The sequence below is a fragment of the Pelodiscus sinensis genome, chromosome 24, assembly GCF_049634645.1.
Source record: "Pelodiscus sinensis isolate JC-2024 chromosome 24, ASM4963464v1, whole genome shotgun sequence".
Lineage (NCBI taxonomy): Eukaryota > Metazoa > Chordata > Testudines > Trionychidae > Pelodiscus > Pelodiscus sinensis.
In genome coordinates this window covers 655,562-724,341 of record NC_134734.1, presented here as the reverse complement: position 1 = coordinate 724,341, position 68,780 = coordinate 655,562, and the positions used below count along the sequence as shown (strand labels likewise).

The following is a 68,780-nucleotide window of genomic DNA, read 5'->3' as shown; positions in this document are numbered from 1 at the left end:
GCCCAGCTCTCGTCCCCCCCGGGAACAATTATTTACGTGGGGTTTGTTCAGAAACACGGAATTTCAGTTAGTAGAATGGGTGGGGATTGCGTGGCTGCAAGTGGCAACAGGGAGATCAAAGTTATTGAGCAAAATAAACAAACTGGGCAGTTGCACCTCTTACTCTCAGAAACCTGTTCCTTGCAAATTCGTACCTAAGAGTCGCTCTGAGCACCTGGGAAGCCTCCCAGCTCGGGCTGATCCTTCCTCCTGATCAGCCTTATGTTTCCCGCAGGCAGCTTGGGTGCAGCAGGGGTCTCTGGGCGTCTGGCAGCTGCCCCCATTGTCCAGTTTCCTGCCTATGGAGAGATTTTGTCTGAGGCGGGATCCCTTTGTGTTCAGCAAGAACTTTTCCATGTTTCCAGTGGGAAAGTGTAAGATCCACAATTACACGCTGTGACGCCATTCACAGGTGTGTTTACGGAGTTCTCGATCTCTGCCGCCCGGTGCCTGGAAACGTTTCGGGTGCAGAATTGCCCCAGAGGGAGGATGGCAAAGTTTTCGAAAGTGTACGGTTCCTGGCATTTAGCCACCAGTACCATGAAGCAGTGTGCCTCAGTTTCCCCTGCCACACAGCATTCTGCTTCTCTCAGCCTGTGATGCGGTTGCTGCAGTGACCGTGTTTCAGCCTCTTTTAGCTTCAGAGCTGCCTGCATACGGGACGCTCTTGTCCCTGCCCCTCGCGTGATCAAAGGCTTTCCCCATTTTTCCCATGTGTCTCCCACAGTGTCCTGGGGTTTCCCATTGGGTCAGTTCCTTCGGTGGGACCCGTGTGTGTCGTGGAAAGAGGCACAAGGTTTCGAGCGAGTTTGTGGCAGGGCGGCAGTTCCCAGGACGGCTGCCGTACCCCACTTCTGGGTCAGCCATGTGGCTTTCCAGTGTTTATCGCCCCAGCCAGGCCCTTTCTGTTCCGTGTGTGCAGGTAGCAAGGGGTTCCCTTTCCGCCAGGGAAGGTTTCCGGGTCACGTCTGTCTCGTGGCTGGGGGGAGGGAAGGATTGGCTGCGGATCGGTACCCCGCCCATCCCCCAGGGCTGCACCCACACAAAGGACTGACCCAGGCCCCGCCAGATTCTCTGGGCTCCTTGTTGCCCAGTTGGGATATTGTCAGCCCCTCCCCCGGTGATGTATTGGCCTGGTCACAGACACAGGCTGCCTCGGTAGGAGCTTCATCCCCCGTCTCTGGCGGACAGCGGGAGCTTTGACATGCGCGGCAGGAACAGTGTCCGGCCTGGGTGTGAGTGAGCAGAACAGGTGCCCGGCCGTGCGTTCGGGCAGCAGGCAGTGCGGGGAGCAGCTGCTGCCTGGTGACCCCCATGCTCTGGGGAGCAGCATTTCCTGAGTTACCTGCTGCCGGTTCCGCTCAGGTCTGGGCATTTGCTCCCCCTGCGCAGTGGGACCCGGTGACAGCCCGTCTGGGCTCCTCTGGCTGTGCAGGGGCTGTGGGGCCGGGAACAGGGGAGTGAATTGGGGGAGGAGAAGGCCCGGCCTCCCCCCACCCTCCTTCCCAGGGTACCGCAGGGCCTTTGCCTCCCACCCAACTGATACCCCCTGCCTGCGATTTACCCCAGCCGGGGGTGGGATTGTTCAAACTGATCAGCACAGGCAGCAGGAGCTTCTGCTCCTTCCCCGTTTGTCCCACAAACACGGTTTCACATCACCATTAACCTCAGCGAGGAGCTCACCAACCCACTCGCACGTCCCTTCCAGGCCGGCCCGGCCTTTCCCTCTGACTCACTTATCTAGCAGATCTGCCATTTGGTTCACTTAAGCCTCCTTGCTCAGCCCAGCCCTTCTCCTCTGGCTTCTTGATGTCACCCTGAAGATTTCAGGTGTCATCTGAGACTGTGTTAACACCAAATCCTTAAATTGACCATCGTCATGGGCGGCGGGTGCAAGAGGCAGGGAGAGGCATTGCCTCCTCTGGCTCTTAGCACGCAGCCCCTCCCTTCCACTGTCCCCAGTCTGAGCATCCTGAGCTCTCCCGCAGCAGGCTGGTCCAGCTTGTGGACAAGTGACTCTTCCCCCAAAGCAGATGTTTGTCACCAGTTGAAAACCCTTCAGCTTGCTAGATCCATCAGCATAACATTGGAAACATGTTTGAAGAGAAATTTCATAAACATATGAAGATCGCACAAAACAAATGTGTCTTTTTCTAAAAACAATGAAGTTTGTTAGGAACACACTGACCTGCTCTGCCTGATTACTTTAAATTGATATCTGTGTGTCACTGGGACCGTGTCTACACTACAGAGGTTTTTTCAGAAAAAAAATCGTGGAGTGTCCACTCCTCAAGCACGTTTTTGCGCCCCCAAAAAATCGAAAGAACAGAGGGTGGCCATTCTGTGCATAGCAATTGGGGCTTCCTTTCAAGAGAGCGTCCATACGGTCTGGGTGCTTTCCTTCGCAAAAGCGCATCGCTTTTTCAATGTGCTTTTGCCGTGTGAACGCGCTCTTGCTCAAGAAATTTTTGCAGAAGATCTCTTCCGATAAAAGCTTCTTGCGCAAGAAACCTGCAGTCTAGACCTAGCCTGAGTTGAAGTAGCTAGTTTTCTGGAATGATTACTTTATAAAGGCTTAAAGTATAAAATCAGCTTAGAAATACTGAGGAAGAAAGTGGAAAGCAGAGAAGGGCTGCATCACCTGTTCCATAATGTTTAATGTTGCATCCAGCAGCACGGCTGGCCTGCCTGTAATACAAAGTTTTTGCAAATAAATCTCTGACAAGCTGCAGGGTACGTGGAGAAACCTGCGCCTGGCGTTTTTTATTCCCAAGTGCAGAGCTTTTAATGCAGTGCCTCCCGCACGCCCTGTCGTCCCAATCCGGCGCGCAGTGCAACACGCTCCGTTTTCTTTACCAAGAAGTTGTAGGGGGAGGGGTTCCCAATGTCGTTTGCTACCTTTGGGTTCAGGGATTCGGCTGAAGGGGGGAGCAGAGAGGAGGGAGGGGGAAGGGGCGGAGCCGGGGGAAGCAGGGGTGGAGTCGGAGCAGAGCCTCAGGCTGGGGAAGTTGCCTCCCGAGGCAGCAGCTCCACTCGCCGCCTAGGACCCTGGTCTGCAGCCTCCAGCCTCCGAGTGCATCAGTGGGCAGGTCCGGTCCCAGGGCGATGAGCTATTTGGCCGGCTCTGCGGATGCACCGTGAGTTGGGGCGACCTGCTCCCAGCGCGGAGCGGGGCGCGCCGGCTCCTGCTGTCCCGGGCGGCCAGTTCAGGTCTCGGCGCTTCCCGCGGCGCGTCCCGCTCTCGGGGGTCTCCAAGGGGCTCCAGTGTCCGGGCTCCCCCTCCGCGGCTGCCCAGGCTTCCTCCCGCGGCGCTGAGACTTGCGCCCGCGAAGCTTTGCCCGGCCCTTTGCGCTCCAGTCTCTGGCTTCCGAAATCCCCCCCGCACCGGGCCGCTCTCTCCGCTCGCTGGCGCGGCTCGCTCTGCGCTGGCTGCTCCGCCTGCCCCCGGCTCCGCACCTGCAAGGAGCCGACAGGGAATAGCGAACCCGCCGCCGCGTGGGCTCTTCCACCCGCGGCGCTGCCACCCGCTTACCCAGGGCACAAGCCGCGCGCGCCCCCGCTCGTCTGCGCCCCTGGGCCGGGATGGGCCACGGGGATCCCCTTGGGGCTGTCAGCTTGTGCGTCCAACAAGCCCGGGGGATTTTTATGGGGGGGGGGCAAGGGCTGCGTTTCGTGCGAATCCGAAGGCAAAGCAGTTCGGTGCTTACACAGACACACGCGGACGTACGGTTTTACCGACTGGTCTTACATGGATTCATTTACGGTGTGTGGCTAATTAGATAATTATGGGTGGAGGAGCGAAGGTTAATCGGGTAACTGGTTTGGATCGAGGCTGTAGATATGGCAGGACGATTTTACAGCTTTATGGGAAAGCAGGTTTTATAGTAGTATTGTGATTGGAATTAGTACGTTGTGCATTCTTGTGCTGGTTTTCATGGAAGTTTGTTATTTAAGGGGATTTTTTGTTTTGTCATATTAAGCTGGTTTTATCATGAATATTTTGCTTTAATCGATGGGTGTTTTAAAAAACTGTTTATTTGCTTATTGCTTATATTTTGAGGGGGATATATAGTAATGTTTGGTGCTTTTTAATTTATTTTTGGCTTTTTTAGAATACTGTGGGTTTATGTTTATATGTAATGTATACACTTTCATTATTTATATAGAATAGGATTAATTTCTTGTTATGCAGAAGCAATGTTTGTTACAGGGAAGTTATATGCATATTTGAACAAGGACGTGACATTATAATTTTAAGTAGAATAATGATAATACCATCTACATGTTTTGTTGGTCTGTAAAGTGCTGCCAGACCATTTGTTGTTTTTTTAGTTATTTTACGGTTTTTGGTGTAAGCTAAAAGCAGAACAGTGTTCATAAGGGGTTGTTTTGCCTCAGACCTAATACTCTGGCTGGGGCACCTTTACCAACGGGAAGGGAAAGGCCCTTTCTGCTTTCAGAAAGGGTGACTGGCAGAGTGCTCTGCAGCCCAGTGCTTTGCATAAAGCTACATTTTAGCCACATGGCTACGATTTAAGGGTCTGAAAATACCGTGGAGCTTGCCGACCTGCCTGTGGGGTGCCCCTGACTCTCTCCTGCTGAGACAGGCCCTCCGGCCTCCTCCAGCCCCAGCACAGAGTGATACAGACACTCAATACGGCTCGGCTCGGGGTCGGCTCCCTCAAAGGGGCTCGTCACAGCTCCCAGGTGCACAGCCCACTGGGACCAGAATCCCAGATCAATCCATCTTACTACATTGTATCTACATTGGCATGATTTTGCGTCAAAGCGGCTGCTTTTGCACAAAACCATGCTGCCTGTCTACACTGGGGGGTGTTCTTGTGCAAGAACGCTGACGTTCTAATGTGTGAAATCAGGGCTTCTTGCGTGAGAACTATGATGCTCCCGCTCAGGAATAAGCCCTCTTGCACCAGTTTTCCGCCAACTAGTTGTCTCTTGATAATGGTCTATCAGCTCTGAGTCTGACTTCTTTGTTATTGTTCTTGATGGGCTGGAGATAGATTTTTTTTCCCAACATGACCACATTCATAATAAACCTACAGTCCTTATTCCTAATTTCAGGAGCTGAAATGGTTCACATGCAAACAAAAGAGAATATACACATTCAAGGGTTACAAGCTTTCCAGAGACAGATTACCTGAAACGTTTTTCATAATGCATATGAAGTCAGAGATATGAGTAGAATATACCTCGATAGCTTTTATCACCGTGCAATTTTGATAGGTGTATGTCCCGCCCCTTTCCGCTTCTGTCTGAGTTTGGTGCGGTCTGCTATTTTGAAAAAAGTTTTGAAGTGCTGTGTGAGTGTCAGGGTGGGGGTTGTGGTGTGCTTGTCCTTGGAGACACTTGATTGCTTTTTTAAGAATAACAAATTGCAAAGGTGAATGAAATTGAAGAGGAGAAGTGAGTAGGGTTGCCGGGTGTCCGGTATTGAACTGGACAGTCCAGTATTTTCACCGCCTGTCTGGTGGTAAAATTCAAAAAATACTGGACTCCTAAAATGTCTGGTATTTTCTGATTTTTTTTTTTTTTTTCTGGCCAGGAGGTGAAAATCCCAGGTGCTTACCGGGTTCCGAAGGGGAGGCAAGATGGCAGGCGGTCACCAGCAGCCTGTTAGGTCCAAAAAGCCTCAAAAGCATTTCTTAAAGGGGCCACGCTGTCTGGTTGGTTGGTTGGTTTTTGCTTACCAACTCTTGGGGGGCCTTTTTGTTTTTGTTGTTGTTGTTCAGTATTTTTTTAGAAACCATCTGGCAACCCTAGAGGTGAGAGAGTAAATTGAAAAATAAATAAAAGAATAAAATAGGAAAAAAAGGTTTTTTAGAGTTGGTGGCTAAAGAAATTAGCAGAGGGTTAATTTAGAAAGAGCATAAGTGAATTTTAAAAGCTGAATAAAAAGAAAATAAATTTAAAATCGAATTAAAAGAGGGACATAGATTAACAAGGGGAAAGCATGTGGCAGCTAGAAAAATCAACTAGAAAAAAGTATAAAAAAGAACTAAAAGCAAAGGAACATAAAAGATAAAAATAGGAAATAAGGTTTTAGAATGAAAAGTATAAAAAAAGTAAAACACGTTAAATGAAGGAGGGAAGTAGAAAAGCAGGGGGAAGCCTCAAGAAAAAGTATGAGAGAGAATTAAAAGCGAATCTCTACTGCGATCAAAGGAGAGGTGTCCGTCAGGCCGTCTGTCACAGAGAACAGTTGAGAATAAAGTCGGGGTCTGGCGTGGGTCCTCCAGTGGCTTAATGACTATGGCATCAGCCTGCAGAACCTGGGCTCAAAGGTTTTCAGTCCTGTCCCAGGAACAGCTGGGCAGCTTCCCCAGGACTGAAGTTGGCAGAAGTGAGCAGCAGGCTGGCTTGGGAGGGGTTAATGCTGGCACATGGGGGCTCCCAGTCCTGGGGGGAGGTGTGGTGCTCCCTGCCCCCCTCCCCAGCCAAGACAGCTCCTTCTCCCCTGGGGCAGGTCCCATAGATGTAGGAAGTAATTAAACAAATGACCCCTTTCCCCATCCCCAGTTAGCACTTACGCCCTGGGACTGAAAAGCACAGGCCCTGAAGGCACAGCCATTGACAAACCTGTTTAGTGGCAGTTGGGCGGAGCTGCAGCCTGTGAATTAGAGATTATTATAAAGTAATTCCTCATTTAACACGGTAGATGCATTTCAGAAAATGACAGTGCTAAGCAGAAACGTGTTTTGCGGGGTCAATTTTCCCACTGAAAATAATGGAAAAGGTGAGGGTTGCGTTTCAGGAGATGGTGTCGAAGTCAATTTTCTGTTGGTGCTGAGTTGTCAACGTCAACATTAGACAATGTAGATGGAACAGAGCTATCTTGTTCAACACCTGTTTAGGTGAATAGCCACCTTCCTTTATAATAGTTTCAAACATTGCTGGGAATGATTTCGCGGCAGCAACATCTCCAATTATTTTTATATTACATAAGTTTGAACTCTTTTTAAAGCATTTAAACCAGTCATGACTTGCATTAAATGACTTGGCATCGCTTACATTCGGTTCTGTTTTAGCAGCATCATATAAAGCTTTGGCATCTTCCTGAATAACAGCCAAATTCACTGTCAACTTTCATTCTGTTTGGTCTTCAATCCGCATAGACATTTGCCTCTCCATACGTTCCATTAGATTAGATCGTGTATGAACAACCTTCTTCACACTCACTGGTGTTGCCTTTTTGCAACTTTCCTTAATTTTTTCAGCTTGGGCACGGATCATGCGCACACATGGATCATGCATATTCAAAGCGCAGTCGCAACCCCTCCCAGCTTGGTATCATCTGCAAACTTAATAAGCATACATTCTATGCCAATATCTAAATCGTTGATGACGATATTGAACAGAGCTGGTCCCAAAACAGACTCCTGCGGAACTCCACTTGTTATACCTTTCCAGCAGGATTGTGAACCATTAATAACTACTCTCTGAGTACGGTTATCCAGCCAGTTATGCACCCACCTTATAGTAGCCCCATCTAAGTTGTATTTCCCTAGTTTATTGATAAGAATATCATGCGAGATCGTATCAAACGCCTTACTAAAGTCTAGGTATACCACATCCACCGCTTCTCCCTTATCCACAAGACTCGTTATCCTATCAAAGAGAGCTATCAGATTGGCTTGATATGATTTGTTCTTTACAAATCCATGCTGGCTGTTCCCTGTCATCTTTGCTACCTTCCAAGTGTTTACAGATGATTTCCTTAATTACTTGCTCCATTATCTTCCCTGGCACCGGTCTGTAGTTTCCTGAGTTGTTCTTATTTCCCTTTTTATAGATGGGCACTATATTTGCCCTTTTCCAGTCATCTGGAATCTCTCCTGTCTCCCATGATTTTCCAAAGATGATAGCTAGAGGCTCAGATACCTCCTCTATCAGCTCCTTGAGTATTCTAGGATGCATTTCATCAGGCCCTGGTGACTTGCAGGCATCTAACTTTTCTAGGTGATTTTTAACTTGTTCTTTTTTTATTTTATTTTCTAAGTGGGCATGTGTTAAATGAGTAATTACTGTATGAAGCTTCTAGGCTTGCTTTTAAGAGTTTTTCTTTAAAAGAAAATGTGCCAACAAGTTTGTTTTCCCACTTGTTAACCTTTCCTCCACTGAACACTTTAATCCATTTTGTAATTCAAAGGGAAAAAAAGGCCACCATAACTTCCCAGGGTTCAAATCACAAGCCTTTAATCAGGGGCAGTTATCAAAGTTTTCTTCCTATCTTGTTAATGAGGATACTGTGATGCTGCAACCTTTGAATTCTGCTGCCCCTTATTCCAGAATAACAGGCTTGGTAGTGTGGATGCACCGCTTAGAAATTCGACCGTGGAAGGGTAGGGGTGTTATTTCGGACTAAGGTCCTAGTGTAGGCCAGGCCCAAAAGCTTTCCTTTTTATTCTCTTTCATTTCATTTTATTCCATTTATCGATCTATCCTGTTGTTTTCTCTCGCTGCCACCTCGAAAAGCCTCTTTTCCAGTCTCTGTTTTTATTTTAACTAGCTTTTAATTCCTTTTGATACTGTTTCTGACTGTTTTCTGTAGCTGCCATGTGCTTTTTTCTCTGCTTTTCTATTTCCCCCTTTTACTTAATGTGCTTTTAATCCTCCTTATATATTTTTCACTCAAAAGCCTTCTTTTCTATTTTCCTCTCTTATTTCATGTGCTTTTAATGCTTTTTATATTTTTTCACTCTACAACCTTTTTTTCTATTCTCCTCTTTTATTTTAATTTGCTTATAACTCTTTTTTAATATTTGTATTGATGCTTTCTCAAGTTGCCATGTCCTTCCATCCCATCCCCTACTTTTCTATTTTCTTCTTTTATTTTCATTTGCTTTTAATTTAATTTAATTTTATTTGTTTTCAGTTTTTTAATCCACCTGTCCTCTTTTTTAATCATCACTCTGCTAATTTCTTTAGCCGCCATCTCTAAAAATGTTTTTTCTATTTTCTTCTTTTATTTATTATCTACTTCCCTCTCTCACCTTTCCTTTTATTTAATTAGCCGTTGCAATTTTTATTCTCTTTAAGACCACACACTTCTCGAACCATAAGCTAGTTTCTTTCTTTTTCAAACTTGCCTTCTCCTTAGACTCTTTGCTTTCATAACCTCTTTAATTTCATTCTCTTTTGCAATTTTTTTATTCTTAAAAAGCAATCAAATGTCTTCAAGCACAAGCACACCACAGCCCCCAGCCCCAGACATTCACAAAACACCATATAACATTTTCAAAATGGTTGACCCAGCCAAACTCAGAGTATGTCTAAATTACAGAGGGGTTTTTTTCTGGAAAAACGGATGTTTTTCTGAAAAACTTCAATTATGTTCACACTGCAGTCATGTTCTTCCAAAAGAAAATTGTAAAAATGGAGGGTTTTTCCAACATTGGTAATCCTCATTCTATGAGGAAGAAGACTTTTTCCAAAAGAGCTCTTCCCCATCACACATGCCTTTTTCTGGAAGAGGGAGTTCTTCTGAAGGAAGAGGAAAGAGGAAAAAGCACAGGTGCCCTAGTGGCCACTCCATCCATAGTAATCACAGTTTACATGCGAGAGAGCGGGACGCTATTTTTCGAAAAAGCAGATCACTTTTTTGATGCACTAAGCCTGCTGTCTGGGGCTATGTCTAGACTAAAGCAGAAGGGGCGGAACATACACCTGTCAAAATTGCATTGTGATGAAAGCTATTGAGGTATACAGGCAGTCCCCGGGTTACGTACAAGATAGGGACTGTAGGTTTGTTCTTAAGTTGAATCTGTATGTAAGTCGGAACTGGCGTCCAGATTCAGCCGCTGAATCTGGACACCAGTTCTGACTTACATACAGATTCAACTTAAGAACCCCAGACGTCCCCAAGTCAGCTGCTGCTGAAACTGATCAGCAGCTGATTCCAGGAAGCCCGGGGCAGAGCAACTCAGCCTCGGGCTTCCTGTAGTCAGCGCTGGTCAGTTTCAGCAGCAGCTGACTTGGGGACGCCTGGGGCAGAGCAGCTCGGGTGCTGCTGGGTTGGTCTAGTAGCGCGGCCACTCCTCGGCACTACTGGACCAACCCAGCAGCACCCCAGCTGCTCTGCCCCAGGCGTCCTGATTCAGCCACTGCTGAAACTGATCAGCAGCGGCTGAATCAGGACTCCTGGGGCAGAGTAGCTGGGGTGCTGCCGGGTTGGTCCAGTAGCGCCAAGGAGCGGTGCTGCGGGACCAACCGGCAGCGCCCCACCTGCTCTACCACAGGCCCCGGGCTTTGCTCCACATCTCCCTGGTCTGCTGGGGGGGGCACTAGCTGCGTCCCCCCCAGCAGACCAGGGAGACGCTGAGCAAAGCGGCGCAGAACCCGGTGCCGGACCCGCAGCGCTTCCAGGTCAGCTGGAAGCGCCGCGGGTCCGGCCCCGGGTCCTGCGCGGCTTTGCTCAGCGTCTCCCTGGTCTGCAGACCTCGTAGAGCAGGTCGATACGGATGGATGCCTGGGTGGAGGAGCCGAGGGTCCGCTTGGCTCAACCAGATGGACAGGATTGAGGAGGGGGGCTCTGATCTCTTTAAATGAGCCCCGTGCCTGAGTTTGGGTTGACCCAGGCGCACAGGAAAACATTCTGGAGTGTGCAGCAGAGCCAAGAGGAGACCGACCTGGAGCTGGTCCTGCAACCCCTGCCAGAGGGTGGGGGAGGATGGGACAAGGAGAATTTGGTGCTGGCCATACCTAGGCACAGGGAGGGGCAGGGAGATGATGCCCCGGTGGATCTGTTCCCCGGGACCAGAGCGGGCTCCTGGCTGAAATTGGCTTTTCTCACCCCTTTGGGGCTCTAGGAGTTCCTGGTCCTGCCTCTCGGCCTCAAGAGGGCGCCAGCCACCTTCCAGTGCCTGCCGGACCAGCGGCTGCGGGGGATGGAGGGTTTGGCCCTGGATTCTATCGATATTTGTGTGTTTAGTCAGAGCTGGGAGGACCACGTGTCCCAGGCCAGCCAGGTGCTGGGCGGCTGCGGGGCGCCGGGCTGACTCTGAAGGCTGGGAAGTGCCAGGTGGGGATGGCCCAGGTGTATTACCTGGGCCATAAGCTGGGGGGTGGCTGCTTGAAACCAGAGCCGGCCACAGTGGAGGGCCTCAGAGACTGGCAGGTTCCCCACACCAAAAGCCGGTCCAGGCCTGCATTGGGCTGGCAGGGCACTCCCGGAGGTGTGTGCCCCACTTTGCTCCATCACCGCCCCTATCACTGAGCTGTGTGAGAAGGGGAGGTCAGACAGGGTGGGCTGGGCCGAGCTGAGCCGGGGGGCTCTCTGCGCGCTGGCAGAGTCCCTGGTCAGAGCCCCACTGCTGGCAAACCCACACTGTGACAAGCCCTTCCTGGTGCTCACTGACTCTGGGCTAGGGGCAGTGCTGATGCTGGGGGAGGAAAAGGAGAAACGACACCCCATCAGTTACCTGAGCAAGAAGCTGCTGCCCCGGGAGCAGAGCGACGCGGCCGGAGAGAAGGACGCCTGGCCCTGGGGTGGGTCCCTAAAAGCTGCAGCCGGATCTCTTTGGGCAGCATTGCCTGGTGGAACCGACCCTGCTCCCCTGATGTGGCTGCACCAGATGCAGGGGTCCAGTGCCGAGCTCTGAGGCAGAGCCTGCTGCTGCAGCACTATGCCATGGAGGGTCCGGGTTTAGGGGAGCACGAATATCACAGGCTCTGAACTTCCCCAGGCAGCTGGCCAAGGGACCCTGCTCAGTTCGGTCTGGGAGGGGGAGAGAGACGTGACGACGTTAGGATTGCATTCACTCTGTTCACTTTGTTGCGCTGCATGTGATTTCTACTGTCCTGCAGGAACCCCCTGTGTGTGCCTCAGTTTCCCTAGGCATGGCACCAATAGCGAGCTGGCGTTGGGAATTTCAGTGTGGCAGCCTCTCCCCTGCTCCTGTATCCACAGCCTGGCATGGGCTGTGCCAGGATGACACATTTGGCCCGGGAAGTTGGATAGAGGCTGGAGGTGGGGCCGGCCGTAGGGAGCGAGGAGCTGCTGGGGGGGGGAGGGGCTTTCACTGGCTTGGGGGGGCAGAGACGGGGGCAGGGCTATATGTGCTGAGCAGCTTCTGTTCTGTCTTGCGTCTCCCTGGCTTACTTTGCTCCTGTTTCTTTAGTTGAAGCGTTATCTGTTGCAAAACATCCCACACTGACGTGCTCAGGGCTGGCAATGTCTCACGGGAGTTTCATACAGGAAGTGGGTCCCAGGCGGGGCTGGGCGCTGCCGGGATTAGTGGGGAATGCGAGCGCTGCAGAGAGGTGCCCGTCCCAGCCTCTGTCCCCGGCAGGACTCGGCTTGGTTTACATAAGGCACCAAACTGATGAAGATTAGACAGGAATGACGATTAAGGATCTAGAAGCACTTAGAGGAGCCTGTCAGACTGGTCTGAAGCGAGACTGGGCGGGGCTAAAAAAGTCATTTCCCCCTTCACCTGTTCACGCCGCCTCACCAGCGACTGGAATCGTCCCACATCCACCGAGTGACTCGGCCTCGTTTGCACGGGTCCCACATCGCACGGGAACACGCTCCTCGGTGCTGGCGCACGATCGCCCGACCCAGCTCCAGTGTCCTCTTTGTGCCCCCAGCCAAGTGGGTGCAGCCTGACAGCAGGGATCCCGCAGCAGGGGCGGGAGCTGTGGATGAACTCTCAGCCCTGAGTCAGGGCCTCAGAAGAAAGACAAAGACACATTCTTCATCCGGGCTACGGTCAGGAAAGCAGGAGAGTTGAGCAAGTTCAGTACAAGCCAAGCAGCAAATGTGGGGACATTCTCCACACACAACACCGTCCCTCTCCCCCCACACACATCGCTTCTCTCCAGGGGCTACGAAGGCACTTGAAAACTCGAGTTTTCTGGCAGGTAACTTAGCCATTGGCTGTCAGGAGCCCCGAATCTAATTCCGGTATCAAAGAAAGAAAATTTAAATAAATATTAGACCCACTTGGCTCTAGTGCCAACGTGTTCTGGCATCTTCTGGCCAGAGCCCCAACCAGGAGCATTCGATCTGCTACTCAAGACCCATAAACGCTCTGGTGAGGCCCGGCACACCTGGCGGCTGAGCTCTGTGACTCTGCCCTCCCCCACAGCGATTTCCCGTTTGGGGACGATTTAAACCTTCCCGTCAGCAGCACAGCCCTGGGCACCCGCACGGCCCCACAATCAGCCGACATCGTTACGGCTGACCTCGAACAACGTTTCCTCAGCTCCTGTCTCCGGGCACCCTCCTCCACTCGCGCTTCATCCTCTGGACCCCGGGGAAGGAGACCCTTGAAGAATTCCAGCGGGATTTCCACAATTTTCACCCTCAGCCCGGACCAATCCACACAAGAGATGCACTTCCTGGACACTGCAGCGCAATTAAATGATGGTCACATTGGCGCCGCCCTGTACCAGAAACCTACAGCCTGCTGGTCTCACCCACCCCGGACACATCACGTGATCCGTTGTCTGCAGCCCAGGCCCTAAGATAAAACCGGCTCCGCTCCAGTCCCACAGACGGAGACAATCACCCACGAGAACTTTATCAGGCACCCTTAAAATTCAAATCCCCACCGGGGGAAGTGAGGAAATGGATTGACGGAGCCAGACAAGCGCACACCAGTCACCCACGTCAAGACAGGCCCCAGAAGGAAGATAACAGGACCCTCACTAGTTATCACCTCCGGCCCCAGCTCAAACCCCGCCAGCTCATCATTGACAGTCTGAAAACCGGCCTGGAAAACCCTCCCTCCCTCCCTCCCTCTCACAGGGCTTGGGAGACAGGCCAGGGCCCACCTGCAGATACCCCACACCCCCAAATCTTTTCCAGCAGCCACACATCTCACCTCAGACCCACCTATACAAGAGCATCGCCCTGCCACAAACCCCGGTACCAACGCTGGCCACACATCTACACAAGAGACACCATCACAGGCCCTAGCACATCAGCCTCCACGTCAGCAGCTCATGCCAATGCACATCCCCCAATGTGATCTAACCCGCCATGCCCCTCTGCCATGTGCAGTGGCCAGACTGGACAGTCTCTGAGCCAAAGGATAAATGGACACAAATCACACATCAGGAATGGTAACACGCAGAAACCTGGAGGGGGGTATTTCAACCTGCCTGGCCACTCGATAATAGTTTTTAAAGTAGCCATTCTTCTACAAAGGAATTTCACCAGCCAGTCACAGAGGAAGACTGAAGACCTGGAATTCATGCACAAGTTTGACGCTATCAGCTTGGGTCTGAATATAGATATTAACCGGTTAATGCACTACAAAGGCAATTTCCCCTGCCTTTGATATTTGCATTTCCACAGCAAAAGCTACGAATGGGACACATCCAGCCTGACCAATGAGATTCATAGACACTGCTCCTGCAATTGACTGATAACTGCTTTTGCTGCTCTATAGCACCTGGATCCTGTACTTTCCACTCCCACATATCTGATGAAGTGGGTTTTACCCACAAAAGCTCATGATCCTCGACCTTTGTCACAAGGTGCCACAAGACTCCTCATTGTGGAGGTGTGTTATGTTTAAAATGTTAATATATAGTTGTACTTCGTTACTAACTCTGTGGGGGGAGAGAAGCTGTCAGAACTCCTGGGCACTCTCTCAGCGCTGGGAGGGGAGTGGGATCTGGTGGGTACAGCAGGGCACCAGAGCTGGCCTTACCATGAGGAAAACTGAGGCAGCCTCCTCAGGTGCTGGACTGGGGAGTGGGGCTCGTCCCTCCCCAGTGACACAATTCCAGCTTCTGGCAAACAGAGGCCAGGGATGCTTTCCCTGCCCATAGTAGCTGGTAGCCATTGATGGACCTGCCCTCCGTGACAATATTTGTTCTTATCGAGACCCTTTCAGAAAAAGATACGCAGATTGAAAACCACGATCTTTTTCTGGAGGAGGCTTTTCTGATATTTGGCCTGTTTACATGGGGCCAAACGTTGGAAAAACCTCCTCTTTGGGAACATCCCTTATTCTTCAGACAGTGAGGAATACAGGGATGTCGAAAGAACACGTCCGCTTTTTTGGAAACTGTTCCAAAAAAGTGGAAGCGTTCTTTGGACACAGGATCCCGGAAAAGCTCCGCAGTGTAGACCGAGTCTCTCTTGGCTTTCCAGACTGGCCCTGCCATTGAGCGGACGTTTTCAGGGACCTAGCCACTGGGATTCCAAGGTCTCTTACCTGAGGGGTAACAGCTGATTCTGTCCCCATCCTTCTTGTGGGTACAGGTGGGATTATATTTCCCCATGCGCGTTGCTTTGCATTTCCCAGCCCTGAATTCCACCTGCTCTTGTGTTGCCCAGTCAGCCAGGTTGGTGAGGAACTGTGAGGAAGTGGGGAGTTTGGGGGACTCAAAGGGGGTGTTACATACAGGGGGGCACTCAGTGCCCAGCAGTTACTGGTTTAATGTGGCAAAGGGGGGGAGTTTGTTGTTTCACAGAACAGCCCAGAGCTGGAGCCGGGGTGTCTGGGACCCGGGTGACCCCGACCCTGCTTGGAGGACACGGCCGGTTCTGGCCAGGTGACAGACAATGGGCTGCAGAGAGGGACCCAGCAACCGGCCCAGCTGATCCCAGCGAGGGGAGAACATTGGACAGGAGGGAGGTGGAGAAGAGAGGGGCCCAGGCGACCCTGTTACCTGGGGAGAAGACAATAGATGGGGGAGGAGCTGTTGCTGGGGATATTGGAGGCTCTGCTGGGAGACTGGGGCTGTTTCTTGGGGACTGAGGGCAGAGCAGGCAGGGCTCAGCTGGCTGCAGGGGAGGCTGACGTGTAGGTTGAGGGCCCAGGGCTGACTGGCCTGAGGGACCCGTTGCTGTTCAAAGCTCAATAAACCCTCCTGTTTGGTGCTGGCTGATAGTTGCTCTGGTCTGGAGAACAGGGGGGCGCCATTCCTTCTGGGGGTGGAGGCCCTGGGGGAGGGGCCCCCCAAGAGAGCTCACGGTGGAGGCAGGCGGCTGAAGGCCCTGAGAAGCACCGTCCTGGAGGCGGAGGGGTGGACCCCCCAGAGAGGGTCGCCACGCTGGAGTGGACTCCCTGAGGAAGGGCTGTCTCACAGCCGCTGGGGGGGGGGGCTCCCCGAGAAGGGGCTGCCACATTGGAGAGGGGGGTTCCGCCCAGGAGCTGAGGGGCCCAGTGAGGGCAGCCCCTCTAGGACTCTCTGCAGGCACCTCTGGGTTTAACTGTCTGGACTCCTTTTGTACCAGCTGCAGATTTTGCCCCCTCACTGTTTGCCTTTTCCAAGATCATGTATGAACCATCTTCATAAACGGTGCCCAGTTACTCCTACCCTGGGTTTCCAGTCTTTTAATTGCAGTGCCTGGCAGTGTTTGCATGATTATTTAAGGAGCTGTCATGAGCCTTCTGCTATCTTCATCGCCCTGCCTCCCTCTGCTTAGAAACAAACTCCCGGGCCTGAGGGCAAAGCTGGGAGCAGCCCCAGCTCTGTTGCAAGGAAGAGGCGGGCGCGTGAAGCAGACGTCAGGCAGGGCTGGCTTTAGGCCGATTCGGCTGATTCCCCGGAATGAGGCCCCGCGTCTCAGGGGGCCCCACTCCCGGGTGCACGACGCATGCACAGTGCCCCCTCAGGAATCGCGACCCAGGCTTGTTAAAGCTGGCCCTGATATCAGGGACGAAATTCTCAGGATCTAACTTTGGGGGGGACTACAGCACCCCTAGCCCTCTGCCCCCTCCCCCCTCCCGATCTAGGCATCTGGGGTCGCCAGAGGGTTTAACAAAAAATACCTAACACTCCACCCCCCCCCACCCCCCAAAAAAAACCACCTGGAAAAAATTCTATTGAGGGGAAAAAAAAAGGGGGAGACCACAGTTGTGGGAAAAAACCAACAACAGCATGGCCCCTTTAAGGAATGCCTTGCTTTTGAGGCTTTTTGGCCCAAACAGGCTGCTGGTGGCCACTTGCCATCTTGCCTCCCTGCGCTGGACCGGACAGCTCCCCCGCGGAACCCAGTGACTATCCGGGATTTTTGCTTCCTGGCCAGGAAAGAATCAGAAAAGTCTCGGACGTTTTAGGGAACTTTCTGAATTTTTTTACCGGACAGAGCCCTGCGGCGTCAGGGCCCTGCGCTGCCCCCCCGGCTGCTCGCACGTGGCCGTGGCTGGGGGCTGCCCGGGTGCGTGGTGCAGCCTCTGTCAGCGTGCCGCCCGGGCCCCATAGGTGCATGGCCGGGCCCGCGTGCGGGTGGGGGAGGGGAGCCCCCACGCTGCGCCCGAGGGGGGCCGGGGCAGTAGCCCCAGTAATGGTCACTCGCTGGAGGATGGGGGGGGGGGCTGGGCGGTGGCTCGTCCCTGCCCACCAGGCCCCACAGGCGTGTGGACCAGTGACTCCCCAGCCTGGCGCTGGCCGAGGGGGATGCCTGTGGGGGGGGGGGGGCAGTTTGCAGACAGACACGAGGGGGCCGGTGCTGGGGCCCCTCATTGTGACACTGCGGGGGGGCTCGGCCTTCTCAGGCTCCCACAGAAAAGGGACGGGGCTGAAGAGGCGGGAGGAGGGTGAGACAGACGGGCCCCAGGATCAATGGGGACAGCTCAATGCTCCAGGTTGGCTGATTGGCAGGGCAGCAGGCTAATGAGGGGGGGCCTGGCTCCTCTCCCCTCCCGCACAGAGACGCCTCCCAGAGAGAGCGGCTGCCCCAAGCGCCCTGTGAGCCTGGGCAGGGCCGAGCTAAGGGGAGAGCGGGGGGCGGGGGAGGCCGGGGCAGAGGAGGGGGGCTGGGGACTGAGGGCGGCAGAGAGGGGGGTCGGAGGCTGGGCGGGGGCAGAGGAAGGGGGGGAGGGGGGACAGAGGGGGGGTCGGGGGCTGGGCGGGGGCAGAGGAAGGGGGGGAGGGGGGAACAGAGAGGGGCCGGGGAGCGGCTGGGGGGATCCTGAGCAGGCCCGGGCAGGCCCCCCAGCGCAGGGAGGTGTCACTAGGCCTGGCAGGCTGGATTCAGACGGGGCTCGTGACCCCAGTGGCAGGAGGGGACGATGCTGGAGAGAAAGCCCTTTTTCCGGAAAAGCGTCTGTGGCCAATGTAAACGCGCTTTTCCGGAAAAGAGCCCCGATCGCCATTTTCGCGATCAGGGCTTTTTTCTGGAAAAGACTACTGGGCTGTCTACACTGGCCCTTTTCCGGAACAGTGTTCCGAAATAAGGACTTATGCCCGAGCGGGGGCAGAATAGTTTTTCCAGAATAGCGGCTGATTTTGTACAGTAGAGCATCGTTGCTTTTCCGGAAATTCAAGGGCCAGTGTAGACAGCTCGCAGCTTATTCCGGAAAAGCGGCTGATTTTCCGGAATAAGTGGCCCAGTGTAGACACAGCCCAGATGTGGGAGGACTGTTAGCCCTTGGGGGGCATCCACACTGCAGCTGTGAGGGGCCAGGATCTGGGAGAGGGGCCCGTGCTGGCTCTGAGCTCTGGAGAGGGGTGCGGCCGTGTGCCCGGGGAGACACATCAGGCCTCCCCAGGGGATGCCCTCCGGGATCTAACCCAAACAAAGCCACTAATGTTTGTGCCACTCTCCTGTTGAAAGCTCAGCAGAGACGCCCAAGAGGTAACATTGACCCTTCTGCGCAGCACAGGCTGGGAACAGTGGGTGGGCACCGCGGCTGGGGTGTCACACACTCACGGTAGGAGATACAGGGATCTAGAGAAACACAAACCCACAAAGACAAACAAACTCTTCTGTGGCTCATGCATCAGGCCACACTCTGGTCTCCCGTGGGCAAGGCAGGCAACGGGCAACTGGAACATAATGCACTGGGGGCTTTTATTTCCAATCCTGGTTTATTCAGTGAATTTGCTAAAGGCACATTCCAGCCAGCAGTGAGATAGTGGGACCCATTCACCGGGCACCCCTCACCACAGGGTTATACAGCATCCCCTTTGCATTGCCATTGCACCATGGAGGGGCATCAGAGAGGGAGCAGCTCAGATTTCAACCCTTCATTTGCAGGCATCAGATGGGGGGTAAGAAGAGCAGGTTCACCAGCAACAGTCCAGCAACGGCCGGCAGGTAGAGGGCAAACGACAATTTCCCCAGCGCTGAGCTACCTCCACAGATGTGGTCATTGGTATCAGGAGTGGTCGTAGAACCCATGGGAATGCTAGTTGCTCCAGGACGGGTGGTAGTGGTTTTATCGGGAAAGCAGGGGTCATGTATAGAAGGGGCTGTTGTATCAGGAAGGCAGGGGTCAGGTGTAGTGGGGGTGGTTACATCAGGGATGCAGGGGTCGGTGGTGATGGTGGTTGTTTTGGGGGTCTTGGAGATTATATTGGAAGTGGAGGTGGGGCTGGTAGTTTGGGGAGTGCTAGCGGTAGGGGTAGTTGTTTCTGTCATAGTGGGGGTGGGGCTGCGGGTGAGGGTAGTTGTTTCCATCGTGGTGGGGGTGAGGGTAGTTGTCTCCATAGTGGCAGTGATGGGGGTAGTTGTTTCCATAGTGGCAGTGGTGGAGGTGAGGGTGGTTGTCTCCGTAGTGGCAGTGGTAGGGGTGAGGGTGGTGGTCTCCGTAGTGGCAGTGGTGGGGGTGGTTGTCTCCGTAGTGGCAGTGGTGGGGGTGAGGGTGGTGGTCTCCGTAGTGACAGTGGTGGGGGTGGTTGTCTCCGTAGTGGCAGTGGTGGGGGTGGGGGTGGTGGTCTCCGTAGTGGCAGTGGTGGGGGTGAGGGTGGTGGTCTCCGTAGTGGCAGTGGTGGGGGTGAGGGTGGTGGTCTCCGTAGTGGCAGTGGTGGGGGTGAGGGTGGTGGTCTCCGTAGTGGCAGTGGTGGGGGTGAGGGTGGTGGTCTCCGTAGTGGCAGTGGTGGGGGTGAGGGTGGTTGTTTCCGTAGTGGCAGTGGTGGGGGTGAGGGTGGTTGTTTCCGTAGTGGCAGTGGTGGGGGTGAGGGTGGTTGTCTCCGTAGTGGCAGTGGTGGGGGTGAGGGTGGTTGTTTCCGTAGTGGCAGTGGTGGGGGTGAGGGTGGTTGTTTCCGTAGTGGCAGTGGTGGGGGTGAGGGTGGTTGTCTCCGTAGTGGCAGTGGTGGGGGTGAGGGTGGTGGTCTCCGTAGTGACAGTGGTGGGGGTGGTTGTCTCCGTAGTGGCAGTGGTGGGGGTGGGGGTGGTGGTCTCCGTAGTGGCAGTGGTGGGGGTGAGGGTGGTTGTCTCCGTAGTGGCAGTGGTGGGGGTGAGGGTGGTGGTCTCCGTAGTGGCAGTGGTGGGGGTGAGGGTGGTGGTCTCCGTAGTGGCAGTGGTGGGGGTGGGGGTGGTTATTTCCGTAGTGGCAGTGGTGGGGGTGGGGGTGGTTGTCTCCGTAGTGGCAGTGGTGGGGGTGAGGGTGGTTATTTCCGTAGTGGCAGTGGTGAGGGTGGGGGTGGTTGTTTCCGTAGTGGCAGTGGTGGGGGTGAGGGTGGTTGTTTCCGTAGTGGCAGTGGTGGGGGTGAGGGTGGTGGTCTCCGTAGTGGCAGTGGTGGGGGTGAGGGTGGTTGTCTCCGTAGTGGCAGTGGTGGGGGTGAGGGTGGTGGTCTCCGTAGTGGCAGTGGTGGGGGTGAGGGTGGTGGTCTCCGTAGTGACAGTGGTGGGGGTGGTTGTCTCCGTAGTGGCAGTGGTGGGGGTGGGGGTGGTGGTCTCCGTAGTGGCAGTGGTGGGGGTGAGGGTGGTTGTCTCCGTAGTGGCAGTGGTGGGGGTGAGGGTGGTGGTCTCCGTAGTGGCAGTGGTGGGGGTGAGGGTGGTGGTCTCCGTAGTGGCAGTGGTGGGGGTGGGGGTGGTTGTCTCCGTAGTGGCAGTGGTGGGGGTGAGGGTGGTGGTCTCCGTAGTGGCAGTGGTGGGGGTGAGGGTGGTGGTCTCCGTAATGGCAGTGGTGGGGGTGAGGGTGGTTGTCTCCGTAGTGGCAGTGGTGGGGGTGGGGGTGGTTATTTCCGTAGTGGCAGTAGTGGGGGTGGGGGTGGTTGTCTCCGTAGTGGCAGTGGTGGGGGTGAGGGTGGTTGTCTCCGTAGTGGCAGTGGTGGGGGTGAGGGTGGTTGTTTCCGTAGTGGCAGTGGTGGGGGTGAGGGTGGTTGTCTCCGTAGTGGCAGTGGTGGGGGTGAGGGTGGCTGTCTCTGTAGTGGCAGTGGTGGGGGTGGGGGTGGTTATTTCCGTAGTGGCAGTGGTGGGGGTGAGGGTGGTGGTCTCCGTAGTGGCAGTGGTGGGGGTGAGGGTGGTTGTTTCCGTAGTGGCAGTGGTGGGGGTGAGGGTGGTTGTTTCCGTAGTGGCAGTGGTGGGGGTGAGGGTGGTTGTTTCCGTAGTGGCAGTGGTGGGGGTGAGGGTGGTGGTCTCCGTAGTGGCAGTGGTGGGGGTGAGGGTGGTGGTCTCCGTAGTGGCAGTGGTGGGGGTGGTTGTTTCCGTAGTGGCAGTGGTGGGGGTGGGGGTGGTTATTTCCGTAGTGGCAGTGGTGGGGGTGGGGGTGGTTGTCTCCGTAGTGGCAGTGGTGGGAGTGGGGGTGGTTGTTTCCGTAGTGGCAGTGGTGGGGGTGAGGGTGGTTGTCTCCGTAGTGGCAGTGGTGGGGGTGGGGGTGGTTGTTTCCGTAGTGGCAGTGGTGGGGGTGGGGGTGGTTGTTTCTGTAGTGGCAGTGGTGGGGGTGAGGGTGGTTGTCTCCGTAGTGGCAGTGGTGGGGGTGGGGGTGGTTGTTTCCGTAGTGGCAGTGGTGGGGGTGGGGGTGGTTGTCTCCGTAGTGGCAGTGGTAGGGGTGAGGGTGGTTGTTTCCGTAGTGGCAGTGGTGGGGGTGAGGGTGGTGGTCTCTGTAGTGGCAGTGGTGGGGGTGGGGGTGGGGGTGGTTGTCTCCGTAGTGGCAGTGAGGGTGGTTGTTTCCGTAGTGACAGTGGTGGGGGTGAGGGTGGTTGTTTCCGTAGTGGCAGTGGTGGGGGTGGGGGTGGTGGTCTCCATAGTGGCAGTGGTGGGGGTGAGGGTGGTTGTTTCCGTAGTGACAGTGGTGGGGGTGGGGGTCTCCATAGTGGCAGTGGTGGGGGTGGGGGTGGTTGTCTCCGTAGTGGCAGTGAGGGTGGTTGTTTCCGTAGTGACAGTGGTGGGGGTGGGGGTGGTTGTCTCCATAGTGGCAGTGGTGGGGGTGGGGGTGGTTGTCTCCGTAGTGGCAGTGGTGGGGGTGGGGGTGGTTGTCTCCGTAGTGGCAGTGGTAGGGGTGAGGGTGGTTGTTTCCGTAGTGGCAGTGGTGGGGGTGGGAGTGGTGGTCTCCGTAGTGGCAGTGGTGGGGGTGGGGGTGGTTGTTTCCGTAGTGGCAGTGGTGGGGGTGAGGGTGGTGGTCTCTGTAGTGGCAGTGGTGGGGGTGGGAGTGGTGGTCTCCGTAGTGGCAGTGGTGGGGGTGGGGGTGGTTATCTCCGTAGTGGCAGTGGTTGGGGTGAGGGTGGTTGTCTCTGTAATGGCAGTGGTGGGGGTGGGTGTGGTTGTCTCCGTAGTGACAGTGAGGGTGGTTGTTTCCGTAGTGGCAGTGGTGGGGGTGGGGGTGGTTGTCTCTGTAATGGCAGTGGTGGGGGTGGGGGTGGTTGTCTCCGTAGTGACAGTGAGGGTGGTTGTTTCCGTAGTGGCAGTGGTAGGGGTGAGGGTGGTTGTCTCTGTAATGGCAGTGGTGGGGGTGGGGGTGGTTGTCTCCGTAGTGACAGTGAGGGTGGTTGTTTCCGTAGTGGCAGTGGTGGGGGTGAGGGTGGTTGTTTCCGTAGTGGCAGTGGTGGGGGTGGGGGTGGTGGTCTCCGTAGTGACAGTGAGGGTGGTTGTTTCCGTAGTGGCAGTGGTGGGGGTGAGGGTGGTGGTCTCCGTAGTGGCAGTGGTGGGGGTGGGGGTGGTTGTCTCCGTAGTGGCAGTGGTGGGGGTGGGGGTGGTGGTCTCCGTAATGGCAGTGGTAGGGGTGGGGGTGGTGGTCTCCGTAGTGGCAGTGGTCGGGGTGGGGGTGGGGGTGGTTGTCTCCGTAGTGGCAGTGGTGGGGGTGAGGGTGGTTGTCTCTGTAATGGCAGTGGTGGGGGTGGGGGTGGTTGTCTCCGTAGTGACAGTGAGGGTGGTTGTTTCCGTAGTGGCAGTGGTGGGGGTGGGGGTGGTTGTCTCCGTAGTGGCAGTGGTGGGGGTGAGGGTGGTTGTCTCTGTAATGGCAGTGGTGGGGGTGGGGGTGGTTGTCTCCGTAGTGACAGTGAGGGTGGTTGTTTCCGTAGTGGCAGTGGTGGGGGTGAGGGTGGTTGTCTCCGTAGTGGCAGTGGTGGGGGTGGGGGTGGTTGTCTCCGTAGTGACAGTGGTGGGGGTGAGGGTGGTGGTCTCCGTAGTGGCAGTGGTAGGGGTGGGGGTGGTTGTCTCCGTAGTGACAGTGAGGGTGGTTGTTTCCGTAGTGGCAGTGGTGGGGGTGAGGGTGGTTGTCTCCGTAGTGGCAGTGGTGGGGGTGGGGGTGGTTGTCTCCGTAGTGACAGTGGTGGGGGTGAGGGTGGTGGTCTCCGTAGTGGCAGTGGTGGGGGTGAGGGTGGTTGTCTCCGTAGTGGCAGTGGTGGGGGTGAGGGTGGTGGTCTCCGTAGTGGCAGTGGTAGGGGTGAGGGTGGTGGTCTCCGTAGTGGCAGTGGTAGGGGTCAGGGTGGTGGTCTCCGTAGTGGCAGTGGTGGGGGTGAGGGTGGTGGTCTCCGTAGTGGCAGTGGTAGGGGTGAGGGTGGTGGTCTCCGTAGTGGCAGTGGTAGGGGTCAGGGTGGTGGTCTCCGTAGTGGCAGTGGTGGGGGTGAGGGTGGTGGTCTCCGTAGTGGCAGTGGTAGGGGTGAGGGTGGTTGTCTCCGTAGTGGCAGTGGTGGGGGTGAGGGTGGTGGTTTCCATAGTGGCAGTGGTGGGGGTGGGGGTGGTGGTCTCCGTAGTGGCAGTGGTAGGGGTGAGGGTGGTTGTCTCCGTAGTGGCAGTGGTGGGGGTGGGGGTGGTTGTCTCCGTAGTGGCAGTGGTGGGGGTGGGGGTGGTTGTCTCCGTAGTGGCAGTGGTGGGGGTGGGGGTGGTTGTCTCCATAGTGACAGTGAGGGTGGTTGTCTCCGTAGTGGCAGTGGTGGGGGTGAGGGTGGTGGTCTCCGTAGTGGCAGTGGTGGGGGTGGGGGTGGTTGTCTCCGTAGTGGCAGTGGTGGGGGTGGGGGTGGTGGTCTCCGTAATGGCAGTGCTAGGGGTGGTTGTTTCCGTAGTGGCAGTGGTGGGGGTGATGGTGGTTGTTTCCGTAGTGGCAGTGGTGGGGGTGGGGGTGGTGGTCTCCGTAGTGGCAGTGGTGGGGGTGGGGGTGGGGGTGGTTGTTTCCGTAGTGGCAGTGGTGGGGGTGGGGGTGGTTGTCTCCGTAGTGGTGGGGGTGGGGGTGGTTGTCTCCGTAGTGGCAGTGGTGGGGGTGGGGGTGGTTGTCTCCGTAGTGGCAGTGGTGGGGGTGAGGGTGGTTGTCTCCGTAGTGGCAGTGGTGGGGGTGGGGGTGGTTGTTTCCGTAGTGGCAGTGGTGGGGGTGAGGGTGGTTGTCTCCGTAGTGGCAGTGGTGGGTGTGGGGGTGGTTGTCTCCGTAGTGGTGGGGGTGAGGGTTGTTGTTTCCATAGTGGCAGTGGTGGGGGTGGGGGTGGGGTTAGGGGTGGTTGTTTCTGGAGTGGGCGTGGGGGTGGATTTTCTAGGAGTGGGGGTGGGAGTTTTGTTGGGGGTGGGTATTTTTGGTGTCGGGTTGGGGGTGGAGGGAGATGGGGTGGCTGAAGTGCCTGCATCGCGGCTGTCGATGGGGATGGGGGTGCTGGGGGTTGTCTCTCCTCTCAGAAACGTGAAGGTGTAGTCCGTGGACGTCACAGTGGTTCCACGTTTAATCTCCCGCGCGGACGCGCAGCCCTTTGCAGCAAACGGTGACGATGATGCACCTGTCGGAGAAATTCTGCCTGTTCTTACTGATGAGGAGGTCCGGTCTGCTCTTCCCCCCCGCCCATCTGTCTCCACCAGCCGGCGGTTCCCCCTCTGCCTGCCCTTCCCTCCCGCCTGGGCACCTCCCTGCTCCGGCTGCACGAGGCCACGGCAGGGGAGGTTCCTGATGCCCTCTTGCCCCCGTCCCCGGGGCCCTGCCTGCAGCCCCACACAGCAGACTGGTGCTGGGGTTGGGAACAGAGCTGTGGTCGGGGCAGCTCTTTCTTCATTCCTGGCAGCCCCCACAGCCTCCTCGGTTCACTTATTTTATAACCCCCCTCCCAGAGCACCGGGGGCCCTGGGCCACACTGAGAACAGGAGCTGCCTCATGGGGCAACAGCAGCTTAGCTCCACCTTAGACATCAAGGGGGTGAGGACTAGTGGTTAGAGCAGTGGGGGAGGGGGAGCCAGGACTCCTGGGTTCTCTTTCCAGATCTGCATCCCTGACTTCACAACCCTCCCCCAGCAAGTACCCCGCTGACATCGTCCCCGGAGCAGGGCGGCATTGCTGGGGGGGAGCTGGGCTGGGAGGGAAACGTCCCAATTCCTCTCTCCTTCCTTCCGGCTAGAACCCCTCTTGGCCGCCCCACCCGCCCTGGGCCCAGCACAAACTGGGTCCCAGCAGCTCTCTGGGGGAGGGGGAGCTTCAGGGTGAGGACATTTCCGGGCACCTCCCCGCCCCCCCCCTCCGCAACCAACTGGCAGAATTTACCTTGGCTCAGCCTGCCAGTGTAATCCAGGCAATAGGTCTCCTGCCCCGTGCAGGGGGTGACTTGGCTGTTGCAGGCAGCGGAGCCCAGAGCAAAGCAGGTTGGGCACTGCCGCCCGTTCGGGGTGGTGTCCGGGGACACTGAGAACAAAGACAGAGAGACGGTTACAGGTGGGTGAAACCTTGTTCCAGGTCGAGGCTGGGCCCTGCCTCGCCGAGCATGTGCAGGCCCCTACCTGCAGCCGGGGGCATTTCTCCGTCTGTCTGGGACACAACAGTCGGCGACGGCCGCACTGGCTCAGTTCTGGATCCCGGCGAGTGTGAAGGGGGAGCCGATCGGTGCCGGGAAATTTAGATTTGAGCCTGTCCCGGCCGCGGCTCCCTCCTTCCTATGCAGCCCCACCCGTCTGACGACAAACAGGCCCCGACTGTTCTACCCCCGCCTGTGACCCGCCCGCTACAGGGATCTCACTGGAGGCAGAAATGACATGGGAGGAAATGGACTTTGGGGCAATAATGGGGAGAAACAGGAACAAATAGAATTGTGCCGGGGCTTGTCCACATGAACAGTCCGACTGTAGCAAGGGAGATGGGGTGTGCGGAGCTGCTGGGTGTGACTCTGCCCAGTGCCGGTCGAACGACCTTGCTGTCCGTATGCAGCCTGTGGGAGCTGTTTATTCCTGTGCTTTGAGCGAATGCCCTTTCAAAGCGCTCCTCCCGCTGGCCCATGTGCATCGGCCGGGGCACACGGAGAGCTAGAGTCACACCCAGCTCACACCCTCAATCGTTGATGTGGCCGTGCCCTGAAATAGGGACAAATCAAACAGACCCACAATGTACCTTGAGGTGCGGCCGAGTTGCACAAATCTGTGTTGCATTGTAGGACGTTGATCCTCACGTACTGGTCCTTCCCCACGGTGAAAGAGAAGGGGCCTTTTATGTCACTGCTATAGCCGCTGAGACATTGCTTGGAGAAGAACGTCTGCTTCGTCCCGTCTTTGGACCATAGAAAAGAGCAAAACAGAAAACGTGAGGCTGGGAGGGACCCTCAGGCGGGGCAGGGAGGGGATTTTACCTCCTTGTGCGGCTGCTGGGATCCCGTGTTCGATTCTGGGCCACAATTCAGGAGGGTGAAGAGGAGCCGAGGCCTAAACTGCCCCCCAGATTGTGTCAGCCCGGCTGCGGCTAAAGGGTTTGTGTGTGGAGAGTAGGGGGCAGTGAGGTTCAATCTCGGGTCACGGCCACATTAATCGCAGTGAGGCCAGAGCCTGAATAAACCCACTAGGGACTGTGCTGGGAAAGTGTCCTGAGTGTGCTCAGAGGCTGGCGGGCGGGTGGGCGTGGTGGGGAATGAATACGTAGGCAGGTTGGCAGACAGGTGGCTGGATAATGAACAACCACAGTAAAGCTGGTGGGGGCTCCGTGTCATTCCCACAGGGGAGTGGAAGGGCCGTTCAGTCCCGTTAGGTCAGTGGCAGGATGAACCGAACTGGGTCTGTAACTCGGGTTCCCACGTCAAAGGACAAAGTGCGGGAACTGAAGGGAACTGGTGAAATCCACCGGCCTGAGGAACTCGGGGTGTGGGGGGGGTTGAACAGGGAGACGGTTTGTTTCAGTAGCGCCCGGGGGGTGACATTGGGCCCCTGAAGTCAATGGGAACTTTGCAACTGACCAGCGGGTCCAGGCCTCCAGACTGCCCTGCCTGCCCGTTGATGCGTCAGAGACTGGAATGGTGCCGGAATCAACCCAGCTCTATGCCCGGCCGGACTGTGCTGTGCCGGGTGCCGGGGCTCCAGGAGGGGCATTGTTGGGGTGACCCTGGTGGTGACGGAGGCAGGGTAAGATGTGCCAGGGTGAAGGCAACGTCACCTACCCAGGGAAATTTCTTCTGCCATGGAGAGGCAGCCGCCCGTCGCCTGGTCGTCTTGGCAGGTCCCTGCAGCCACATCGCAGGCCTCCGTTGAGCCGAAGCCCACGTTGCATGTCAGGGTCCCCTCTGGAGAAAGAAGAGCGAGTGTTTCCTCCATCCTGTGGGCCGGCAGCGCCAGCTTGGACACGTCCCTTTGCCCCAGTCTCCCCTGCTGCCAACAAGCCGAGGGGCGAATGGGCCCCATTGTCCCTGGGCCCCTCTGCAATGGGTCGATTTCAGTGACTGGCCTGCAGTATGTAGTTCCCCGGGCTAGGGATCATGAGGATCTGGGGGGATCCCTGGCGACTGGACAAAGGCAAATGTGGTGCCCGTCTTCAGAAGGGAAGGAGGACTGGGGGGGACTCCAGCCCGGCTAGTCCCTGGAAAACCTTCAGGAAATCCATTTGGAAACAGTTGGAGGAGAGCAAAGTGATCAATGTGGATTCCCCAAGGGCAAGTCCTGCCTGACCGATCTGGTTGCCTTCTATGCTGCGGTAGCTGGCCCTGTGGCCATGGGGAAGTGACTGTTCCCCCTGTTGGGTGCTGACAAGGCAATGTCTGGAGTCTTGTATCCAGTGTGGGGGCCCCCATTGCAGGAAGGGTGAGGACATACTGGAAAGTGGCCCACGGAGGGCAAAGAAGTGATTAGGGTGCGGAGCACGTGACCTATTCTCCCTCCACATGGGGCATCTGTGCCCCCAATTCACTCCTCCACCAGTGTTCTTGTATCATATCAACAGGCGCGACCGGCTCTGGTCGGGGAGCCGAGGGGCGCGAGGGGTCGAAGTCCAGGAGGGTTAAGTGGCTCCAGCCGCGCACGACTCACCTTGGGCACTGGCTGTCGCTAGGAGAACAGGGAGGAGGCAGAGCAGCGAGGAAACCCCCATGGTGCTGGGAGGAGCCTGGGGCCGGGCTGGGAGCTGAACGGAGCCTTCTCACGGCTGGTGCAGCGAGCTCTGCCGGAGGGGAGCAGGAGAGAGTCCAGAGGGAAAGGAGGCTGGAAGGGAATTGCAGCCGAGATTTGTAGGGGGGGGTAGCACCAGGCAACACAATTGTGCCAGAACTGATTGGTTGCTTCTCTCCCCGGTCTAAGGATTTTTTTTTTTTAAATTCTGGGTTGACACAATTATTGGCCATATTGAAAAGCCAAGGTATATGGGTTTGGCGCATTTTCAAGCATTTAAGTTCACATGGATTTAAATCTAAATGTTACGGGCAACGTTGGACAGAAAACCCACCTGGACGTGAAAAAACTCATAATTCTGCAAGTGTCCCCATTTCATTATTTTCAAGTTTCTTTCTAGGATTTTTTTCACTCATTTTCACAATGTTTTGGTCTCCCCAAACCTGCATTTTTCAATAGAGTAGAGTGTGTCCCCCTCTGTACAATGCCACAGACATTCCCAGAGATAACAGAACGGGAGTTCTCCGATACAGCCCTGCGTGGGACTGTATTTTAATCCTATTCCCACTCTCTCCTGCACTGTGCCGGCATTTATTTTACTCCCACCTGCAAAGACCTTAGATCTCGCTAATCCCGCAGGAGAGACATATTCCCTCAAGCTACTTTTAAAAACTACTTTGGATACTATATTACACAAATGAGCAGAATCCAACACAATTTTTACCACTAAAAATATGGAAAAAAATTTACTTAAACCATGTAAAAAGTTATTTCATTGCTGTTATAATGGACTTCCAAGCTGTTTCTATCTCCTCTTTAAATCCAAGTATTTAAAACTTTCTTTAGGAAAACACTTGCTCTCTCTTGCTGACATTTCTGACAAGCTGCTGTCATGTGCTTTACCCCGTGGCCCCACAGTCTCTTCTTCTTGCCCACCCAGCCACCCCACAGCAAAGCACCTTTTCCCGCTCCCGTGACTGTAGCAGCGAGGCCGGTGGTACCAGCAGGATTCTAGTCCAGCTGTAGGGCTCTGCCCTGGGCTGGTTTTCCCCTCCCTCATCAACATTGGCTCCAGATCTGCACTATCCCATCTGAGACGGGGCGACCAGCACTGCCCACCCCAGGGCCAGAGCATCCTGCCGGTCCGGAGAGAGCACCGCAGTATTGTCCATGTAGTTCTCCATCCCCTCTGGCAGCCGAACGTCCTTCTTGGCTTTTCTCTTCTGCAGCAGCGCGGCGAGCCCAGGTGAGCACGGCTCCTCCTCCGGGGACACTCGACAGGGGTCCCTTCCTGGGCTCCTCTCAGTTAAGTTAGAACCTGCTGAGTCTTGGGTGCTTCAAACTCACCATCCCCCACCGCGCATTACTTTGCATTTATCCAAACTGATCTGCCATCCCGTTGCCCACGAGCCCGCCTCGACCAGGTCTCTCTGGAGTTCCTGACTCACCTCGGTGTCTGTCACCTCTGCCGATTTGATCCCAACACCTGAGAGCCACCTCCTCTCAGCCCCTAAATACCCAGGCAGCGGCCCTGCCCCTCCAGAGGTGTCACCGGCTCAGCCCTTGTTTCAGATCTGCTGTAGGCACCCCGCCAGCTGTTTGCCAGAAACCCAGAATGGCTCATTCGAAGGACCAAGAGGTAATTACCACCGCCCTGCCTGTGAGGAAAGACAGGGACCAGAGAGGGTGAGGTGCACAGCCAGGGCCCAGTGACTCAATTGGGAAGAGATGGATGCCAGATGTATCCCACTGCAAAATGGACATTTGGGAGCATGGCTCAGGACAGGGGAATCTAGCCAGGCCGACCAGGGCAGTTGAAATCAAAACAGAAGGGAGGGTTGCAAGGGGGGAGGGGATGTGAGGGGTTGGGTCACAGAGACCCCCTCAGGACTGTCACCTGATGGGCTGAAAACACCGGAGCCTGCTGAACTGCTTCTTGGTGCCCCGACATCCTGTGCTGCTGAGCCAGGGCCTCCGGCCTCCTCCAGTCCTGGCACAGCGCTGGGGTCCAGCCCACTGCAGAGTGACACAGGCACTCCACACGGCTGGGCTTGGGGAAGGCCCCGTCAAAAGGGACAGCCCACTGTGACCAGAACCCCAGATCAATCCGTCTTTCCCTGTTTAAAGTTCACACAGAGCAAGCCCATAACACGCTCCCCCCTTTATCACTGAAGCAGAGACGTGCCCAGCTCTCGTCCCCCCAGGGAACAATTATTTACGCAGGGTTTGTTCAGAAACACACGGAATTTCATTGAGTATTAAACTTTAAAGTATTATGATTTGCAGTGAAGTGGCTGCAAGTGGCAGACGGATCAAAGTCGGTCACTAAGCAAAAGAAAACAAAACTGGCCGGTTTCTCCTGATACTCTCCGACACCTGCTCCCTGCAGCTTTGTACCTGGACAATCATTCTCATCACCTGGGACTCCTCCCACCTCAGGCCTGATCCTCCCCCTTTTCAGTCTGATGTTTCCTGCAGGCAGCTTCGGTGCTAACCTGGGGTCTCTGGGCATCTGGCGGCCGCCCCCATTGGCCAGTTTCCCGCTTCGAGAGAGATTTTGCCCGAGGCGGGATCCCCTTGTGTTCAGCTCAACCTTTGTCCCATTTCCAGGGGATCGTCCATGCTCCACAAGGGGCTTTGGCAGCAGGTTCCTGTCCCCATGTCCCGGCAGGACCCAGCCCCGTCCATGCTCACAGGGGAAGCAGGACTATTCACAGAGTAGTGTTCCCAGATACCGGACACTGTCTCTCTTCCGCAGTGCAAATGACCCTGCTTTGCAGGGCTTGGTCAGTACACGCCCTGTGTGTTCCATATCACTAACTCCCACCAGGACTGCTACAGGCAGCCAGACAGAACAGGCACATTCGGCCGCCTGTAACTTTGAAATGACGTGGTACTTTAGATACTTTGCAGAAAGAATCTTCCGGTTCTGCACACTCAGAAGCCTATTTTCATTAAGCACGGGGGAGGCGGCCTCCCGCCCGAGCTCACTGCTAGACTGTTGGACAGCGTTCAATGCGGAGTCCGCGTGCCTGAAATGTCTGGTAGTCTCTGCTTACACACCCAGCCAGGGTCATTATCCATGTGATCCATGCACAGGCGTGTTTACGGAATACTAGCTCTGTCGCCTGGTGCCTTGAAACGTTTCGGGTGCAGCATTACCCAAGAATGCAGACAGCAAAGTCTTAAAGTATACGGTTCCTGGCATTTAGCCACAGATGCCATGAGGCAGTGTGCCTCAGTTTCCCCTGCCGCACAGCATTATGCTTCTCACAGCCTGTGATACGCTTGCTGCTTTGCCTGAGTCTAAGCCTCTTAGCTTAGGGGCTGCCCGCTTACGGGACGCTATTGACCCTGCACATCGCCTGCGCAGACGCTTTCCCCAAACCTCATGTGTCTCCCACAGTGTCATGGGGTCTCCTGTCAGGTCAGCTCCTGCAGTGGGACCCGTGTGTGTCGTGGAAAGAGGCACAAGGTTGCCAGCGAGTTTGTGGCAGGGCGGCAGTTCCCAGGATGGCTGCCGTACCCCACTTCTGGGTCAGCCACGTGGCTTTCCAGTGTTTATTGCCCCAGCCAGGCCCTTTGTGCCCAGTGCGTGCAGGTAGCGACAGGTTCCCTTTCCGCCAGGGAAGGTTTCCAGGCCACGTCTGTCTCGTGGCTGTGGGGAGGGATGGATTGGCCGTGGACTGCGACCCCGCCCAACCCCCAGGGCTGCACCCACACAAAGGACTGACCCAGGCCCCGGCAGATTCTCTGGGCTCCTTGCTCCCCGGTTGGGATATTGTCAGCCCCTCCCCCGGCGATATATTGGCCTGGTCGCAGACACGGGCCGCCTCGGTACGAGCTTCATCCCCCGTCTCCGGCGGGCAGCGGGAGCTTTGACATGCGCAGCAGGAACAGTGTCCGGCCTGGGTGTGTGCTGGACCGGCGGGTCCCCTCTGATCTCTGCCCCCAAGGGTCAGCTGTGGGGATGCTTCCCTCAGAGAGCTCAGACCCACGAGTCCCCTTAAACCTGGACAAGGGGAGAGGCGCCTAGGAGTGCAGGCCCAGCCCCCCATGCAATCAATGGGGAGACACCCCTGCTCTGTCCCCTCTTGGCCCCCTGCCCCCAGCCAGCTCCCAGCCGCGACAGACCCTGCCCTGGGAAGCCAGGTCCCCTTCCCCTTTGAACTTGGCCAACTTCCAGCTACGAAGCCCCTGGGGTCTCATTCCCCACAGCGGCTCCTTGGGCCCCGACTTCCCCCTGAAGGCCCCCGTCTGAGACACACGTCTCTGTGCAGGCTGGGGCAGGATCTACCCCTGCTCAACTGCCCCTGCCTGGCAGTCCCATTATTCGACATCTACCTCCCTCCCTCCCCAGAGATGTTCACAGACAGAGGCTGGCTTCCTCCACCCCACCCCCTGGGGCAAATTGAGTCACAGTCCTGGAGAGGCATTAAAGAGATGCTCTCGGATTCCTCAACCGCCTCTGCGGCTTCGCCTTCCCCTTCTTGGGGTCCAGCCCCAGTTCCTCCGTGCTGCTGACAGCCCTGGGGACAGATTCAGCCGGATTGTAAAGTCATTTCCCAAAAGACGTGGTGTAACGTCGTGTGTTACAGCAGCACTCAGCCCGGCTCCTCCTACCTGTGCCGCAGCCAAAGGGGCAGGGATCTTACGGCCTCCAGCCAATCCCAGCTCTGCAGTGTCCCCGGCAGAACGTTCTTCTCATTACTCAGGTGCCCCCGACGACAGAAATCTCGGCCCCCATGTCCCTCGCTCTGGAGTTCCCGGCCATGCGCTCGGGCAGCAGGCAGATGCTCTCTGCTTGGCAGTGCAGTGACTTGCTCAAACCCATTGCAGGGTGCGGCCGCTGCCTGGGGACCCCCGACCTCTGGGGAGCAGCATTTCCTGAGTTACCTGCTGCCGGTTCCGCTCAGGTCTGGGCATTTTCTCCCCCGTGCTCAGTGAGACCCGGTGACAGCCCGTCTGGGCTCCTCTGGCTGTGCAGGGGCCTCGGGGCTGGTAACAGGGGAGTGAATTGGGGGAGGACAAGGCCCGGCCTCCCCCCACCCTGCATCCCAGGGTACCGCGGGGCCTTTCCCTCCCACCCAGCTGACACCCCCTGCCTGTGATTTACCCCAGCCGGGGGTGGGATTGTTCAAACTGATCAGCACAGGCAGCAGGAGCTTCTGCTCCTCCCCATTTGTCCCACAAACACGGTTTCACGTCACCATTAACCTCAGTAAGGAGCTCACCAACCCGCTCGCAAGACCCTTCCAGGCCGGCCCGGCCTTTCCCTCTGACTCACTTATCTAGCAGATCTGCCATTTGGTTCACTTAAGCCTCCTTGCTCAGCCCAGCCCTTCTCCTCTGGATTCTTGATGTCGCCCTGAAGATTTCCGGTGACATTTGAGACTGTGTTAACACCAAATCCTCAAATTGACCATCGTCGGGCAGTGGGTGTAAGAGGCGGGGAGAGGCATTGCCTCCTCTGGCTCTTAGCACGCAGTCCCTCCCTTCCGCTGTCCCCAGTCTGAACATCCTGAGCTCTCCCGCAGCAGGCTGGTCCAGCTTGCGGACAAGTGACTCTTCCCCCAAAATGGATGTTTGTGTCCAGTTGAAAACCCTTCAGCTTGCTAGATCCGTCAGCATAACACTGAACCTGCAACGGAGCCATTAAGCAGGAAGGAAACCAGGTAACAGGCATGAGCTAGGCCGGAGTTGGCTTCAAAATTAACTGAGCCTTGCTAGATCTACGGGACCTAAGTTTAAAATTTGCTTGAAATATTTCATTAGTTTGTTGCTGAATCACGTCTTTACAAGTTCCAGGCATAGATACTTAGCTGCACAATCTGAGTACTCAGCGTTCGCCTTAAATGCTTGGATCAGTTTCTTACATAAATTCTGCAAAAGACCACCCTGATCTAAAAGACGCATTTTCCTGTTAATTCCTGTAGTACAAAAACTTGCCTCCAAAGTCTGCCTGGCCTTTCTAGCATCCCTACTCTCCTTTCTCCTACTGTTGAAGAGAGCCTTGCTATGAAAATCACACAAAGAACATGTGTGTTTTCTTTTTGGAAAAGCAACGAAGTTTGTTCGGAACACGCTGACCGGCTCTGCCTGATTACTTTAAACTGATATCTTTGTGGCACTGAATTTCATCTGTCATCTGGAATGATTACTTGAGAAAGGCTTAAAATATAAAATCACGTTAGGCCAGTGGTCACCACCCAGTCGATCTGGATCTACGGGTGTATCTTGGAGCCTCCAATAGGTGATCCTGCCTGGTTTGGCCAAGAAGCTCTCTGTTGACAGAGAGATGTAGATTAGACAGGTCCAAATTGCTAATGAAGCGGGGATTTAAATATCCCATGCCTCATTAGCATAAACATGGCTGCTGCTTTATTTTGAAATGGAGTTTTTTGAAAAAACAACCTTGCAGTCTAGATGCGGATCTGTCGAAAATAAAGCCTTTTTCGACAGACCCCATAATTCTTATTTTTTGAGGAATACAGGATCTGTCGAAAAAGGCGTTATTTTTGACAGATCCACGTCTAGACTGCCGTTTTTTTCCAAAAAACTCCGTTTTGAAAAAAGCGGCAGCCATGTTTATGCTAATGAGGCACGGGATATTTAAATCCTGGCTTCACTAGCCATTTCGATGTGCTTGATTTGTATCCCTCTGTCGACAGAGGGATGCAGTCTGGCCATAGCCCTACTGTCATGCTTCTCCTGTCCTCTGCCTTGGAGCTACCCCCTCCTGCTTGCTGTGCACGGTGTGGGAGAGAGAAGAAGGGGGGCGCCGATGTCAGGGTGTCTCTCCTGCCCCCACTCCTGTACCCTGTCTCCCCACAGAGAAGGGGATGGAGGGAGCTTGGCAGTGCAAATCTCTGTCACTCTCACAAACACCCACTGTCCTTCCCTCTCCTCTCCCGCCCCAACACAGACGTGCATGGTTGTTACTTCTGTCCCTGCTTGCAGAGTGGGGTGGTTTGGGGGCTTGACCGCTCTGGGCATTTCACCATGTTCATTTCTCTCTTACGCTTAAATGTAATTCTTTGCGTAGTGAGTTCTAAACTCCGAACCTTCTCGTGCAGGAGTAATTACCCCGTGGTCACTGCTGCTCCTGGAAGGGGCTGGCCCGTCCCTGTGGCCCCTGAGAGAGGCAGAGCAGGGGGTCTCCACACGCTGTCCCTGCCTGCAGCACCGCTCCTGCAGCTCCCTGCAGCGATCAGTAACGGGGAACTGTGGCCAGTAGGAGCTGCGGGCTCAGGGCCTGTAGATGGGGGCAGCACATGACACCATGGAGCCATCGCTGTTCGTGCCAGCTGCTTTCAGGAACAGGGCAGGGCCAGGGCAGGAGCGAGCTGCCTTAACCCCATGGCTCCACCACCCGGAAACCATCTCAGTTAAACGGTGACCAGCCAGAGCCTGCTTCCTGAACCCCTGTCCCAGCCCTGAACCCCTTCCTGCCCCAAACACGAGTCCCCTGCCCCAAACTCCTTCCTAGAGCTGGCACCCTGAACCCTTTCTTGGACACTAATCCCCTGTCCTGGACTAAGCCCGGAGCCCCTCCCACTTGCTGACCCCTTGGCCCAAGACTAGAGCCGGCACCTCTACCCCAGCCTGGTGAAAGTGAATGAGGTTTGGGGAGGAAGGGGACGGAGTGAGCAGGATGAGGCCAAGGAGAAGGGGTGGAGCAGGGGCAGTGGCTACGAGAAGGGGTGGGAAGGACGTGGGCCGGGGTGTTTGGCTTTGAGGTAGAGCTTACATTGCACTTACACCGAAAAAGCGAACGTGTGGTTAAAAAGGGTGGAGAGCCCTAGACATACCGAGGAAGACAGTGGAAAGCGGAGAAGGGCTGCAACACCTGTTCCATAATGGGGAATGTTGCATCCAGCAGCACGGCTGACCTGCCCGACTACAAAGATTTTGCAAATAAATCTCTGACAAGCTGCAGGGGATGTGGAGAAACCTGCGCCTGGCGCTTTTTATTCCCAAGTGCAGAGCTTTTAATGCAGTGCCTCCCGCACGCCCTGTCGTCCCAATCCGGCGTGTGGTGCAACACGCTCCGTTTTCTTTGCCAAGAAGCTGTAGGGGGAGGGGTTCCCAATGTCGTTTGCTACCTTTGGGTTCAGGGATTCGGCTGAAGGGGGGAGCAGAGAGGAGGGAGGGGGAAGGGGCGGAGCCGGGGGGAAGCAGGGGTGGAGTCGGAGCAGAGCCTCAGGCTGGGGAAGTTGCCTCCCGAGGCAGCAGCTCCACTCGCGCCTACGACCCTCGGCTGCAGCATCCAGCCTCTGAGTGCATCAGCATCCCTACCCGGCCTGGGATTGCGAATGTCCAGGGCTCGCCCGGGCCCTTCTGTACCCAGCACAGCCCGTCATCTCCCGAGCCTCGGGCGGCGCGTGGGCAGGTCCGGTCCCAGGGCGACGAGCTATTTGGCCGGCTCTGCGGATGCACCGTGAGTTGGGGAGACCTGCTCCCAGCGCGGAGCGGGGCGCGCCGGCTCCTGCTGTCCCGGGCGGCCAGTTCAGGTCTCGGCGCGTCCCGCTCTTGGGGGTCTCCAAGGGGCTCCAGTGTCCGGGCTCCCCCTCCGCGGCTGCCCAGGCTTCCTCCCGCGGCGCTGAGACTTGCGCCCGCGAAGCTTTGCCCGGCCCTTTGCGCTCCAGTCTCTGGCTTCCGAAATCCCCCCCGCGCCGGGCCGCTCTCTCCGCTCGCTGGCGCGGCTCGCTCTGCGCTGGCTGCTCCGCCTGCCCCCGGCTCCGCACCTGCAAGGAGCCGACAGGGAATAGCGAACCAGCCGCCGCGTGGGCTCTTCTACCCGCGGCGCTGCCACCCGCTTACCCAGGGCACAAGCCGCGCGCGCCCCCGCTCGTCCGCGCCCCTGGGCCGGGATGGGCCACGGGGATCCCCTTGGGGCTGTCCCCTGGCTGTGACGTAGTGGGGGGGGCTACCTGCTTTTCTAACCCTGTTCGATCTTTGCTGTATTGTGGTTTGTGGGATTCCTGAGGACTCAGGGCAGACGTGTGTTGGGCCCAGACACCTGAAGGCCAGACTTGGGAGCTCACAACTCCTGCTGGGGAGGGACACAAAGGAGAGGTGGGGCTGAGTCCAGGCTGGGCAGTAGGCCCTGGGGGATGGGTCAGTCTCCTCTGGGCTAGGAGGAGAGAAGGGGTTTAGGGCAGGAAAGGGGGAGAAGGGCCTGGGACCCTTTCCCCAGAGAGGAACAGCCCTCACCCTGCCCTGGCTCCTAAGCTACGCTGAATCTGTGAACCCAGAGTTTTAGGGGGTAGCCGAGTGAGTCTGTTACACAAAACACCACCACATGGTCTGGGAGCACTTTATAGACTAACGAAACCTGTCGATGGGATCATGAGCTTTCGTGGGCACAGCCCACTTCTTCAGGTGGCCGGAGAGTTGAGTAGGGGATATGAAAACTCAAAATAAATAGGAGAGGGGAAGGGGAGGGAGGGAGAGAACCGAACATGCGAGAAACGCATGACAAGACCTTGCTACAGTTGCTACGGGGACTCCCAATCCTGGGGGCAGAGTGCAGGTGTGGTGCTCCCCGCTTTCAGTGCCTGGATCCCCAGCTCCCGAGCTGAGACAGCTCCTGACCCAGCGCCCCCTTCCCTCCCCCAGGGCAGCTCCCAGGAAAGAGCTAAAACAGATGAAAAAATGGCCCCTTTCCCCAACCCCATTTAGCACTTATGCCCTCAGAATGAAAAGCACAGGCCCTGAAGGCACAGCCATTTACAAACCTGTTTAGTGTGGTAGGACAGAGCCGCTGTCTGTCATTTAGAGATTATAATACCAAGCTTGTAGGCTTCCTTTTAAAGGTTTTCTAAAAAGGAAAATGTGCCAACAAGTTTATGTTTTCCCACTTTTTAACCTTTCCCCCTGTCCTCCACTGAACACTTTAATCCATTTTGTAATTCGGAAAAAAAAAGGCCTCAATAACTTCCCAGGGTTAAAACCACAAAGCCTTTAATCAGGGGTTGTTTATAAAAGTTTTCTTCCTCTGTGGTTAATGAGGGTACTATGACGCTGCAGCCTATGAATTAGAGATCATAATTTGAAATGCCAAGGCTCGCTGTCAGACATGCGCAAAGAAAGGGTACACTCTACGGGTTAGCTCTTTCTGCTTTGGGATTTCTTAATCTTTGCAGCGGGTTAAATCTTATTTGCAATACAAGTCAGAGGGGGAAGCTAATAACCCCCTTTTGGCGGATCTGAGAGAAGTTTGCATTGCCCCACTTTTTAACAAATACAAGTGAAAAATATATTAATGTTTTCTAAGGAATGTGCCTATTAAGGTAAAGGAAGAATTCCATCGCCTCTTATTCCAGAATAACGTGCTTGGTAGTGTGGATGCACCGCTTAGAAATTTGACCTGGGGGGGAGGATGTTATTTTGGACTAAGGTCCTAGTGTAGGCGAAGCCTAAAAGCCTTCCTTTTTATTCTATTTCTTTTATTTCATTTTATTCAGCTTATCACTCTCCCTTCTTGTTATCTCTTGCTGCCACCTCAAAAAGCCACTTTTCCAGTCTCTTTTTTATACTTTTTCTCACGGTTTTCTGTAGCTGCCATGTGCTTTTTTCCCTACTTTTCTATTTCCCCTTTTTACTTAATGTGCTTTTAAAATATCTTTCACTTTAAAGCCTTCTTTTCTATTTTCCCCTCTTATGAGGTTATGCACTGGAATAAGATGCCTAGGAAGGCTGTGGAATCTCCATCTCTGGAGATATTTGAGAGCAAGTTAGATAAATGTCTATCAGGGATGGTCTAGACAGTATTTGGTCCTGCCATGAGGGCAGGGGGCTGGACTCGATGACCTCTCGAGGTCCCTTCCAGTCCTAGTGTTCTATGATTCTATGATTTCATGTGCTTTTAATCTTTTCTTTATACTTTTTTCACTCTACAATCTTTCGTTTCTATTTTCCTCTTTTATTTTAATTTCCTTTTAATTCTTTTTTATTTTTGCTGCTTTCTGTATCTACCATGTCCTTCTATCACCTCCACGACTTTACTATTATCCTCTTTTATTTTAATGTGCTTTTAACTGTATTTTATTTTAATTCGTTTTTTTAATCCATCTGTCCTCTTTTTTAGTTTTCACTCTGCTAATCTTGTAAGTTATCATCTCTAAAAATGTTTTTTCTATTTTCTTCTTTTACTTATTTTCCACTTCCCTCTCCCACTTTTCCTTTTATTTAATTAGCCGTTGCAATTTTTTATTCTTTTTTTTAAGACTGCACACTTCTCTAACCCTAATCCAGTTTCTTTCTTTTTCAAACTTGCCTTCGCCATAGACACTTTGCTTTCATAACCTCTTTAATGTCATTCTCCTTTTCAATTTTTTATTCTTAAAACGCAATCAAATGTCTTCAAGCACAAGCACACCACAGCCCCCGGCCCCAGACATTCACAAAACACCATATAATATTGTCAAAATGGCCAACCGAGCCAAACTCAGGCAGAAGCAGAAGGGGCGAGACGTACATCTGTCAAAATTGCATGGTGATGGAAGCTAGTGAGGTATATACTACTCATATTCATAAGCATGTTTTATAACGAATACTAGCAGATGTACGTGGCTTTGCTCAGGTCTTTAGCTGAAGTATTTTGGGGAGAAAATAAATGAAAAACTTGCATTCTTTACTTCAATTAGTTGTAGTTTTCAAAAACGAAGGAAAATGAGAGTGGGAATTTGGGTGTGAATAGGGACAAGGGATGGCTGGCTTAGGGCAGAGCGTTGGTGTGGCGGTGCTCAAGAAAGGAGGTGAGAGGTTCAGGGCGGGTAGGTGGAGAAATCAAGGCAAAGGAAGATGCAGGCCTGAGGCTCAGGCAGCAGGCTCAGGACAGGCCTGAGAGGTTGGGGGCATATACAGGGCTGCCCGTAGTGGCGAGGGTGATGCTGCTCTGATGCCAACTCCTCCCAGGAGGCTGGATTCCCACAGGCACCAGCCTGGCCTCTCTGGGGCAGGAAAGAGCCAGCCAAAGCCCCTCGGGGCAGCATGGTCAGGTGGAGACAAGAACCAGGGCTACTGGGAGGCGAGTGGAGGTGTCTAGTGGTTACAGCAGGGAGGGGCTGTTCTCTCCCCAGCTCTAGGAAGGCAGAGGGCCTAGCTAGACCGGTGCCTTGTCGAGAGGGCCCCCCACTCTTGGGCTGTAGTTAGCCCTGTCTCTGAGCAATTTGCCCTTATTGGACCCTCAGCCGTCTCAGCAGAGCCCTCACAAAGCTCTAGGGTTACACAGACAACGCTCACCATCTTCACTCCTTTTATGAGCCCAAGAGCGAGATGTGCAGCCGTGGCCCCTCCCCACCCACCGGCGCCAGAGGCCACGGCCTCGTCCAGGTTGCTGCTCTCATTCCGCTCCCACCCCCTGAAGAAATCCTGCAGCAGATTCTGGATCTTGGGGATGTGGGTGGAACCGCCGACCAGCGCCACGTCGTGCACCTGGGCCTTGTCCGGCGTGGTGTCGTGCCGGGCCTTCTCCAGCCTTCCGAGGGGGAGGTCAGCATTGAGCCCCTCAAAGCGGGCCCGCGTGATGGCTGTGTAGAAGTCCACACCCTCGTAGAGCAGGTCGATATGGATGGACGCCTGGGTGGAGGAGCCGAGGGTCTGCTTGGCTCAGCTAAATGGAGAGGATTGAGGAGGGGGGTTATGAACTCTATAAACAAACCCTGTGTGTGAGTTTGGGCCGACCCAGGCGCACAGGAAAACATTCTGGAGTATGCAGCAGAGCCAAGAGGAGACCGACCTGGAGCTGGTCCTGCAACCCCTGCCAGAGGGTGCAGGAGGATGGGACAAGGACAATTTGGTGCTGGCCATACATGGGCACAGGGAGGGGCAGGGAGATGATGCCCCGGTGGCTCTGTTCCCTGGGACCGGAGCGGGCTCCTGGCTGAAATCGGCTTTTCTCACCCCTTTGGGGCTCTAGGAGTTCCTGGTCCTGCCTCTCAGCCTCAAGAGGGCGCCAGCCACCTTCCAGTGCCTGCCGGACCAGCGGCTGCGGGGGATGGAGGGTTTGGCCCTGGATTTTATCGATATTTGTGTGTTTAGTCAGATCTGGGAGGACCAGGTGTCCCAGGCCAGCCAGGTGCTGGGCAGCTGCCGGAGGCCGGGCTGACTGTGAAGGCTGGGAAGTGCCAGGTGGGGATGGCGGAGGTGTCTTACCTGGGGCTGGAATGTTACCGCTCCTGAGGTCTGACCTGGCTCCTTTGCTGCTGGTGCAGAGAGCGGCCGGGCTGGCCAGGGCCCATGGCGGGGGCATTACTGACCCTTGGGCAGGCACCTGAGCACCGGAGGGTGCGGCCGACATGCTCAGGGCTGGCAATGTCTCACGGGAGTTTCATACAGGAAGTGGGTCCCAGGCGGGGCTGGGTGCTGCCGGGATTAGTGGGGAATGCGAGCGCTGCAGAGAGGTGCCCGTCCCAGCCTCTGTCCCCGGCCAGACTCAGCTTGGTTTACATAAGGCAGCAAACTGATGAAGATTAGACAGGAATGACGGTTCAATTAAGGATCCAGAAGCACTTAGAGGAGCCTGTCAGACTGGTCTGAAGTGAGACTGGGCGGGGCTAAAAAAGTCATTTCCCCCGTCACGTGTTCACACCGCCTCACCAGCGACTGGAATCGTGCCACATCCACCGAGTGACTCGGCCTCGTTCACACGGGTCCCACGGGAACATGCTCGTCGGTGCTGGCACACGCTCGTCTAACCCAGCTCCAGTGTCTTCTTTGCCCCCCCAGCCGAGTGGGTCCAGCCAACGGGGGGGGGGGGGGCGCCCAGATAAATCTTTAACTGCCCAACAACCTCTCGTTGTGCTGACAGACTCACCAGGCTGCCCCCTGAAACCCGTAAGGCAGGAATCCTGCGGCAGGGGCGGGAGCTGTGGACGAACCCCCCCAGCCCCGAGTCAGAGCCTCAGAAGAAAGACTAAGACACATTCCGCACCCAGGCTGCGTTCTGGAAAGAGGGAGAGCTGAGGGGCACAGGCGGAAAGAAGAGACTAATTCCCGCCAGGGTTGGGGGGGCAGTGGTAGAGGGAGGCTCCCGTTCTCCGGGGGTTCTCATGCGCCTCACATCACAGCCCCTTGGGAGGCGGAGCCGGCGGTTACCCCGTGGGGCAGAGGCACACGCTGGCCCAGGGCCAGATGAAGTAGTCCAGAGGGGGCGGACCCTGACCCAGGGGGATGTTCGAACGAGCCCGGCAGGCTCGGTGCTTCGCAAACCCCATTTGACGCCCGGAGATGAGGGGCAGGATAGCGAAGCAAGACAGAGCACGGCCGGCAGCTCCTGCAAACAGCACCAGGGCCCTGGAAAGGACACAGGGGCACCATTTCCCTGGGGGGGGACACGGAAGCCACCAGTGCATGCCCTGATGGGGGGGGGTGTAGAGTGAGGGCATGGGGGAGGGGGCAAAACAGATTGTAAGTGCCCCAGAGGGAACCGAACAGGGAATCATCAAGCGATCCCTCCCCTCTCGCCCATTCCCAGCTTCAGACAGAGACTAGGGCCATCCTCCCTGGCCATGCTGCCTAGTAGTCATTGATGGACCTGTCCTCCGTGAACTTTGTTTTTATATTTTGGAACCTTTTATAGTTTGGGCCCTTCCACCGTCCCCCGGCAAAGAGTTCCACAGGTTGACACTGAAGAAATAATTTCCTGTGTTTGTTTTCTGTCGGCTGTCTATGAACTTCATTGTGTGGCCTTCTTGTGTCAATGTTAGTGACGGAGTAAATCACGTTCCCTTGTTCTATTTTCCCGCACCGTTCATGAGTCTCTAGATCTCTAACCTATCCCCCTCCGTTTAGTCGTTTCTTTTCCAAGCTGAAACATCCCAGTCTCACGATTCTCTCCTCAGAGGGAAGCTGTTCCTTACCCCAGTCATTTCGGACATTTTCAGAGACCTAGCCACTAGGATTCCGAGATCTCGTACCTGAGGGGTAACAGCTGATTCTGTCCCCATCGTTCTTGTGGGTACAGGTGGGATTATATTTCCCCATGCGCGTTGCTTTGCATTTCCCAGCCCTGAATTCCACTTGCCCGTGTGTCGCCCAGACACCCAGGTGGGTGAGGCCCGTCTGGAACTCTCTGCAGTCAGCTTTGGGCTTAACTATCTGGAGTCATTTTGTACCAGCTGCAAATTTTGCCCCCTCACTATTTGCCCCTTTTCCAAGATCATTTATGAATAAGTTGAACAGCAGGGCAGACCCTGGAGCTCACCACTAGGGATTCCTACCCTGAGTTTCCTATCTTTTAATTGCAGTGCCTGCCAGCGTTTGCATGATCATTTAACGAACCCTCAATTATGTCAATGACGGGCCTTTTGATATCTTAATCACCTGCCTCCCACTGCTCCTGAACTCACTCCCCAGCCTAAGGGCGAAGCTGGGAGCAGCACAAGCTGTTGCAAGGAAGAGCTGGGTCTGGGGCATGCGCGGTAAGTATGAAATTCGAAGGCTCAAACATGGGGGAGTGGTAGCACCCCCTAGCACTCCATCCCCCACCCCCACAGCATCTCTGTTGTTGTGGTTACCAGCAGATAGGCCAGGATGGAGATAAAACTAATGAGACTCAGGTGTGTGGGAGAAAAATCAAATAACTCCAATTGTGTCTAAGGGGGGACTGTGCAGGAAATCGAAACTCTCTAAAAGAAAACTGCTGTCAGGGTTAAAAGTTTTCCAGGCCTCTCTCCCTGTAACAGAGAGAAATCAAATTAACTCTAATCAAGACCCTTCCAATGCCTCCTGTCTCAACTTCATGAAGACTCCTAGTCTGTCACAATTTGTCATGTAAACCCTTTTCTTTGTCACAGTTTGCCTTGTAGGCTCCTCACTCAGGTTCTCATATGGCTTTGTTCTGTAAACTTACTTCTAGCACTTCTGGTGTGAACAGAAACGGCTCAGAGTACTTCTGCCGAGACTTTGATATGTTAAAGAAAACAATCAACAACTAAACTGTCTGAACATACTGCATAAAGGATCCCTGAACCTGTCTCTCAGGGCTGCTGCTGCTCTCACTCTGGTAGCTGTCAGCCTGCCTGCATGCATAATAAAGTTTTCCTTCTAGATTTCTCTCCTGCCTCACTGCTTTGACCTCCAGCCTCGGACCTTTCTGGGGACTCTGTACCCCAGGGGAGCGAGATTTCCCCAACAGGTGCAAGGGCCTCATTTAGCACCCGGGGGTGGCCTTTTCCGAAAGATCCCTTATCCCTTATTTCAAGAGGGATAAGGGATCTTTTGGAAAAGGCTGTATTTTTCAAAAGATCAGCGTCTAGACTGGCACTTTTCTCCGACAAAGCTCCGTGCCAAAAAAAAGCAGCAGCCATTTTTATGCTAATGAAGCAGGGGAGATTTAAATCCCCGCTTCATTAGCAATTGCGATACGTCTAATTGACATCCCTTTTCCAAAAAAGGGATGTAGTCTAGACGTAGCCAAAAGGTTCAAAACCAGACGGCAGGGAGAAACTGTTGAGTAGGAATTTGACACCCTGAACCAAGGTGTAAATAAACACATGGAGCAGTTCTCTTATTGCAATAGGTCATTTCCTGTTCAGCTACTCTCACCTTCTCATCAAGTTGACAGCCACAATCACCTTGATTTAATTAGCACTGATGTCACCCTCCCGTCTCGGTATCCCTTTCTTTCTTTCTTTCTTTCTTTCTTTCTTTCTTTCTTTTCAGATAGTGATACATAATGAAAAATAAAGTGACAATGGAGAAAACTTCAAAATGTGACCCCAGGACTCTCTAAGGCTATGTCTACACTGCAACCCTATCCTGAAATAGCTATTCCGTGTCTTTTGAGCATGCCAGTTATTTTGAAATATGACAGGCTCGCGATCCCGGTAAACCTCATTCCACAAGGAGTAGGGAAGTTTCAGAACTGCCATTTATTTCGCAATAAGGGCTGCGCAGACAGCGCCAAATTTCAAAATAAGCTATTTCGAAATAACATTGGAATAAGATACGCAATTTGCGTAGCTCAGATTGCGTGTCTTATTTCCACCTACGGTGCAGGGCAAACACACCCACAGGCTCCAAGAGCAGAAGGCAAATGGAAGCCACACCACAGCTATTGTTTGTCTGCGTTGTCATTATTTTAATGCCAATCCTGTGCTCTTTGAGGAGCCTGTTTCATGATTTTTGAACATTGGGGGCTGGGGATACTGTCGAGGTGACATGCCCGAGGGAGGCCGGGGCACTGGCAGCGACTCGCCCCGGTAACGCTCACTTGCTGCAGTGCGGGGCGGTTCCGGGCCTGGCCGTCCCCAAGCCCCAGGCAGGCAGCTCCCGTTCAGTCAGAGCCGAGCCCCTCCAGCCCCCTCGGGCAGCAGGACGCTGGGGCTGTTCTCTGCCCCCAGGGGCTATGGGGTAGCCGCGAGGGTGGGGGGCTGCGCGGTGGCTTGTCTCTGCCCACCAGGCCCAACAGGGATCTGGACCAGTGACCCCGCAGCCTGGCGCTGGCCGTGGGGGGACGCCCGTGGGGGGGCAGTTTGCAGACAGACACGAGGGGGCTGGTCCCTGGGCCCCTCATTGTGACACTGCAGGGGGGGGCTCAGCCCTCTCAGGGTACCACAGAAAAGGGGAAGGGACAAAGAGGTGGGAGGAGGGTGAGACTGACAGGTCCCAGGGCCAATGGGGTGAGCTCAGTGCTCCAGGCAGGCTGATTGGCAGGGCAGCAGGCCAATGAGGGGGGGCCCTGGCTCCTCTCCCCTCCCAGCACAGAGACACCTTCCAGAGGGAGCAGTTGCCCCAAGTGCCTGTGAGCCTGGGCAGGGCCGAGCTAAGGGGAGAGCAGGGGCTGGGGGGGGGGGGACAGAGGAGGAGGGGCGAGGGGCTGGGCGGGGCTGGGGGCTGGGCAGGGCAGAGGAGGGGGGGCTGGGCAGGGCTGGGGGGGTCGGGGGCTGGGTGGGGCAGAGGAGGGGGAGATGGGGGCCAAGCCTTTGGGGGCAGCAGAGCTCCAGGGGAAGAGCGTGAGAGCGAGGGGTCAGATCCCATCGCCCTTCCAGTCCCCTGGGGCCGAGCAGGGCCAGGGAAGTTCCCTGCTGTATCAGTTCATTTCGCCTGTGACAGCGACACGGCCTCAGAGCCATCGGCTGTCTCGGGGTGAGGGATGGGGGCTGCCTAGTGACACTGTCACAGTTTGCTTGTCAGGACTCCCTGTGCAGAGCCAGCCCACTGTGCCTCAGTTTCCCAGGTCACAGGCCTTGTGCGAAAACGAGTCCTTAATGTTTGTGTCCCCCTCAGGTGCCGTGGCGAGAACACCAGAGAGGCCCAGGAAGGGTTGTTAATCGTTCGGAGCAGCGCGGGGCTGGAGCGGTAGGTGGAAAATGCGACTTGAGGGGCTCTCCCAACACAAAGGGAAAGTCGCCTTGAACGAGGCAGGGCCGCTGGGGGAAATACAGTTTGTGAGGATGGAATCCAGGGTGAACACTGCAAACGCACTGGGGCACTGAATTCACCTTGTGCGCGTGCACCCACCCACACACACACACACACCCACACCCACACCCACACAGCCATCAGCCAAGTGTATTCTTATGTGGCTAGTTGCATCTCACAGCGCCCCAGGCTATCAGACATCACCCCTGTGCAGTACAGCAGGCTCTGGGCATCACCCCAGCAGCACCGAGGGCCTCTAGGGTAGGGTCAGTGCAACTGGGAACTCAGACTGTGATTGTGGAAAAAAACTTCAGAGGGGGAGCTGAGTTAGTATGTAACTGGAAAAACTTAAAAAACAACAGACAGTCTTGCAGCATCTTAGGGTATGTCTACACTAGCCCCCTAGCTCGAACTGGGGTGGTTAATGTAGGCAACCGGAGTTGCAAATGAAGCCCGGGATTTGAATTTCCCGGACTTCATTTGCATCTTGCCGGGCGCCGCCATTTTTAAATGTCCGCTAGTTCGGACTCCGTGCCCGCGGCTACACACGGCATGAACTAGGTAGTTCAGAATAGGCTTCCTATTCCAGATATCTGTACACCTCATTCCACGAGGAGTAACGGTAGTTCGAATTAGAAAGCCTAATCCGAACTACCTACTCTGTGCCGCGTGTAGCCGCGGGCACGGAGTCCGCACTAACGGGGATTTAAAAATGGTGGCGCCTGGCAAAATGCAAATGAAGCCCGGGATATTTAAATCCCGGGCTTCATTTGCAACTTCGGTTGCCTACATTACCACCCTAGTTCGAACTAGAGGGTTAGTTTAGACATACCCTGACATACCCCTGCTGCCTCCAGTTCTCACCCAGCATTGCGCATGTCAGTTCTATTAACACATCTCCCCTACCTCCCGTGTCCTGATCTCTGTCCGGAGAGCTGGGGGGCCCCTTCTCCTTGGGCAGAGTTTGTGCCATCAGGATGTTGCTGTGGAGACATGTCTGCAGGAGCACTCGGTGCCCAGCAGCCTTATCAATGAGTGCTCTGCCAGCCCAGCCCTGTGCTCGCTATCCCCAGACACCCCCTCTATCTATCTATCCCCAGACACCCCCTCTATCTATCTATCTATCTATCTATCTATCTATCTATCTATCTATCTATCTATCTATCTAGGGCAGGACTGTATCTACATGTTTGTGCAGCACCTGGTACACCTGGTGTCCCAGTCTGGAGCAGCTCTGGGCAGCACATGGCACAGCGGGTCCCTGGTCTCTGGCTGTTGCCCAAGGACGTTTCTTTTTCTCCAGGCTAGGGCAGCGCTGACGCGCAGCCAGCACCAGGGAGCAGTGGCTCCAGCCTGGGCCTGTCGCTGGAGAGCGGCGTGTAGAAAACATGCTCTAGGAGGAGCCCAGTCTCGTTCCCAGAGACCAGGCTGGAAATTGGCGCCTGCCTTGCGACTCTCCCTGCCCTATCGCCTGTGACGGCCCCGCCATGCTGCTGCCCCGAGAGGTCCCTTACCCTTCCCAGCAGCTGCCTCCCCCTGGCCCTGCAGCCGTCTCTTGCCCCAGCTGTGGGAGGATGTTAGTCCTCTGGGGGCATCCTCAGAGCAGCCGAAAGGGGCTGGGCCCACAGTGGTGCCACTCAAGCTCTGGGGAGGTCTGTGGCTGGGGGGGGGGCACATGTCAGGCCTCCCCAGGTGATGCCCCCTGTGCTCAGTCACACAGCTCTAGCCCAGACCAAGCCACTAAAGTTTATGCCACCGTCCTGCTGAGAGCTCGGCAGAGACGCCCAGGAGGTAACATTGATGCTTCGGGGAAGTGCAGGCTGGGAAGGGTGGGTGGGCACCGCGGGTGGGGTCCCACATGCCCAGCGGGGGATACAGGGATCTAGGGGGAAACGCCCACAAAGACAAACAAGCTCTTCTGTGGCTAATGCGTCTGGTCGTGCTCCGCTCTCATGCAGACAAGGTGGGGAATGTGCAACTGGAACAGAACACACTGGGGCCTTCTATTTCCAATCCTGGTTTATTCAGTGAATTTGCCAAAGCTCCAGAGAGACTGCAGCCAGCAGTGAGGTACTGGGACATACGCACACCCATGTGCTGGCGATACAGCATCCCCTTTGCATTGCCACCACACCATGGAGAGGCCTCGGAGAGGGGGCAGCTTACATTCAGATCTTCATTTGCAGGCATCAAGTGCTGTGTGGCCCATGCAGCAGGGCATCAAGAGATCAGTTTCACCAGCAGGATCGCAGTAAGGAGAGGCAGGGAGAGGGCAAACGAGAATTTCCCCAGAGCCGGGCTAGCTCCACAGATGTGGTCATTTGTATCAGGGGTGGTTGTAGAACACATGGGAATGGTGTTTGCTCCAGGGCTGGTGGTCGTGGTTGTATCTGGAAAGCAAGGGTCAGGTGTAGTGGGGGTGGTTATATGACGTATGCAGGGCTTGGTGGTGATGGTGGTTGTTCTGGGGGTGGTGCTAGCTGTAGGGACAGAGGTGCTGTTGGTATCTTTGGGGATGCCATGGGTGCTGGTACCAGCAGAGAAAGGGGTGGTGGTGGTATCAACAGAGATGGTGGTGCTAGTAGTTGTATCAGGAAGGCAGGGGTCAGGTATAGTGGGGGTGGTTATATCAGGGATGCAGGGGTTGGTGGTGATGGTGGTTGTTCTGAGGGTGGTGGTATCAGCAGGGACAGGGGTGGTAGTGTTAGCAGCGATGGTGGTGGTAATAACAGAGACGGTGGCAGTGGTGGTATCACCAGGGACGGCGGTGGTGGTGGTATCACCAGGGATGGTGGTAGTAGTGGTATCAACAGGAACAGGGGTAGTGGTGGTATCAACAGGAACAGAGGTAGTGGTGGTATCAACAGGAACAGAGGTAGTGGTGGTATCAAGAGGGACGGTGGTAGTGGTGGTATCAACAGGGACGGCGGTGGTGGTGGTATCAAGTGGGACAGCGGTGGTGGTGCTATCACCAGGGATGGTGGTAGTGGTGGTATCAAGAGGGGCAGGGGTAGAGGTGGTATCAAGAGGAACAGGGGTGGTGGTATCAACAGGGACAGTGGTAGTGGTGGTATCAACAGGGACGGCAGTGGTGGTGGTATCAACAGGGACAGCGGTGGTGGTGGTATCAAGAGGGACGGTGGTAGTGGTGGTATCAAGAGGGGCAGGGGTGCTGGTGGTATCAAGAGGGGTAGGGGTGGTGGTGGTATCAAGAGGAACAGGGGTAGTGGTGGTATCAAGAGGGGTAGGGGTGGTGGTGGTATCAAGAGGGGTAGGGGTAGTGGTGGTATCAAGAGGAACAGGGGTAGTGGTGGTATCAAGAGGGGTAGGGGTGGTGGTGGTATCAATAGGAACAGGGGTGGTGGTGGTATCAAGAGGGGCAGGGGTAGTGGTGGTATCAAGAGGGATAGGGGTAGTGGTGGTATCAAGAGGGATAGGGGTAGTGGTGGTATCAAGAGGAACAGGGGTAGTGGTGGTATCAAGAGGGGTAGGGGTGGTGGTGGTATCAAGAGGGGTAGGGGTAGTGGTGGTATCAGGAGGAACAGGGGTGGTGGTGGTATCAAGAGGGGTAGGGGTGGTGGTGGTATCAAGAGGGGTAGGGGTAGTGGTGGTATCAGGAGGAACAGGGGTGGTGGTGGTATCAAGAGGGGTAGGGGTGGTGGTGGTATCAATAGGAACAGGGGTGGTGGTGGTATCAAGAGGGGCAGGGGTAGTGGTGGTATCAAGAGGGATAGGGGTAGTGGTGGTATCAAGAGGAACAGGGGTAGTGGTGGTATCAAGAGGCGTAGGGGTAGTGGTGGTATCAAGAGGCGTAGGGGTAGTGGTGGTATCAAGAGGCGTAGGGGTGGTGGTGGTATCAAGAGGGGTAGGGGTAGTGGTGGTATCAAGAGGGGTAGGGGTGGTGGTGGTATCAAGAGGGGTAGGGGTAGTGGTGGTATCAAGAGGGGCAGGGGTAGTGGTGGTATCAAGAGGCGTAGGGGTGGTGGTGGTATCAAGAGGGGTAGGGGTAGTGGTGGTATCAAGAGGGGCAGGGGTAGTGGTGGTATCAAGAGGGATAGGGGTAGTGGTGGTATCAAGAGGAACAGGGGTGGTGGTGGTATCAAGAGGCGTAGGGGTAGTGGTGGTATCAAGAGGGGTAGGGGTGGTGGTGGTATCAAGAGGGGTAGGGGTAGTGGTGGTATCAAGAGGCGTAGGGGTGGTGGTGGTATCAAGAGGGGTAGGGGTAGTGGTGGTATCAAGAGGGGTAGGGGTGGTGGTGGTATCAAGAGGAACAGGGGTAGTGGTGGTATCAAGAGGGGTAGGGGTGGTGGTGGTATCAATAGGAACAGGGGTGGTGGTGATGGTGGTGGTAATAGGGACGGCGGTGGTGGTAGCAGGACGGGTGCCGGGGGCGGTGGAAGCAGGACGGGTGCCGGGGGTGGTGATAGCAGGACGGGTGCCGGGGGTGGTGATAGCAGGACGGGTGCCTGGGGTGGTGGTAGCAGGACGGGTGCCGGGGGTGGTGATAGCAGGACGGGTGCCGGGGGCGGTGGAAGCAGCAGTGGCGCTGGGCGTGCCTCCTTGGCGGTTGCCAATTGGAATCGGGCTGCTGAGGGTTATTCTCTCTCCAGGAGCAGACGACCCCGCCAGGAATGTGAGGGTGTAGCCTGTTGCCGCCAGGGTGGTTCCAGGTTTAATCTCCTGCGCAGATGCCGACGCGCAGCCCTTTGCAGCAAACGGTGAGGAAGATGAACCTGTTGGAAAAATTCAGCCTGTTCTTAGGGGCGAGTAGCTCCAGGTCCTTCTCTGACCCCTCCTCTCTGTCCCTACCGGCCGGCGGTTCCCCTTCTGCCTCCACTTCCCATCTGCCTGGGGGTCTCCCTGCTCCAACTGCACCAGGCCATGGCAGGGCAGGCGCCTGGCGCTCTTTTGCCTCCCCCGCGACCCTTTTTGCAGCCCCACACAGGAATCTGGAGCTGGGGTTGGAAACGGAGCTGTGGTCGGGGCGGCCTTCCCCGGCGCGGCGCCACCGGGGAACTCGCCGGCTCCCCGTCCCCGGCAGCCCCCTGCTCGGTTCAGTTATTTTATAAACATCCCAGAGCGCCAGGAGCCTTGGGCCACACTGAACAGGAGCTGCCTCAGAGCAGCTTAGCTCCACAATGAACACAAAGGCAGTGGGGTTTAGTGGTTACAGCAGTTTGAAGCGGGAGGAGCCAGCGCTCCGGGGCCCTCTCCCCAGCTCTGCGTCCCTGACATCACAACTCTTCCCGTGGCAAGTACTTCACTGTCACAAACCCAGGAGTAGGGCAGCATCCCTGCGGGGGGGAGCTGGGGTGGGAGGGGAACGTCCCAATTCCTCTCACCTTTCCTCTGTCTAAAACCCCTCTGGCAGCCCCACCCGCCCAGGGCTCTGCACAGACTCCGGGTCCCACCAGCTCTCAGGGATCTCTTCGGGCGGGACATTCCCAGGCACCCCCCGCCCTGCGACCAGCTGGCAAAATTTACCTTGGTTCAGATCTCCAGTGTAATCCAGGCAATAGGTCTCCTGCCCTGTGCAGGGGGTGATTACACTGTTGCAGGCAGTGGAGCCCAGAGCAAAACAGGTTGGGCACTGCAGCCCGTTCGGGGTGGTGTCCGGGGTCACTGAGAACAAAGACAGAGAGACGGTTACCGGGTGGGTGAAACCTCATCCCAGCTGGGGGCTGGGCCCTGCCTCGCCGAGCATGTGCAGACCCCTCCCTGCAGCCGGGGGCATTTCTCCGTCTGTCTGGGACACAACAGTCGGCGACGGCCGCACTGGCTCAGTTCTGGATCCCAGCGAGTGTGAAGGGGGAGCCGATAGGGGCCAGGAAGTTTAGATTTGAACCTGTCCCGGCGGCGGCTCCCTCCTTCGCATGCAGCCCCACCGATCTCACTGAAAATGGGCCCTGGCTGTTCTACTCCCCCCACCTTGGAGACCTGACAGCTACACTGTCTCAGTGGTGATAGAAGTGACATTTGAGGAAATGGAGTTTGGGGCAATAACGGGGAGAAACAGGAACAAATAGAATTGTGCCGGGGCTTGTCCACACGAACAATCCGACTGTAGCAAGGGAGATGGGGTGTCAATCCGCCCTATGCCAGTCCGATGGCTTAGCTGTCAATGTGCACCCAGTTGACACATGGGAGCCATTTATTACAGTTCTCTAAGCTAATGCCTTTCCAAAGCGCTCCTCCAGCCAACCCATGTACATAAGTAGGGGCACACTGAGAGCTAGTCACACCCTCTAATTGTTCGTGTGGCCATGCCCCGAAATAGGGACAATACAAACAGACCCACAACGTACCTTGAGGTGCGGCCGAGTTGCACAAATCTGTGTTGCATTGTAGGACGTTGATCCTCACGTACTGGCCGTTCCCCACGGTGAAAGAGAAGGGGACTTTCATGTGACTGTTGTAGCCGCTGAGACATTGCTTGGAGAAGAACGTCTGCGTTCTTCCATCTTTGTGCAATAGAGAAAAGCAAAACACAAAATGTGAGGCTGGGAGGGACCCATTACTAGCACCTGGGGGTCAAACCAGGCCCCTGAAGTCAATGGGAGCTTTGCAACTGACCAGCGGGTCCAGGCCTCCAGACTGCCTGGCCTGCCCGTTGATGCGTCAGAGACTGGAACAGTGCCGGAATCAACCCAGCACTGCGCCCAGTTGGAGTGTGCTGTGCCAGGGCTCCAGGAGGGGCGGTGTTGGGGTGGCTCTGGTGCCGAGGGAGGGGACAGAGGCAGGGTAAGATGTGCCTGAGGTGAAGGCAAAGTCACCTACCCAGGGAAATTTCTTCTGCCACGGAGAGGCAGCCGCCCGTTGCCTGGTCGTCTTGGCAGGTCCCTGTAGCCACATCACAGGCCTCCGTTGAGCCGAAGCCCACGTTGCATGTCAGGGTCCCCGCTGGAGGAAGAAGAGCGAGTGTTTCCTTCTCACTGAGGTAACAGTGTCAGCTCGGACACGTCCCTGAGCCCGAGTCTCCCCCTGCTCCAAACAAGCCGAGGGGTTAAGGAGCCCAATTGCCTCCAGGACCATCCACAACTCCACAATTTCAATGACAGGCCTGCTGCCGTACCCGGGCTAGAGATCATGAGCATCTGGACTGTTTGTTTGAAGGACCGTGTCCTGTGGCCGGGAGTTGGAAGCTGCGAGTTTCTTAATGAGGACTTGAAATCTAGAACCCTCTGTTCATTAGTCAAACCTTAGTCAGGGGGCGGGGCTATCAAGAAGACCAGGGCTTTACAAAGCCCATTACTAAGAGACCAGGGAGCTTTGCAGAACAGGGGCAGCTCACAGGGAGTTTGGTGAGGGAGCTTCGAAGGGGAGTGGGAAGGGGGTGAAGTACACTTGCCATTCTTTAAAACTTTGAAACTAAACTGAAACCAAAACTACCTGATTTAAATAAAATCCCCGTCAATAACCGAATTCTCTGTCGGAAGGGACGGGGGCAGAAGTGCAGCAGCGGAGGGGGGGCTGTCCTCTTTATTGCACGCCATGTAGCATGTGTGATTACCTGCCCTGTGGGCGGGTGGCGTACGTGTGCATTCAGTGCAAGGAGCCCTCAGAGACACATACGGGCTTTGGAGGCCAGGGTGGCTGAACTGGAGGAGCTAAAGAAGCCCGAGAGGTACGCAGATGAGGTTTTCCAGGATGCTGTAGAACTGGCCCACCTCTGGTCAGACAACCTCTGTGCTGTTAAGGAGGGTGAAAGGCTCAGGGAAGGAGAACAGTCAGCTGGAGCAGAGGGAAACGATCCCATTGTTGGGACCCTCCTTCCAGAGGATGTTGGAGGATCCTCTCGCGCTGAGGATACATCTCCGGGGGAGGGAACTCCACTTTTTAGGAAACAGCAGGTGTCAGTAATGGGGGATTCAATCATTAAAAACATAGCTAGCTGGGTTTGTGGTGACTGGAAGAACCGTAAGGTGACTTGGCTGCGTGGTGCAAAGGTTGAGGATCTCTCGAGGAATCTAGATAGGCTTATGCGTAGTACTGGGGAGGAGCCGGTGCTTGTGGTGACATAGGGAAGGGTAGGAGAGAGGTTCTGGAGGCCAAATTAAGGTCTTCAGAAAGAGACTGAAATCCAGGACCTCTATGGTAGCATTCTCTGAAATGTTTGCAGTTCCATGCAGAGGGCTGGGTAGGCAGGCAGAGCTGCAGAGTCTCAATGCGCGGATGACACGATGGTGTAGTGAGAAGGGTTTAGATTTATTTGGAATCGGGCAAACTTTTGGGATAGGGGGAGTCTGTATCGAAAGGAAGGGTTCCACCTAAACTGAAATGGAACCAAACTGCTGGCACTTAACATTAAAAGGGTTGTAGAGTAGTTTTTAAACTAAGGACTGGGGAAAAGCCAATGGGTATGAAGGAGCACATGGATTGGACGGAGACATCTCTTAGAGGATGGTCTATTAATAGAGATGCTCTGTGTTCTAGTCGGGGGAAGAGGATGGAAGTTTGGGTCAGATCAAATGAGACACAATCAAATGAATAAGAGTCTAACACATCAGGAAATGGCAGACAGATAAACAGTGACAAATTATTAAAGTGCTTATACACAAATGCTAGAAGTCCAAATAATAAAATGGGTGAACTAGAGTGCCTGGTTTTAAAGGAGGATATTGATATAATAGGCATCACAGAAACTTCGTAGAATGAGGACAATCAACAGTTATACCAGGGTGCAAAATCTATCGGAAGGACAAAAAAGGTCGTGCTGGTGGGGGAGTGGCACTATATCTGAAAGAAAATGAAGAATCAAATGAAGTCAAAATCTTAAATGAGCTGTAATGTTCCATAGAATCTCTATGGATAGTAATTCCGTGCTCCAATAATAAGAATATAGCAGTGGGGATATATTATCGAACACCTGATCAGGACAGTGATAGTGACTATGAATGGCAAGGGAGATTAGAGAGGCTACCAAAATAAAAAACTCAGTAATAGTGGGGGATTTCTAATATTAACTGGGTACACATCACCTCAGGACAGGATGCAGAGATAAAATTTCTTGATACCTTAAAAGACTGCTTCTTGGAGCAGCTGGTTCTGGAACCCACAACGGGAGAAGCTATTCTTGAGTTAGTCCTAAGTGGAACACAGGACCTGGTTCAAGAGGTAAATATAACTGGACTGCTTGGAAATAGCGACCATAATGTAATAAAATTTAACATCCCTGTGGTGGGAAAAACACCTCAGCAGCCCAACACTGTGGCATTTAACTTCAAAAAGGGGAACTACCCAACAATGAGGATGTTAGTTAAACAGAAATTAAAAGGTGCAGTGACAAAAGTAAAATCTCTGCTAGCTGCATGGACACTTTTCAAAGACACCATAATAGAGGCCCAACTTCAATGTATATACAAACATATAAAAAACGAGTAAGAGAATCAAAGAAGTGCCACCGTGGCTTAACAACCAGGTGAAAAAAAGTAAAGAGAGATAAAAAGATATCGTCAAATCCTAGTGAGGAAAATAGGACCATAAATTTTGTCAAATTAAGTGTAAAAATATAGTAAGAAAAGCCAAAAAGGAGTTTGAAGAGCAGCTAGCCAAAAACTCAAAAAATAATAGCCAAATGTTTTTTAAGTCCATCAGAAGCAAGAAACTGGCTAAACAACCAGAGCGGCCTTAGGACAGCTGAGATGCTAAAGTTTGCAGATGATACCAAACTATTCAAAATAGTTAAGACCAAAGCAGACTGTGAAGAACTTCAAAAAGTTCTCACTGAATTAAGTGACTGGGCAACAAAATGTCAAATGAAATTTAATGTTGATAAATGCAAAGTAATGGACATTGGAAAAAATAAATGAAACTAAATCTACAATATTATGGGGACTAATTTAGCTACAACAGCTTAAGAGAGAGATCTTGGAGTCATTGTGGATATTTCTCTGAAAACATCCACTCCCTGTGCAGCGATGATCAAAAACGCAAACAGAATGTTAAGAATCATTAAAAAAGGGATAGGGAATAAAATAGAAAATATTTTAGTGCCTCTATATAAATCCATGGTATGCCCACATCTGGAATACTGTATACAGATGTTGGTTGCCTCATCTCACAAAAGATATACTGGCATTGGAAAAGCTTCATAGAAGGGCAACAAACATGATGAGGGTTTTGGAATGGGTACCATATGAAGAGAGATTAGAAAGACTTGGACTTTTCAGCTCAGAAAAGAGGAGATTAAGGGGTGATAAAATAGAGGTCTGTCAAATATTCATTGATGTGGAAAAAGCGAATCAGAAAAAGTTATTTACTTGTTCCTACAATATAAGAATTAGGGGTCACCAAATGAAATGAATAGGTAGCAGGTTTAAAACAAACAAAAGGAAGTTTTTCTTCACTCCTCACACAGTCAACCTGTGGAACTCCTTGCCAGAGGATGTGGTGAAGGCTAGAACTTTAACAGGGTTCAAACAACAGCTAGATAGATTCCTGGAGGTTAGGCCCATCAATGGCTATTTGCCAGGATGGGTAGGAATGGTGTCCCTTGCTTTTGTTTCTCTGGAAGTGGGGGACAGGGGAGAGATTCCGTGAGGATTCCCTATTGTGATCCCTCCCTCTGGTGCATGTGCTATTGGCTTCTGTCAGTAGACAGGATATTGCACTGTATGGACCATTGGTCTGACCCAATATGGCCATTCTTATGTTCTTACGGTCTCAAGTTACATAGGGGAGGTCTAGGTTGGATATTAGGAAAAGCTATTTCCCTAGGCGGGTGGGAAGCCCTGGGCTGGGTTCCCTAGGGAGGGGGTAGAATCTCCATCCCTAGAGTTTTTTAAGTCTCGGCTTGACAAAGCCCTGGCTGGATTGATTGAGTTGGGGCTGGTCCTGCTTTGGGCAGGTGGCTGGACTTGACGACCTCCTGAGGTCTTTGCCAGCCATAGGATTCTGTGATTCTATGTAACTGGCTCTGTGGCCATGAGGAAGTGACTATTCCCCCCGTTTGGCACTGCTGAGGCCACGTCTGGTGTGTTGTGTCCAGTGTGGGGCCCCCCATTACAGGAAGGGGGAGGACATACTGGAAAGTGGCCTGCGGAGGGCAAAGAAGCAATTGGGGGTGGAGCACGTGACCTATTCTCCCTCCACGTCAGGGGCATCTGTGCCCCCAATTCACTCCTCCAGCAGTGTTCCTGTGTCCCCTGGGATTGGCCGATCGAAGTGTGTATGGATGAGTCCAAGGGGGCATGTTCCCCTCGCTCAGGATGTGAGCTCCTCGAGGGGGGAAACCCCCTTCCACTGGGGCAGGTGGCATCTGCACTACGGGCTCTGCCAGCCCCGCTCCAGCGCCGTGGTCACGCCGCTACCGCAGCCGTTGTGTCAACAGTCCGCTGTATCCCCAGAGCTAGTCCCAGCGCTTTGCACGTGCGGGAGGGGCCCTGGTCAGGGAGGGGCGCGAGGGATCGAAGTCCAGGAGGGTTAAGTGGCTTCAGCTGCGGACGACTCACCTTGGGCACTGGCTGTCGCTAGGAGAGCAGGGAGGAGGCAGAGCAGCGAGGAAACCCCCATGGTGCTGGGAGGAGCCCGGGGCTGGGCTGGGAGCTGAATGGAGCCTTCTCACGGCTGGCGCAGTAAGCTCTGCCGGAGGGGAGCTGGCGAGAGTCACGACAGAAAGGAGGCTGGGAAGGGAATCACAGCCGAGAATCAGGAGGGTCACACCAGGCAACACAATTGTGCCAGAATTGATTGTTTGGTTCTCTCCCCATTCTAAAGCATTTGGACAAAAAAATATTCTGGGTTGACCCAATTATTGACCATACTGAAAAGCCAAAGTATATGGGTTTGGCGCATTTCCAAGCATTTAAGGTCATTGAACATTGATTTAAATCTAAATGTTGCAGTCAGCATTGGAAAGAAAAACCACCTGGATGTGAAAAAACCTCATAATTCTGCAAGTGTCCCCATTTCATTATTTTCAAGTTTTTTTCTAGGAATTTTTTTCACTCATTTTCACAATGTTTCGGTCACTCAAACCTGCATTTTTCAACAGAGTAAAGTTTGTTCCCCGCTGTACAATGCCTCAGACATTCCCAGAGATAACAGAATGGGAGTTCTCTGATACAGCCCTGTGTGGGACTGTATTTTAATCCTACTCCCACTCTCTCTTGCGCTGTGCCTGCATTTTTATTTCACTCCCACCTGCAAAGATCTTAGATCTCGCTAATCCTGCAAGAGAGACATATTCCCTCAAGCTACATTTAAAAAACTACTTAGGTTACTATATTACACAAATGAACAGAATCCAACACAATTTTTACCACTAAAAATATGGAACAAAATTTGTTTAAACCATGTAAAAAGTTATTTCATTGCTGTTATAATGGACTTCCAAGCTGTTTCTATCCCCTCCTTAAATTCGAGTATTTAAACCTTTCTTTAGGAAAACACTTGCTCTCTCTCGCTGACATTTCTGACAAGCTGCTGTCATGTGCTTTGCCCCGTGGCCCCACAGTCTCTTCTTGCCCACCCAGCCACCCCACAGCAAAGCACCTTTTCCCGCTCCCATGACTGCAGAAGCGAGGCCGGTGGAACCAGCAGGATTCTAGTCCGGCTGCTGGGCTCTGCCCTGGGCCGGTTTTCCCCTTCCCCATCCGCATTGGCTCCAGATCTGAGATATCCCTTCTGAGACGGGGCGACCGGCACTGCCCACCCCAGGGCCAGAGCATCCTGCCGGTCCGGACAGGGCACCACAGTATTTTCCATGTAGTTCTCCTTCCCCTCTGGCAGCCGAACGTCCTTCTTGGCTTTTCTCTTCTGCAGCAGCGCGGCGAGCCAAGGTGAGCACGGCTCCTCCTCCAGGGACACTCGGGTCCCTTCCCTGGTTTCCCTCGGTTGAGTTAGAACCTGCTGAGTCTTGGAGCTCTTCAAACTCACCATCCCCCACCGCGCATTACTTTGCATTTATCCAAACTGATCTGCCATCCCGTTGCCCACGAGCCTGCCTCGACCAGGTCTCTCTGGAGTTCCCGACTCACCTTGGTGTCTCTCACCTCTGCCGATTTCATCCCCACACCTGAGAGCCACCTCCTCTCAGCCCCTAAATACCCAGGCAGCGGCCCTGCCCCTCCAGAGGTGTCACTGGCTCAGCCCTTGTTTCAGATCCGCCGTGGGCATCCCGCCAGCTGTTTGCCAGAAACCCAGAATGGCTCATTCGAAGGACCAAGAGGTAATTACCACCGCCCTGCCTGTGAGCAAAGACAGGGATCGGAGAGGGTGAGGTGCACAGCCAGGGCCCAGTGAGTCAATTGGGAAGGGAGGGATGCCAGATGTATCCCACTGCAAATTGTGGATCCAGGCACATGGCTCAGGACTGGGGAATCTAGCCAGGTCGACCAGTGCAGTTGAGAACAAAACAGAAGGGAGAGATGCAAGAGAGGAGGGGAGGGGAGGGGATGTGACGGGCTGGGTCACAGAGACCCCCTCAAAACTGTCACCTGATGGGCTGAAAACACCGGAGCCTGCTGAACTGCTATCCCAGTATCCTGTGTTGCTGAGTCAGGCCCACCGGCCTCCTCCAGCCCTGGCACAGCACTGGGGTCCCAGCCCACTGCAGAGTGACACAGGCACTCCACACGGCTCGGCTTGGGGAAGGCTCCATGAAAGGGACTCGTCCCAGATCTCAGGGGCACAGCCCAATGGGACCAGAACCCCAAATCAATCCGTCTTTCCCTGTTTAAAGTTCACACAGAGCAAGCCCATAACATGCTCCCCCCTTTATCACTGAAGCAGAGACGTGCCCAGCTCTCGTCCCCCCAGGGAACAATTATTTACGCAGGGTTTGTTCAGAAACACAAGGAATTTCATTGAGTATTAAACTTTAAAGTATTAAGATTTGCAGTGAAGTGGCTGCAAGTGGCAGACGGATCAAAGTCGGTCACTAAGCAAAACAAAACAAAACTGGCCAGTTGCTCCTGATACTCTCAGACACCTGCTCCCTGCACTTTTGTACCCGGACAGTCGTTCTCATCACTTGGGACGCCTCCCACCTCGGGCCTGATCCTTCCCCTGTTCAGTCTGATGTTTCCTGCAGGCAGCTTGGGTGCTAATCTGGGGTCTCTGGGTGTCTGGAGGCCGCCCCCATTGGCCAATTTCCCGCCTCGAGAGAGATTTTGCCCCAGGCGGGATCCCCTTGTGCTCAGCTCAAGCTTTGTCCCATTTCCAGGGGAACATCCAAGCCCCACAAGGGGCTTTGGCAGCAGGTGCCTGGCCCCATGTCCTGGCAGGACCCAGCCCAGTCCAGGCTCACGGGAAGCGAGACTATGCACAGAGCAGTGTCTCCAGATCCCGGCCGCTGTCTCCCTTCTGTAGCGCTACTGGCCCTGCTTTGCAGGGCTAGGTCGGTAAATCCCGTGTATTTTTCACATCTCTAACTCCCACCAGGACGGCTACAGGCATCCAGACAGAACAGGCACATTCGGCCGCCTGTAACTTTGAAATGACGTGGTACTTTAGATATTTTGCAGAAAGAATCTTTCAGTTCTTCACACTCAGAAGCCTATTTTCATTAAACTCGGGGGAGGTGGCCTCAGAGAATCATAGAATCGTAGAGCTGGAGGTCATCAAGTCCAGCCCCCTGCACAAGGCAGGACCAATCCCAACTAAATCAACCCGGCCGGGGCTTTGTCAAGCCGAGACTTAAAAATCTCTATTGATGGAGACTCCACTACTTCCCTAGGGAACCCATCCCAGTGCTTCACCACCCTCCTAGGGAAAGAGTTTTTCCTAATATCCAACCTGGACCTCTCCCACCGCAACTTGAGCCCATTGCTCCTTGTTCTGTCATCTGTCACTACTGAGAACAGCCTCTCTCCAGCCTCTTTGGAACCCCCTTCAGGAAGTTGAAGGCTGCTCTCAAATCCCCCCTCACTCTCGGGCCTCCCGCCCGAGCTCACTGCTAGACTGTTGGACAGTGTTCAATGCGGAGCCCGCGTGCCTGAAATGTTTGTTAGTCTCTGCTTACACACCCAGCCAGGGTCATTATCCGTGTGATCCATGCACAGGCGTGATTACGGAGTTCTAGCTCTGTCGCCCGGCACCTGGAAACGTTTTGGGTGCAGCATTACCCAAGAATGCAGACAGCAAAGTCTTAAAGTGTATGGTTCCTGGCATTTAGCCACCGATGCCATGAAACTTTGTGCCTCAGTTTCCCCTGCCACACAGCATTATGCTTCTCACTGCCTGTGATGCGCTTGCTGCTATGCCCACATCTAAGCCTCTTCTAGCTTACGGGACGCTCTTGTCCCTGCCCCTCACGTGTGCAGACGCTTTCCCCAAACCTCATGGGTCTCCCACAGTGTCCTGGGGTTTCCCATCGGGTCAGTTTCTTCGGTGGGACCCGTGTGTGTTGTGGAAAGAGGCACAAGGTTGCCAGCGAGTTTGTGGCAGGGCGGCAGTTCCCAGGACGGCTGCCGTACCCCACTTCTGGGTCAGCCATGTGGCTTTCCAGTGTTTATTGCCCCGGCCAGGCCCTTTCTGTTCCGTGCATGCAGGTAGCGAGGGGTTCCCTTTCCGCCAGGGAAGGTTTCCGGGTCACGTCTGTCTCGTGGCTGGGGGGAGGGAAGGGTTGGCCATGGAGCTGCACCGGGACCCCTGCCGACCCCCAGGGCTGCACCCACACAAAGGACTGACCCAGGCCCCGACAGATTCTCTGGGCTCCTTGCTCCCCGGTTGGGATATTGTCAGCCCCTCCCCCGGCGATATATTGGCCTGCTCACAGACATGGGCAACCTCGGTACGAGCATCATCCCCCGTCTCCGGCGGGCAGCGGGAGCTTTGACATGCGCAGCAGGAACAGTGTCCGGCCTGGGTGTGTGCTGGACCGGCAGATCCCCTCTGATCCCTGCCCCAAAGATTCAGCTGTGGGGATGCTTCCCTCAGGGAGATCAGACCCACAAGTCCCCTTAAACCTGGACAAGGAGAGAGGTGCCTGGGAGTACACACTCAGCCCCCCCCCCTGCAATCAATGGGGAGACACCCCTGCACTGTCCCCTCTTGGCCCCCTGCCCCTGGCCAGCTCCCAGCCGCGACAGACCCTGCCCTGGGAAGCCAGGTCCCCTTCCCCTTCGAACTGGGCCGGCCTCCAGCTACCAAGCCCCTGGGGTCCTCATTCCCCACAGCGGCTTCTTGGGCCCCAAGTTCCCCCTGAAGGCCCCCGTCTGAGACACACGTCTCTGTGCAGGCTGGGGCAGGATCTATCTCCTGGACAGCCTCACTAGAGATGTCCAAAGACAGGAGCTGGCTACCTCCACCCCACCCATTGAGGCAAATTGTGTGACCTGGCCAAACCCAGTGTGGGACACGGCCGCTGCCTGGGGAGAAGTATTTCCATGAGTTACCTGCTGCAGGTTCCACTCAGCCCTGGGGATTTGCTCCCCCTGCTCAGTGGGGCCCGGTGACAGCCCGTCTGGGCTCCTCTGGCTGTGCATGGGTCTCAGGGCCGGGAATAAGGCGGTGAACTGGGGGAGGAGAAGGCCCGGCCTCCCACCCACCCTCTTTCCCAGGGTACCGCGGGGCCTTTGCCTCCCACCCAAGTGACACCCTCTGCCTGTGATTTACCCCAGCCGGGGGCGGGATTGTTGAAACAGATCAGGGCAGGCAACAAGAGCTTCTCCTCCTTCCCGCAGTTTGTCCCACAAACACTGTTTCACATCACCATTAACCTCAGTGAGGAGCTCACCAACCCCCTGGTATCTCCCTTCCAGGCCGGCCCGGCCTTTCCCTCTGACTCACTTATCTAGCAGATCTGCCAGCTGGTTCACTTAAGCCACTTTGCTCAGCCCAGCCCTTTGCTTCTGGTTTCTAGATGTTGCCCTGGAGATTTCCGGTGACATCTGAGACTGTTAACACCAAATCCTTAAATTGACCATCGGCACCTAAAAAGAATGGCTCAGGTTTAGGAATCTCCCTGGCCTAATCCAAACTAGCTAGTCGGTGCCGCGTGTAGCCGCGCGGCACGGGGTCCGAACTAGCCGGCATTTAAAAATGGCGCCGGCCGGCTTCATGCAAATGAAGCCCAGGAAATTCAAATCCCAGGCTTCATTTGCAACTCCGGTTGCCTACATTAACCACCCTAGTTCGAACTAGGGGGGTAGTGTAGACATACCCACAGGCAGCAGGGGAAGACGTCCCTGGCCCAGTGACAGACCTGGCGTTTCAGGAAGCGTGACAGCTATTTATGGGAGGGGAAAGGAGGGGAAGAGCAGCCTGTGTGCTTCCTGAGACCTGGGATCCCCAGGTACTGGCTGAGATTTCCCTGCTCCCTCCCCCTGGCCAAACCCCACCACCAGCACCCTGCCCCAGTACCTTGCCCTAGCACCCTGTCCCCTGCCACCTGCCCCAGCACCCTGTCCCCTGCCCCCACCAGCAGAGTTGGGGCCACATTAGTGAGGCTTGGGGGTTTTCGGAGGGGTTGTTTTTTGCATCTCACTTGTGTGGCCCCGATTGACTTTTCTGTGAGTCAGTGACCCCGACTCAGAACAGGTTCCCCGCCCCTCTCAGAAATAAAGACAACGCCGAAACACATTGTGTTTGACATAATATTTTATTTAAAAATGAAGCCTGGCCAACAAGCCCCCAATTGGGGCCAAACCCCCATCTGGCTGCAGCATCATAATGCTCCAAACCTGAGCCTAGCATAACTGGAACCCCCGGTCCTAAGCCTCTCCCATCCCCAAACTCCTGCACCCCACATCCCCAGTCCCCTTCCACAACACTCCTGCACCATCCACACACTGCAAATCTGTGTCCTGAGCCCATCATACTCCCAACCTCCCTGCCCTAAGCCCCTCATGCACCCCAGCCCAAACTCCTGCACCCTCACAGCCACAAGCCTGCGGCTTGCTCAACCCCCCAACCCTCCACCTGACCCCAACACTCTCCAGCCTGGCGCCCCGTCCCTGGGACGGCATACCGATACCTATTTTCCCCCGGCACGGCTGGATTTTTTTTTCTCAACAACTTTCCACCCCAGTATGTGGCTCTTCAAACTCTGTCCACCGCTATTTTGGCTCTTCTACTCTAACGAGTTGGCCACCCCTGCTCTAGGACTCTCTGTAGCCCCACCAGACAAAGGCCAGATGTAGGGGGAGGGAGTGGCTGAAATCAGGATTCCTGGGTCCTCTCCTTGGCTCTGAGAAGGAGGGAGGGAGGCCTAGTGGTTAGACCAGGGTGGGGCTGAAACCCAAGGTGCCTGGGTTCTCTCACTCCTCCCAGGGCAGCGGGCCCAGCATGAGGCTGTGCCCGTCGAGCCGCTGGAGCCACTGCCAGCCTGGCTGGAGACAGTATCAGGCTCACCCCTGCCCAGGGCACTGAAACTGGGCCAGGGCACGAGGCTCCATGGGCAGCCCTGGCTCACAGGAGCCCTCCCTCTGTGTGGAAGAGCCCAGGGCTGTTCCAGCTGTAACTCAGGCTGGGCTCAGGATGCTGGGGTTCCATCCCTGGCTCTGGGACGGGAGTGGGGGATAGTGGTTAGAGCAGGGGGTGGGGGGTGGGAGCCAGGACTCCTGGGCTCCATCTCCTGCTCAGGGAGGGGAGTGGGTGTGACGGGTTCGGTCATAGAAGTGCCTGGAGACTGTCAGTTGATGGGCTGAAATACCCCCAAGCCCACCTACCAGTGCTTTGGGGTGTCCCACCACCCTGCCCTGCTGCGTGAGACCCTCCGGTCTCCTCTAGGCTCGGCACAGGGGCGCGGGCACAGCCCACTGCAGAGCAACCCAGACACGGGATGGCTCAGTCTCAGGGACGTGACACAGCCCCAGGCGCACGGCCCCCTTGGGACCAGAGACCATCTTCCGCTGCATCAGAGCAAGCTCAGAACACGTCCCCCCCTTGATCAATGAAAGGGAGAGGCCCAGCACTCCCCTGCCTGCGATAACAATTATTGACCCTGGGGTTAGCACCACACACGTGATTTTATTAAGTCTAGGAAGCTGGCTGGAAGTGGTTGCAGGTGGCAGCAGACAGAACAAAGTAAGTGACTCAGCCAAACAAAACCTAACACACGCGAAACGCAGGAGAAGACCTTGTTCCAGGTGATCATCTCTCTCCATCGCCCTTATTTCATTCCTCGCAGGCCAGAAATGGGTCCAGGCCTTCCTCTCCGCCCCTCTCATTCCAGCCTTTGGTCCTCCCGTGTTTTCAAGCGTCCTCTTGGGGTGGGGAGGCAGGGCTGTGGACCAGCTGGAGACGATCACTGTTTACTCCCCGGCTGTACGTACAGTTGCCCTAGGGCAGGAATTCTTTGTTCAGTTCCTCACCCCAGTGGAAAAGTGCCAAATTCCAGATGGATTCCAGCGTCAGGTGACATGGACATGTCTTTGTAGCTCCTCAGCCAGGGGACGGTTCTCCCCTCCCCCCGGCTGTCTCCTGCGAATGGTCAGTGAGCTCTGGGTTTGGTCTCTTCACTATTGCTCCTGATGGGCTGGCAATAGGCTTTTCCCACCATGGGCCGGGTACATCTCCCCCTTTGCTGTCTGCCATGGCGCCTCCCCAGAGCTGGCTGCATGGACGGGGCACTAAACAGAGTGGCATGAAGCGCCCTGGACTATGTTGGGTCTGGGCCCAGCTCTTCCCTGTCAGCTCAGAGTCCCGGGTGACCAGCCCTGGGCGCTGGCACCTGGCCCCGGAAGCACCGGCCTGTGGCATTCACCCCCCCTTCTGTGCCTGCACCTGCGCCCTCCCCCGCCAGCTCCGGCCTGAGGCTCTGGCACGTGCAGCCAGGTGGGACCTTCCCCAGCCCTTGGAGCCCAGGAGCCAGGCTGGGCCAGGCCACATGGCCAGGACTCCACCCCCTGCCAATTTACACCAGTGACCCCTGACCCCGGTGCCTGCTTTTCTTCCCCTCCCCGCTCAGACCCACTGCCTTCACTCTGCCAGTTCTGCCCCCCCCCGGCCCCCTCCTCACCTACTAACCCCCCCCCCTCGGCACCCTAGCCAGACTCACACAGCCTCCAGCATGAGGCCAGAGGTGGGATAGGCCTGCTGGAGAGGAGCAGCGGGGGACGGGGCATCAGATGTTCAGACCCGGGGCTGCCCCCTGCTTCTCAGAGCCATTGGGGGTCCGATCTCCAGCAGTCCCTGCAGGCCACGGAGAGCGGCTGCCCCCTTTAGCCCCACTGGCCCCTTCTCACTCCAGATGCAGCAGGGCTTTTCCATCCTCCCTTTGGGATGGGGGGTCACTGCATCCCGGCCAGCCTGGGGATACCCCCCCCCCCCCCGAGTGCTGCATCGTTCCCCAGAGCAGCTGTCACACTTCTGTACCCTGGAGAGCCACGTATAGTAAAAGGGAAACTGAGGCACACATGGCCCTCACTCCCCGCAACTGGTGCCCCCCGAAGAAGGTGCCTTGGGAGGCTTGGCCAGTGGCAGGAGAAGTCGATGGCAGGGCCAGAGGCCATGGTCGGTGGCTGGTTGCCCTGTGGAGCTGGTTAACCCTTTGTTGGGCAGTGCCCGGCCCTGGCTGCTGTCAGCCCCTGATCGCCCCATGGGCCGATGTTTGGGAAAGGGAGACAGGCCAGCACAGGAGCCCCCTCGTCCCTGGGCACCGGCTGAGCCAGGGCACCGGTGCAGCTTCAGCTGGAGCACTGGTGTCACACAGGGCCTGCCTTCTCCCCCAGCTCCTCCCCGCCCCGCCCTACGGCCTGGGCCAGGATTTCAGTGCCAAGCCCTGCCCCCCAGCACCCTCCAACCCAGCAGGAACGAGGCAGGGCCCGCCCAGCACAGGAAACACCCGCAGTAATTTATTCTGCGAGCCGGATTCTCAGGGCAGCGGTGGGGGAGGGGTTGGCTCCCCCCTCCAAGCAAGGGCTAGTTATGGGGGGGGCGGTCCCCACTGGAGCAGAGGCTCATGGGAAAGCCGTGGGGAAGCCAGCCCCTTCCCCGTGGATGTGCGCTGTGTGGGGGGACTGGCGGGGGGAGGGGGGGCTCCGTGGCGGGTCTCAATCCACCTCCTCGATGGTGGGTCCGGAGGAGCCGCCCCCTGCCCCGCCGGCCCCAGGGAACCCCCCAGGCATCCCCCCGGGCATCCCGCCGCCGGCGCCCTGGTACAGCTTGGTGATGATGGGGTTGCAGAGGTTCTGCAGCTCCTTCTGCTGGTGCTCGTATTCCTCCGTCTGGGGGGGTGTGTGAAGGGGAGTTAACCCCTTGCACGCCAGCCCCAGTGCACCCCCTGCCTCCCATGTGGCATCCACCCAGGCTCCACAGAGAGTGCCCAGCCCCACCCATTGCTCCCCAGGGCCCCTCAATGTGGGGAGCCTCCCTCCACCAAGGTTGGGGTGTGGGGAAGACCACGGGGCCCGGGCTCCTCTCCTCATGCCCCCCAGGAAGGAGACTGCAAGGAGCCAGGGGAGCTGCTGGGTCTGCCCGAGCGCTGGGCTTCCAGCCCTGTTTGGCCTGCACAGGCCCAACGGGAGGCTGCCCCAGGTCCCTCCCCCCCCCCCCCCCGCCTCTGTAACAGCCTCCCCCCTGCTGCCCCACCCCTGGGTTCCAGACCCATGTAGGGTCCCTGCAGCAGCTGAAGCTGAGGCCAGACTCCTGCTGGGAGAGGCGCCCAGGTGCAGGCACAGGCCTTCCCAGCTGCTACAGGAGGGAGGGTCCCACCCCCAGGATAACTGTGGGGGGGCCCCAATTCTACCCCCAACTCTGCCAGGGCAGTGGGGTCTAGTGGTTAGAGCAGGGGGGAGCTGGCACCCAGGACTGCTGGGTTCTCTGCCCAAGTTCTGGTTCCCCCCTCCCACACCATGTACCTCCAGCCACGCCTGGCCCCCCACTCCTCCCCGCCCCCCAGTTCCAGCCCCCCTCACCTGGTTGCGGACCAGCCAGTTGATGACCTCATTGCACTTGTCCAGGATCTTCTGCTTGTCCTCGGGCGCCAGCTTGTCCCTCAGCTTCTCGTCCTCGGCCGTGCTCTTCATGTTGAAGGCCAGCGACTCCAGCGAGTTCTTGGCCGCGATCTTCTCCCGCT

At 55.4% G+C, this 68,780-nt stretch overlaps 2 protein-coding genes and 1 long non-coding RNA gene across 3 annotated transcripts; all 3 read right to left on the bottom strand.

The window, feature by feature from the left end:
* Nucleotides 1-18,203: 18,203 nt before the first annotated feature.
* LOC106733060 (uncharacterized) lies at nt 18,204-66,677 on the bottom strand. The gene is made up of 7 exons (XM_075908210.1): nt 58,270-66,677; nt 53,597-53,719; nt 26,475-26,630; nt 25,638-25,775; nt 24,482-24,885; nt 21,977-22,885; nt 18,204-20,821 (listed from the first exon to the last, which is right to left on the bottom strand). The coding sequence occupies exons 1-7, from the start codon at nt 58,328-58,330 to the stop codon at nt 19,004-19,006; spliced, it is 3,609 nt and encodes a 1,202-aa protein (XP_075764325.1). The 5' UTR covers nt 58,331-66,677; the 3' UTR covers nt 18,204-19,003.
* On the bottom strand, nt 26,665-30,253 carry LOC142819735 (uncharacterized). Its single transcript, XR_012897547.1, has 3 exons — nt 29,896-30,253; nt 28,370-28,540; nt 26,665-27,630 (listed from the first exon to the last, which is right to left on the bottom strand). It is a non-coding gene; the product is annotated as an uncharacterized LOC142819735 (long non-coding RNA).
* LOC142818232 (uncharacterized) lies at nt 47,672-53,224 on the bottom strand. The gene is made up of 4 exons (XM_075907479.1): nt 53,125-53,224; nt 52,304-52,441; nt 51,146-51,552; nt 47,672-49,873 (listed from the first exon to the last, which is right to left on the bottom strand). Exons 1-4 carry the CDS (start codon nt 53,222-53,224, stop codon nt 49,040-49,042), a joined length of 1,479 nt encoding a protein of 492 aa, XP_075763594.1. The 3' UTR covers nt 47,672-49,039.
* Nucleotides 66,678-68,780: the final 2,103 nt, after the last annotated feature.

Excerpts from the sequence above, each read along its gene's own strand:
- LOC106733060 (XM_075908210.1), bottom strand. The coding sequence starts at position 58,330 with ATGGGGGTTTCCTCGCTGCTCTGCCTCCTCCCTGCTCTCCTAGCGACA. Across the intron at positions 53,720-58,269 it reads AGCGACAGCCAGTGCCCAAG|CGGGGACCCTGACATGCAAC; the intron begins GTGAGTCGTCCG and ends TTCTTCCTCCAG. Across the intron at positions 20,822-21,976 it reads AGACCCCCACCCCCACCACT|ACCACCACCCTCACCCCCAC; the intron begins GTCACTACGGAA and ends GCCACTACGGAG.
- LOC142818232 (XM_075907479.1), bottom strand. The coding sequence starts at position 53,224 with ATGAAAGTCCCCTTCTCTTTCACCGTGGGGAACGGCCAGTACGTGAGG. Across the intron at positions 52,442-53,124 it reads CAACTCGGCCGCACCTCAAG|TGACCCCGGACACCACCCCG; the intron begins GTACGTTGTGGG and ends CTTTGTTCTCAG. Across the intron at positions 51,553-52,303 it reads CACTGGAGATCTGAACCAAG|GTTCATCTTCCTCACCGTTT; the intron begins GTAAATTTTGCC and ends TTTTTCCAACAG.